Genomic DNA, 72,089 nt, shown 5'->3' with positions numbered 1-72,089 from the left:
AGGGTAAAATAATATAACTCACAAATTACCATGAACTTTTACAACTCCAAAATAATACCAAAAATCACAAGGAATAAATATTTAAGTTACACACATAATATTGTGGAACCGAACACAAAAACGTAACTTATGAAATATTTCAGGATATACCATTACACTATATTTTTGGTAAATATTATTTTGGAAATGAAAGAAGTGAAAATATGATTTCGTAAATATCACAAAGTATATCATATTTTTGATAACGATAAAATATATATTTTTGAGAGATAAAAATATATTTTCCTGGTATATTTAGAAGATATATAATTTTTGAGAAAAATATATATTTTCTGAGACAATACATGATTAAACAAAATAAGGTTTATTTATATATTTTTAAGTGAGACTTGAAATATATGGTTTTGGAAATCTATATATTGGGAATATATTAACATGTTTTTATTTGGAATAATACGCCAAAATACGACGCCATTACATGGCAAGGTATACACTTACGAATACGAAAATACATGTATGAAATACCCCCACCCTTGGGAAGGAAATACGAAGTTAAAATACTTGAGAAGTAGGAATACGAAATATTGTTTAACAACTATTCCAAACATTAACTATAATTTAAAGTTAAAATAATTATTTTAACTAATAGTTATAACCTGGAATAATTTTGGGAACACAAGAAACGTAACTCAAAACCTTCATACTAAGCAAAGGCACGGCCCGTTCGTCTGATAAACATTAGTCCACTGTAGGTAGTCGTGTTGGCTGAGGAGACTTGGGTTACACATACTGAAGACACAATGCTGTGAGTTCATGTCCCCCTTTTCTCTTAACTGTTTTCAGTTTTATACTTCGGGGGTCATGTTATAACTATTACAGACATTATATACATGGTATGGTTAGCTTAAGGAGGGTTTACTACTAGATCATGTGAGTGGGTAGGGCGATTAAGGCCATCAATCCTCGTTATAGGACCGAGGGACATGAGTGATAGATCTATTTGGGTGTAGCGAGCCCCACCCCTGAGTCCGCTGAGTGGACCATGTGGTGACTATGTCTTCCAGCCGGAAGCCCGGTGCGAAATCTGCTAGGTTTGAGTCTTCCTGCATCACTTCACACATATCAATGGCCTTGCAAACCATTGGTGATCTCTTTTTCCTTATTACTGCATACCAGGGACTTACATACATACTTACAATTTTCAAAGGTTTATACATAAACACAAACGAATGCATGAACTCGCTCAACTTTTGTTGATGTTTTTCAAACTACATGTATTTCAGGAAATTTTAATGGATCTGGCGGGCGTTGGAAGTTTTTATGTTGCATTAAGAATAAAGATGTCATCCATGGTCTTTGAGTTTGGACGGTGTGTCTTATTCCTGGACGAGACATGTCTTCCAAACCTTGGTATTATTCAATATCTTTTGACGTGTCCTTAATGAACTCAAAAACAATTTGTACGATTTGTAAAACTTGAATTTGGTGTCTACGTTTTAAAACAATGTTGTTATGTTTTGAACTTATTTAATGGATGACAAACCTATGGTTTTATCATATAGTTGATGTTATGATTGAATGCAATGATATTAAGAAAGTCACACCATAATCACGCTTCCGCAAAAGTCAGGGTGTGACAGCTTGGCATCAGAGCTTCGATCGTAGCGAACTAGGATTCTTTCTCGAGTCTAGACTACGATCATTAGGGCTCTCACGAAAATGTTTTCACGACTTGTTTTTCATTGCATACACAAAACGTCCAGATCCAGGGAACAAACATTTTTACAAACAAAAGGCACAAATACACATTTCAAAATTCATGTTTATAATTCAGTCTTAGAGACTAAGGGAGGTTCAATCTTAGAGGCTGAGGGAGGTTCAGTCTTAGAGACTGAGGGAGGATTAGCCTTAGAGGCTGGGGATAATTAGTCTTAGAGACTGGGAGGATTGGTCTTAGAGGCCAGGGACTTGGTCTTAGAGACCAGGGAATTAGTCTTAGAGACTAGGAGTTGGTCTTAGAGACTTGGGAATTAGTCTTAGAGACTGGGAAGGCTTGGTCTTAGAGGCCAGGGAGTTAGTCTTAGAGACTAGGGAGTTCAGTCTTAGAGACTGGGGAGGTTTAGTCTGAGAGACGGGATGTGTTAGTCTGAGAGACTGGGAGATTTGTCTGAGAAACTAGGAAAGATAATGTGAGTACATGACTACGTGATAAATTACTCTTATTTGCATACGCTGATTGCTAATGATTGTTATGGATATACGTGCTATGACTAATATGTACCGGCACACATGTCACTTTGATTAAAAAGCGAATTGTCAGACGTGATGACCCTATGGCCGCCACCCCAATTAATGAGAATTGCACCTGCGCCGAGGATGTTTATGCTAGATACTGAGAGTGACCCTGACATGCTGACCAAGGGTGAGGATGGCTTGCAACCATCCGCGCTATCAGATTTTGGCAACGACTTACCCTAGTTGATGGCTTCTCCAACAAGGATCCTCCTGTCACTCTTGTTTCAGTCCATGACCACCTCATCACTGGTCATCCCGATGGTGAACACACCATGGCCCCGATCCTCGATAGTGCGCCTCCTATGACCATTTCTCCCGAAAGTTGGCTACTCAATGAATAATTGATGATGACGTTGACATGTTATTAATGGTCCTCCTGATATCACCTATGATGATGGAAAGTTTGACGAGCACGTTGTTACTAATCTCACTTTTTGAGACCCCTATTAACAAGCTATCCTTTGATTCTAGCATACATTCGATTTCAGACTCCTTGAGCCTGTGACATTTGCAGCCTTACAGACAGCCAAATTACAGGTTTCTACTACTAACGCAGACGAAGACGCCGTTATGACTGCTGCAACTATCACCTGCCCGAGGCACCACACCTTTACACGACCCAGAACCTGCTTCTGAGCCAGCTCCGGTTCCTTTTGGGCCAGGCTGATGTTATACCGCTGATCCTGCACCCTTACTTGATCATGACCCTGTTTCTTTTGACTTACCAGACAATGCATCCCTTATACTCGACCCAGTACCTGCACCTAATGATCTTCCTATCAGTTGAGACGATTGTACCTGCACCTTCACCCGCTGATGTTGCTCTTGTGAAGACCAACGTCCATTGCGCCAACATGCCTATCGCTTTCTTTCAAGACATGCCCGCACCCCGGGAAGGTACTTCAGGTCAGCACCCGCGTAACGGTCCCATTTGCTATAGCAACATTTTCTACGATGTCACAGTCCGCACCGTTTGATACATTCACCTCTACATCGCTGGACGAACCATTTCGATGGTTCCTATGATACACTATGCTGATATTGGACCCTTACCATCCCTCACATTATGGAGTTCGCACACGGGATGAGTGATACTGTAACATCAGCTACAGTTTGGGGAGATAAGTCGCAGAGTTTTGGAGCTTGAGCTAACACCACGTCCTCCACCCTGTCTATTGCCAGTATACTTTCATCAAGATTCCTTTTGCGCTCTCACCTGCTGCTATTACACCTTTGCCAAGCTTTGATGCTCGTTTCTTTACTACCGAGCAGCAGATCAGTTACTTACTTCGACGTATATACAAGCTCGAGGAGGAATTCAAGCATGTTAACAGTTTACTTTTCTTTCCTTCTCCACCTCAGTCACCAGTATAATTGGTTTCTGGATTATGCGATTGCATTACATTTGGGCAGGACATTAATGATAAGCCGAGATTGTGGAGACTTTTGAAGACCACATCTGACTACGTAATTTTGATACACTAACATATTTAATGGACAAGGGTAGGGTGACCATGTTTCCCTGTTGATGTGATACATTTTGGAAGACAACACAATGATGGTCAGGGAATAATGAGAAGCCAATCATCATTAAGCATGCGACAATACTTTGTGACCAGTGACCAACGAAAGCTCAGTCGCTATGTCTTCGTTAAGCGCGTTATTGATCTATATGTGTGTGCTATAATTATAATGCTACGTGCTTACTTGCTATGCTCTCATTAAACATAATTACCAAGTTGCTTGGTTATACTATGATTATACTATTGCTTGATTGGTTAATAACCTATTATGAGTATGTGCATATGATCTCTAAACAACTATATGCACTCCCCGAACGAATAAGACCTGACCTAACCAATCTTCTTCTCAGAAGATGTCGATACAAGGGAACGTCGATACCAACAACCCTCTGCCGACAACAGCAGAGTCAGAACTGCAAGGGCGCATCTCGCAAGCCATCACACAACTCGAGGCCCTTCGCTCCAAACACGACGGAGGTACCTCAGGAAATAACCCACCCAGCGGCTACACTTACGAGCAGTTCTTGAACCACAAACCTCGAGAATTCGACGGCACTGGGGGTGCCTTAGCTTTTGTGCGTTGGGTGGAGAAGACGAATTTTGTCTTACGGTTGAGCAAATGTGCCCCAGAACATCAGGTCACGTACGTAGCTGGACTATTTGTAGATGGGGCTCTGTCTTGGTGGAACCTTCAGGTTCAAACAATGGGCGAGACTACTGCGTATGCTTTAACGTGGGACGAACTGAAGGAACTAATGCGCAAGAGATATTGCTCTAGGGCGGAAGTCCATAAGTTGGAAACTGAATTGTGGAACCTGAAAATGGAAGGTCCAAAGATAGCTGAATATGTGCAGAGATTTGGCGAATTATTAAAAGTTGCATCACGTTTGGTGGAACCAGAATCTAGGAAGATCGAGCGTTTCATCGGGGGACTGGCACCTCAGATTCTAAGCCTGGTAACAACATCTAAACCTTCAACTATCATCGAAGCAATCGACACGAGTGTGGCGCTCACTGAAGAAGCGATTAGACAAGGAAAATTTTCCACTCCGGAAGAGAAAAATGAGACTCCTATAGAGTCATCTGGGGATAACAAGAGAAAGCTCGCAAATTTCAAGAAGGTTACTCAGGTGAGTAATGAGAAGAAGGCCAAAAAGGGAAAAGACTACATGGGTATCCTACCTAAATGCGAAAATTGTCTACGTTATCATGTCGGGCGATGTAAATATGGAAAATGTGATAACTATGGTAAGAGGGGGCATCCTAAAGAAACTTGTAGGAAAAATACTGAATATAGCATGCATGGGTGGCCCAAATCCCTTGCATGACTGCCCTAGTGTGCGACCAATAATGGGAGTGTGTGACTTCACTGCATGAGTGATGTGCACATGAAATTTGTGTGACATAGGTATGCGGCTACATGTATATTAGTTATTCATTCCACAAATCACAGCTCAATAGATTCACAACCATCATATTACTTTTAGTTAGTATTAAATCTTTAATGCAATACCACAAGGCCAAGATGCTAGCGAGAATCTCAGAGGAAACAACGACAATGAAAATTATCAAGGCAGGGCGAGTGACAAACAAAAACGCGCTCAAGGTTGTCTTAACTGTGGGAGCAAGAAACATTTCAAAAAATACTGCCCTAAGAATGTGACAACCCTCACAAATCCAGGTATCCGTACAAATTAATTTATATTTAATTAGTGCTTAATTACTGTGCTTGATTACAATTATGGATAAACTGCTTTCTGTTTTCTGATACATACATACTCACGCATCACCTTTTATACTGTCACTTTATCACTTACGCACAAACAATAGTGACAAACTTGATGCACAAAGCACATTTAGCACAGTGAGCGGATAACCCAGTAAACATGCTGACATTGCCAGCACTAGACAGACATTGTTTTTGAGGCCAGAATGAGCCAGGCATGGAATACTACACTAGTAGTGAGTGTAGGGAGGCGAGGATCATAAAATTGCATCACTAGGAGATAGTTATAGTGACCGGAAGTGCCTAAAACATACTTAAAGTGCAGAATTCTGCACTAATTAGCCAAAATTCAGCATTTAACAATGCTAGTAAAGTGCAAAAACTTCGTAAAATAGTCCTAGATATTTTCCAAAGTGTTGGAAATTTAATGTGTCACTAAAAACAATATAAAAGACACTTTAAAGCTTTATTTAACACTTTAACGGATCAATATCCAACCGAACAACCGGACTTTACTCGGAACATAAAAATATTGCCAAACACATTGTCTTTACTTTTCGGAGCTAGTTAGGGTCCCCGAACACCCTAACACACTTTATAATATGTAACACATAATAACGCACAAACTATATCATTAGATTTCAACTAAATGGAAACTAGATCATCACCACCCAACCCCATACCCCCCCCCCTAATCGACGGTCACCTTAGGGTAACCCACCCTTGCATTTTCTTGATTATTTTAATGGTACAATGTTGGTGGATTTGTAGCATAATGCATGTTGGATAATAGTAAAACATGGTTTATAAATTAACCCACTAGCACTTGAACTTCATTTCATCAAACACCCAACTCCAAATTTCTCTCCTTTCCTCCTCCCCTTGCTTGCGGCCGAACACCATCACCACCATACACCCATCATCAAGTTTCATTCAAGCCATTTTTCATATACTCAAAGGTGTAAGAGATCATACAAGTAGGCTTGGTGCACTCGGAAGTTCAAGAACCACTCTAGTCTTCTTTTATCCACCACTTTTACGCCTTGTTTCTTCCATAGCCTTGTGCTAGTAGTAAGTGTTCTAAAACATCATCTTGTTCTTGTATTTAGTGGTTAATAGATGATAGAATGATAAAAAGTTAAGAAACTCTAAAGAACATGAACAAGTCTTAAACATAAAGTGATAAAGGGTGGATAAAGAGAAGATATATGGGTAAATCATGTAGATCTTATGTAGTTATGATTATTTGATGTTGTTTGTTAGTAGAAGAAGGATGGATCATCATTTAGACATGCTAGATCATGTTCAAGAACATGAACTAGTAAGATGTAAATGCTAGAAATATGAAGGATGATGAAACCATCCACCCATGAACTTTGAACTTGAATAAACATGAGTTTTCTTGCAAAATGAAGTTGTAAACTTGTAGATCTGAAGATCTACAAGTGGTTTTTCGGAAGAACCAAGTGAAAGATACTAGTTTTGTTAAAACCCGGATATTTTATGAACTAAAAGCATTCTTGGTAAATAAACAAGTGTATGAACACTTGCGTAACAAGGAAATTTAACAAAGAAATATTTTTGTAAATCATGACTAGAAGTTGTTAAACTTCAAATTCTTTAAAACTAAAGTTTTTAAGAAACTAATCTTATTTTTTTTAAAGATAACAAGACCTACTAAACACGATAGTAACTTACGACATATTTTTACACACTTTCAAGTTCATGAGTTTGTGATTTAGGCTTATTTTTGTCAAGATTAGTGGTTAAAAATTGTATGTTGTTGATTGATGATTGTTGATTGATTTTTCAAAAGAAAATGATATGGTAAAAGCATGGATACCTCCATTTGCAGAGGAAACTCTGGCGAAATTTTTCTGGAAATATAAGACTTAGAAATATTTTTCTAACAAGCGTTTACAAACATATAATTTTTTAACTTGGTTTTCAAAATAAACTTCGCCATGATTTTTATTACAAAAATACCAAGTACCGGAGGTGGATTTTCATAAATAAAACCTGTTAAATATATATTTAGAATATACATTTTATGATAAAACGCTAGTGTGATTACGTGCTTATTATGTGAACTAGATATATTATTTTTAGGGTAAAAATAATATAAATTGAAAATACCGTGAAATTACGACTCCAAAATAAAACCAACGCTCTCACAAAATAATTATTTAAGTTATAGAAGTATTATTGTTACAACGCGAACTTTAAAACGTAACTTATGTACATATCGGGAAAATACTCTTACTTGTATATTTTTGGGAAATATTATTTTGGAAAACTTATGGGATAAAATATAATATTTTTGGGAAAAATATATATATTTTGGAAATTAAAACATTTTAGGCAAGTGATTAAAATATATTTTTCAAGCGAGACATAGAAATATATTTTCGGAATTATAAAGCATACATGTATTATTACCCCCATCCTTGGGAAGGAATATACTTATAAAATAATTAAGAAGTGTGAATACGAAATAGTTGTCTAACTATTTCCCAAAAACGTTAAACCTTAAGCCAAGGCACGGCCATCCGTCTAATAGGCATTAGTACGTGTAGGTCGTCACGCAGCGGATTGAGTTGGAGTTTGACGTTTCTGGATACACACTTCTGTGAGTTCATGTCCCCCTTTTCTCTTTACTGTTTTCAGTTTTATACTTCGGGGGTGAAATACATGCGACAATTATTACAAACATTTATTACATGGTATGGTTAGCGTAGGGAGGGTTTATACTACTAGATCATGTGAGGGGTGGGTACAACACTTGAGGCCATTAATCCTCTTTGTTAGGAACAAGGGACACAAGAGTGATAGATCTATTTGGGTGTAGCGAGCCCACACCCGTGAGGCCAGGGGCGGCCCATAGAGGTGACTGTGTCTTACAGCCGAAGCCCGGTACAAATTTTCTAGGTTTGAGTTTCCCTGCACTTTCTCACACATACCAGTGGCTTTGCAACCCATTGGTGATCTCTTTTTCCTTATTGCTACATATCAGGGACTTTTTATACATACTTTACAAGGTTTATTCATACTCACTTTTACATGAACTCACTCAACTTTTTGTTGATTTTTCAAACTGCATGTGTTTCAGGAAATTAAGAGATCTGGCAAGGTATGCAATGTCATCAAGCTGCGTAGGAGGAATGATGTCATCCGAGTTTAGGGATTGTGATTTTTGCCTGGACGAGTCACAAGTCTTAAACTGTGTTTTATTCAGTTCTTTTAGTCGTGTTGTATGAACAAGATTTTTAAATTATGTCATGTTGTAATCCGTTGCATGTGTTGACTTTTTAAACTATGTGGTTGTGTTAACTTTTAAAAACTTGTCGAATGGATGAACATCATGGTTTTATTTTCATATAGCATTGTTGTGATAATTGCTATGGTATTAAGAAGTCACACCAAATAAACCCACGCTTCCGCAAAGCCAGGGTGTGACAGCTTGGTATGAGAGCATCGATCATAGCGAACAAGGATTCTTTCTCGAGTCTAGACTATGATCACTAGGGCTCTCACGAAAACATTTTTACATTGCATACACTAAGACGTCCAGATCCAGGACACAAACATTTTTACGAACAAAAAGTATGAGCACTTTTTCAAAATTTATGGTTCAGTCTTGGCGACTGAAGGAATTCAGACCTAGAGGCTGGGAAGGTTCAGTCTTGAAGACTTAGGGGCCAATCTTAGAGATTGGGGAGGTTTGGTCTTAAAGGCCGGGGAGTTAGTCTGAGAGACTAGGAGGTTCTGTCTGAGAGGCTGGGAGGATAGTCTAGGAGACTAGGAGAATTACTTGTTTGCTTTATGGTGACTTACATGTTTGTTTGATCTTATGTTGACTATTTGTGCATATGTATGGTTGTGTTACAGACATCATGTGATCATCCCCAGACACAGGAGTTTCGGACACCTTGGATCCTATGGCAGTTGTGTCCGATGACGAGATTCCGTCAGAGCGAGAGGTCTACACATCAGACACCACCAGCACCGATGACGATGATTTTCAGCCCTTCGCGCTGCCTGACGTTGGAGTTGAGCCTGCTGATGGCCTTCCCGCCGGGGATTTACCACTTGCAGTGATCCCTGCTCCTATACCGCTTGCTGCTTTTCCAGTCGTAGACATGCCACTCGATGTTGTTTCTGACGACGACATCGATCTGTTTGAGGAGGACCCACCTGAGGCTGACCATGAGGGTGGGGCCCCTATTGTTGCTGATGTTATTCTACCCATTGCTGAGGTCCCTGCAGAGGAGCTTCCTGCTGATTCACCTGTCCCAGATTCCTTTGAGTCTGTGGCATCTGCGTCCTTACACACTCAGGGAGTGCAACATCACTCTTCAGACGTCGATCCTGACATGGCGTTGTCAGCTGCACCCGGTCCCGCACACGACTTCGAGTTTGACCACGAGGTTGATGATGATTTTGACCCTGTCTTTCCCCCTGACTTCGATCCTGATCAGGAGATCGAGTTCATTCACTTGGATCAGCCCCTAGAGGCGCCTGTAGCTCCTATCGAGCCTTTGTTTGATGTTTCCGCTGATTTTGATATGGATTTTGTTGACCCAGAGCCTGTCGTGGCCCCAGAGCCTGTAGCTGCTCCTGATCCTGCACTAGAGCATGACCCTGTTCATGACGATGCAGCAGACATTGCACCACTTGTTGATGATATACCCATCGCTTATCATCCCGTTGCTACTCCACCGTTGGTGGATGATCCTGTTGTTGACGCACCGCTACCTGATCCCATACTGGTACTGTTTGACCGTGCACCTTTTGCTGCTCATATAGATCCACGATATGCCGACACCCACAACGGGTGGATTGATGACAATGACGATTACCCACCGCATGTACTGCCTGTTACTCCCCCGGTAGCACCCGTGTCTGCACCCACCGACATCCCACTGTTTCCCCCACACACCACAGATGCCCATCGCACTGATCTCCCTATTACATTCCTTCAGGACATACCGCCACCGCGTCCTGGAGAGGGGTCATCTAGGCAGCCGCCTGTTTCTGCTCCACCCATGTTGTCATCACCTTTTCCATGTTACCTCATGTTGCACCACCTACTGCACCCTCTTTTACTCCACCGAGCGAGCCATTTTTATGGACTACGCCCCCTATCATGCCATCGCCTGATCCTTATCACCCATACCATGTTGGGTATTCTACGGAGGACATACTCACATCTTTGATGGTACAACAGGAGGCTTTGACACGTCGTGTACAGGAGTTGGAGAGAGCTCCACGGCCACCTTCCCATTGTCAGACCCCATTTGCAGCACCACACACTCCTCGTCCACTTTCGCCTGATTTAGATGTCCGTTTCTTGACCTCTGAGCAGCAGATAGCATATTTGCTGCGCGTCTGTCGTGCTTTAGAGTAGGATTGGTTAAATATGTGTCGCCTGTATTACTCTCGTTTTCCTCCTCCTCCTCCGCCATCAGCATAGGCATTTTGATTCGACGCATGTAGACTTTTGGTGAGAAGACCGCGATTGTGCAGACTATACAGCTTTTTGAAGACCACATTTTGATGACATGACTTTTGATGTTTAGTCTTTGGTTGTTGTAGATGACTAGATAGTTCAGACAAGGGCGATGTGGCCCTTAGTCACTTTTGATGTACGATACACTTACAAAACTTGTAAACATTATTGTGGTCTTGATCTATGATAGCGCAATCGCAGTATTCTCATTATATGTGATGTTGGATTTATAGTTTTAAATTTTATAACATGAGATGTTATGTGCTTGATTAATTTGTAACATGAAATGTTATGTGCTTGATGAATGTTGTTGCATACGTATACCATTTACTTGCTATGACCTGACCAACGTGAAACATCCACCAAGACGTGACCCGGCACAGGAGGTGCTGTTGCGTTTGTTAGATGGGTTAAGAAGACTAAGTCTGTTCTTAGAATGAGCAAGTGTACTCCCGAGAAACAAGTGACCTACATCTCAGGGCTGTTTCTGGATGGAGCCTTATCTTGGTGGAACTTGCAAGTGCAAACTTTGGGTGAAGCTGCTGCTTATGCGATGTCATGGAATGAGCTGAAGGAGCTCATGAGAAGGAAGTACTGCTCCCGTGCTGAAATTCAGAAGCTAGAGACTGAGTTCTGGCACCTAAAAATGGAAGGTCCCAAGATTGCAGAGTATGTTCAGAGATTCCATGATTTGTCCCATGTAGTGCCGTACATGGTCACACCGGAGTTCAAACGTGTTGAGCGCTTTATCTGGGGATTGGCACCTCAGATCATGAGTATGGTTACTACTTCCAAGCCCGTAACCATCACAGAAGCCATTGATCTTAGTGTGGCACTTACTGAGGAAGCTATTCGATTGAACAAGTTTTCCGTTACTGAGCAGAAGAAGAAAGAGACTCATGTGGAGTCGTCTGGTGAAAATAAAAGGAAATTTTCAAACTTCAAGCAAGGTACAGGTAATGTGAACAAGAAGGGTGAATCAAGCACACCGGCTAGAGCTGCAACCGGTGTTGAGAACAAAGGAAAGGGTTATATGGGTACTCTTCCCAAGTGTAATACGTGCCAGTGCCATCATAATGGCCAATGCAGATTGAGGAAGTGTGAATCATGTGGAAGGAACGGCCACACGAAGGATATGTGTTGGGCCGGAACTGGTGCTGGGCGTACTGGGAATCGAGGTTATGGGAATGGTAATGGAAACCGCCAGCAGGGAGGAAATGGCGGAAACGAAAACTGTGGAAACAATGCAAATCAAGCTAGGAATGGAAACCGCGACCAAAACAACACTCAAGCTGGAAACAGAGGTGGTAATGGTCAAGGACCCGGATGTTTTAATTGTGGAGAAGTTGGGTACTTTAAGAAGGAATGCCCAAAGCTGAATCAAGCCTGTGGTAGAGTGTTTAACATTGGAGCGAAGGAAGCGCGCCAGGATCCCAACGTTGTCACTGGTACGTTCCCTATAAATCAACGCTTTGCATCTATTCTGTTTGATACTGGTGCCAACTATAGCTTTGTATCGTTAGAATTTAAGAGTATGCTTGGGTTAACCGCTAGTCAGTTAGATGTACCGTAATCAATTGAACTGGCTAATGGAAAGCTAGTTGAAGCCAATGAAGTTGTTCGAGGATGTGTAATTGAACTGGGAGAACGCGAGTTCACCTTGGATCTACTACCAGTCGAGTTGAGAAGCTTCGACGTGGTAGTAGGGATGGATTGGTTGTCAAGCAACAAAGCCGAGATTGTGTGTCACGAGAAGATCATTCACATCCCAGTAGAAGATGGAGAAACGATCGTGGTTCACAGAAAGAAGCGCGTTACGCCTCTGAGAATCATTAGCTGCCTGAAAGCTCGAAAGTGTTTACAGAAGGGATGTGTTGCCTTCTTGGCACACATCGTGGATAAAGAAGCTGCTGAGCCGAAGATCGAAGACATCCCAGTGGTAAGGGAATATCCTGAAGTCTTTCCAGAAGACTTGCCAGGATTTCCACCGCAAAGACAAGTCGAGTTCCACATTGACTTAGTTCCAGGCGCCGCGCCTGTGGCTAAGGCACCTTACCGACTTGCACCTTCGGAGATGCAGGAGTTGTCGACGCAGCTCCAGGAGCTGTTAGACAGGGGATTTATCAGACCAAGCTTCTCACCTTGGGGAGCTCCAATTTTGTTTGTCAAGAAAAAGGATGGTAGTTTTCGTATGTGTATCGACTACTGAGAGCTGAACAAGTTGACAATCAAGAATAGATATCCTCTGCCGAGAATTGATGATCTATTTGATCAGCTGCAAGGTTCAAGCTTCTACTCAAAGATCGATTTGCGATCAGGTTATCATCAGCTGAGAATACAAGAGGAAAGTATTCCCAAGACTGCTTTTAGAACTCGATATGGACATTACGAGTTTCTGGTGATGCCGTTGGGGTTGACAAACGCGCCAGCCGTTTTTATGGATTTGATGAATAGAGTTTGTAAGCCATACCTTGACAAGTTCATGATTGTGTTCATCGATGATATTTTGATCTACTCGAAAATGAAGGACGAGCACGAACGGCAATTAAGAGCCATTTTGGAGCTACTTAAAAAGGAGAAGTTGTATGCCAAGTTCTCAAAGTGCGAGTTTTGGTTACGCGAAGTCCAATTCCTTGGACATGTGGTTAATGGAGATGGAATCCACGTGGATCCCGCAAAGATCGAAGCGATAAAGAATTGGGAGACTCCAAAGACGCCAACCGAGATTCGACAATTCTTAGGTTTGGCTGGTTACTATCGAAGATTCATTGAGGATTTCTAAAAAATCGCTCAACCCTTGACTTCCCTCACGCAGAAAGATAAGAAGTTTGATTGGGGAATCAAATAGGAAGAAGCGTTTCAGTTGCTGAAGGACAAGCTTTGTAATGCTCCGAACTTATCACTACCAGAAGGAACATATGATTTCGTGGTATATTGCGACGCCTCGCGTCAACGGTTAGGATGTGTGCTGATGCAGAGGCAGAAAGTTATAGCGTACGCGTCACGCCAGCTGAAGGTTCATGAGAAGAATTATACCACGCACGACTTGGAGTTAGGCGCAGTGGTATTCGCGCTGAAGATTTGGATACATTATTTGTATGGTACGCGATGTACAATCTTCACTGATCATAAGAGCCTGCAACACATATTTGACCAAAAGGAGCTTAACATGAGACAAAGACACTGGGTTGAATTGCTGAACGACTATGACTGCGAAATCAAGTATCATCCAGAGAAGGCGAATGTGGTTGCCGATGCCCTAAGTCGAAAGGAAAGGATCAAGCCCATAAGGGTTAGGGCTTTGGAAATGATTGTCCAGACGGATCTCTCACTGCGCATTCGTGCCGCGCAGAGAGAAGCTCTGAAAGAAAGAAATATTGACGAAGAATATCTCCGTGGGATGGAGAAGCAGTTGGTACCAAACGAGGAAGGAACTTTATGTTTCATGAAACAAATTTGGGTTCCTCTGTTTGGTGGATTGAGAAAGGTTATTTTCGACTCACAAGTCACGGTACTCTATTCATCCCGGTGCGGATAAGATGTACCAAGATCTTAAGGATTTCTACTGGTGGCCTAGGATGAAAGGCGATGTTGCAATTTATGTTAGCAAGTGTTTAACGTGCGCCAAGGTAAAAGCCGAATATCAGAAGCCTTCAGGACTTCTGCTGCAACTTGAAGGAACAGATTTCAATGGATTTCATCACGAACCTGCCAAGAACGCCCAAAGGTCATGACACTATTTGGGTAATAGTGGACCGGTTAACAAAATCTGCGCATTTCTTGCCCATTAGAGAGAAAGACAACACGAGCAAATTAGCTGAGATATACATGAGAGAGATCATTGCACGTCATGGAGTGCCTCTCTCAATCATCTCAGATAGAGACGGAAGGTTTGTGTCAAGGATTTGGCAATCCTTTCAAGAAGCATTCGGATCTCAGTTGAACCTGAGTACCGCTTTTCACCCACAAACAGATGGACAGAGTGAACGAATAATTCAGACTTTAGAGGATATGCTGCGAGCTTGCGTTATGGATTTAGGTGGAAGTTGGGATACACACCTACCATTGGTCGAATTTTCATACAACAACAGTTATCACGCAAGTATTCAAGCCGCACCGTTCGAATCTCTTTATGGACGCAAATGTCGATCACCGATTTGTTGGTCTGACGCAGGTGATAGACAGTTAGTTGGTCCGGAAGTGGTCCAAGAAACCACAGACAAGATTGCACAGATCCAAGATCGCATCAAGGCGGCTCGCGATCGACAAAAGTGTTATGCGGACCGAAGAAGGAAACCTCTGGAATTTGAGGTAGGAGACATGGTGTTGCTGAAGGTTTCACCCTGGAAGGGTGTGGCACGCTTTGGGAAGCGTGGAAAGTTAAATCCCAGATACATCGGCCCATTTAGAATCCTGCAAAGGATTGGGCTGGTAGCATACAAGTTGGACTTACCTGCCGAACTTAACGGTGTTCACGATACATTCCATGTATCAAACCTGAAGAAGAGTCCGACTCAAGAAACTGTTATCATTCCTGCTGACGAAATTCATATCAACGACACGCTCCACTTTGTTGAAGAACCCGTTGAGGTTACAGATTGGAAAATAAACAAAACACATAGGATTAGTGTCAAGCTCGTCAAAGTTCGTTGGAATGCAAGACATGGTCCAGAATTCACATGGGAACGTGAGGATCGTATGAAAGAAAAGTACCCCCATTTATTTCCAAAGACCCCTGCGACTAGAAGCAGAGCCTAAAATTTCGGGACGAAATTTTCTTAACGGGGGGAGAATGTGACAACCCTCACAAATCCAGGTATCCGTACAAATTAATTTATACTTAATTAGTGCTTAATTACTGTGCTTGATTACAATTATGGATAAACTGCTCTCTGTTTTCTGATACACACATACTCATGCATCACCTTTTATATTGTCACTTTATCATTTACGCACAAACAATAGTGACAAACTTGATGCACAAAGCACAGTTAGCACAATGAGCGGATAACCCAGTAAACATGCTGACATTGCCAGCACTAGACAGACATTGTTTTTGAGGCTAGAATGAGCCAGGAATGGAATACTACACTAGTAGTGAGTGTAGGGAGGTGAGGATCATAAAACTGCGTCACTAGGAGATAGTTATAGAGACCGGAAGTGCCTAAAACATACTTAAATTGCAGAATTCTGCACTAATTACCCAAAATTCAGCATTTAACAATGCTAGTAAAGTGCAAAAACTTGGTAAAATAGTCCTAGATATTTTCCAAAGTGTTGGAAATTTAATGTGTCACTAAAAACAATATAAAAGACACTTTAAAGCTTTATTTAACACTAAAAAAATATAATGCATGTTGGATAATAGTAAAACATGGTTTATAAATTAACCCACTAGCACTTGAACTTCATTTCATCAAACACCCAACTCCAAATTTCTCTCTTTTCCTCCTCCCCTTGCTTGCGGCCGAACACCATCACCACCATACACCCACCATCAAGTTTCATTCAAGCCATTTTTCATATACTCAAAGGTGTAAGAGATCATACAAGTAGGCTTGGTGCACTCAGAAGTTCAAGAACCACTCTAGTCTTCTTTTATCCACCACTTTTACGCCTTGTTTCTTCCCTAGCCTTGTGCTAGTAGTAAGTGTTCTAAAACATCATCTTGTTCTTGTATTTAGTGGTTAATAGATGATAGAATGATAAAAAGTTAAGAAACTCTAAAGAACATGAACAAGTCTTAAACATAAAGTGATAAAGGGTGGATAAAGAGAAGATATATGGGTAAATCATGTAGATCTTGTGTAGTTATGATTATTTGATGTTGTTTGTTAGTAGAAGAAGGATGGATCATCATCTAGACATGCTAGATCATGTTCAAGAACATGAACTAGTAAGATGTAAATGCTAGAAATATGAAGGATGATGAAACCATCCACCTATGAACTTTGAACTTGAATAAACATGAGTTTTCTTGCAAAATGAAGTTGTAAACATGTAGATCTGAAGATCTACAAGTGGTTTTTCGGAAGAACCAAGTGAAAGATACTAGTTTTGTTAAAACCCGGATATTTTATGAACTAAAAGCATTCTTGGTAAATAAACAAGTGTATGAACACTTGCGTAACAAGGAAATTTAACAAAGAAATATTTTTGTAAATCATGACTTGAAGTTGTTAAACTTCAAATTCTTTAAAAATAAAGTTTTTAAGAAACTAATCTTATTTTTTTTAAAGATAACAAGACCTACTAAACATGATAGTAACTTACTACATATTTTTACACACTTTCAAGTTCATGAGTTTGTGTTTTAGGCTTATTTTTGTCAAGATTAGTGGTTAAAAATTGTATGTTGTTGATTGATGATTGTTGATTGATTTTTCAAAAGAAAATGATATGCTAAAACCATGGACACCTCCATTTACAGAGGAAACTCTGGCGAAATTTTTCTAGAAATATAACACTTAGAAATATTTTTCTAACAAGCGTTTACAAACATATATTTTTTTTAACTTGGTTTTCAAAATAAACTTCGCCATGATTTTTATTACAAAAATACCAAGTACCGGAGGTGGATTTTCGTAAATAAAACTTGTTAAATATATATTTAGAATATATATTTTATGATAAAACGCTAGTGTAATTACTTGCTTATTATGTGAACTAGATATATTATTTTTAGGGTAAAAATAATATAACTTGAAAATACCGTGAAATTACGACTCCAAAATAATACCAACGCTCTCACAAAATAATTATTTAAGTTATACAAGTATTATTGTTACAACGCGAACTTTAAAACTTAACTTATGTACATATCGGGAAAATACTCTTACTCGTATATTTTTGGGAAATATTATTTTGGAAAACTTATGGGATAAAATATAATATTTTTGGGAAAAATATATATATTTTGGAAATTAAAACATTTTAGGCAAGTGATTAAAATATATTTTTCAAGCGAGACTTAGAAATATATTTTCGGAATTATAAAGCATACATGTATTATTACCCACATCCTTGGGAAGGAATATACTTATAAAATAATTAAGAAGTATGAATACGAAATAGTTGTCTAACTATTTCCCAAAAACGTTAAACCGTAAGCCAAGGCACGGCCGTCCGTCTAATAGGCATTAGTACGTGTAGGTCGTCACGCAGCGGATTGAGTTGGAGTTTGGCGTTTCTGGATACGCACTTCTGTGAGTTCATGTCCCCCTTTTCTCTTTACACTTTTCAGTTTTATACTTCGGGGGTGAAATACATGCGACAATTATTACAAACATTTATTACATGGTATGGTTAGCGTAGGGAGGGTTTATACTACTAGATCATGTGAGGGGTGGGTACAACACTCGAGGCCATTAATCCTCTTTGTTAGGACCGAGGGACACAAGAGTGATAGATCTATTTGGGTGTAGCGAGCCCACACCCGTGAGGCCAGGGGCAGCCCATAGAGGTGACTGTGTCTTATAGCCGAATCCCGGTACAAATTTGCTAGGTTTGAGTTTCCCTGCACTTTCTCACACTTACCAGTGGCTTTGCAACCCATTGGTGATCTCTTTTTCCTTATTGCTACACACTGTTGATGCATATTTTGTCTATCGCCTTCGTCAATCCGAGTCGTAGTGAAAAGCCGGAAGGAATCAAGTGCAGAATGTCATATTTAGTTAGAAATGGCAAGGTGGCATACTTGTAATTAGTGTGAACTTTCATTAAATAGCCTTGACCATATAAATAGGGGATTATGTCACTAGTTTAGTTAGATTTTGATAGAAGATTTGGAGAAGACTTGGAGGAGAAGACTTCTAGAGAGAGAAAGTAGAGAGAGAAAGTATTGTATTTTGTGATTCTTGTACCGTACACGTCAAGTTTAGCAATGGAATCACATTAGTAGTACGTTATCGTGTGTTCGGTCACGTTCGTTCACGGATTCCGCACGTGAAACGTTCGTTACGCAGTCGAACGGTCGCAAAACCGGTCCTACAATTGGTATCAGAGCTAGGAGCTCGATTGCAAGATCAAACACATCGTTTTCGTACCAGATTTGAGCCGATTCAGATCCGATTTCACCTATTTCTTCATCTTCTACCTACTTTTCACGTTTTTCATCGTTTTTCGTCAAATTGAAGGAGTAAATACGGTCCGTTTCGTCTGATTTTTGGATATGTTGTGCGTATAGACCCGATCTACAACCCTACCAAGTTTCAGCTCGAAATTCCAAGCCGTTTAGGAGTAATCGTGGTTTTTCGGGTCCGATTCGCGTCAAAGTTTCAGGACCGCTCGTAATGCAGTGTTATGAATCGCTCATGTGTCACTCTTTGAACCGCTCATAGGTCAACTGTTGAACCGCTTATTTGGTCAGAAGGTTGGTTCGCTAATAGGGGGCAACTTATATGAACCGCTTTTAAGTCAATGTTATGAACCGCTTTTGTGAACAACTCATGGATCGCTCTTTGTGTTTGATGTGGTCCGCTCCAAGTGTCAGTATGGATCGCTCATTAGTCATCTTCTTCACGTGATTCTCTGATCATTAAAGGTAGTCGGCTGTTATAGAGTTGATCTGCTGTTGTTGTGTAATTGGAAGTGCCGCCCATTTGTAAGCTTAGTGGCATATGAGGTCCAATCAAGAGGCTTTGTGTAACAAACAACTTTGCATGTGATTATTCTGTTCGAAGTGTCTTGCCGCCCATTATTACACCGACCCACTTTGAAAAAGGTTCAATCATCATTCAACAGTGCCGGTTTTAAGGTCAAATCATCATTCAACAATAAAAGATCCGATTATACACAGTTGTTGTTATTAATATCATGTGAAGAGTTACACCGGCCCGTTAAACTTGGCCCTATCAGCATACTTATCACCGCCCCCCACTAATAAATAACCGTCCCATGTGAAGCCCAAAACCCACCGCCCCACTATCTTTAGACGGCCCAATCTTCCATTGATAGGTGTCAAAATTGCTTTAAACAACCTGCCCAATCCCAGTTCCTTACATCGCCCCACCGCATGTTTGTTGTTATTAAGGCACCGACCCACGTGCATTAAAGGCCCAATCCAAGCTTTCCAGTTGCCGTCCACTGCCATTTGATACTTAGGCCCTATTATAGTTGACGACAACCTATACAAATAGCTCAATCACAGCCCACTACTTATTGTTCGGCCACATTTAAAGTAAAGTAAAATTGTTTTGCTTTGCTGTACATCAGCCCAACATCACCGGCCCATATTCACCGCTGAATTGATATTGCTTGAACCGCTCGAACGAATATTGCTTGAACCGCTCGAACGAACATTTCTTGGACCGCTCTTGTGTACATTTGAATTTCTGGTTCGCTTATTTGGTCCGCTTATTCGTCCAGTCCGCTCATTTAACCCATCCGGTCCGCCTTTGTGTCAAATTGCTGATTGGTCCGCTTTTCCGTCATCCTTGGTTCGCTTATTTGTCAACAAACACGTGTCGGGTTTTTGCGAAAAATGGCAATGGTGTTTGATGAACAGGAGAACTATTATTTCGAAAGATTTAATGATTGGCATCACGGATTTCTAGATGAGGGTTATAGAAAAGTGAGCAAAGATGGATGGGCAAAAAGGTTTAAATATTTTGTGTGTCTGAAAGACGAAACGTTGGATGATCTTAAAGATCGATATAGTGTTTTACTGAATTATCTGAAAGATCATGAGATATATCCATCAAATGTTGAGAAATTGGAGAAATTTGCAGATGCATTACCGATTGAATGGGGTGAATGTTTGAAAAATTTAAGGGAGGACTCAAATTTTTCAAAACTACCTCTAAATCAATTCATCAGCAAACTTAAAGCTCATGAACTTGAAGTTAGAAAGAAAAAGAAAGAAATGATCAAGGTTTTGGAGAATAATGTGCTAGATCTGAGTTCAGATGTGATTGAAGAGATGCACAAAAGGGTTGCTAAATGTGTCAGGGCAAAATACGTGCTGAAATACGATTTCAAACGAGGTTGTTATATTGATAATGATGGAAGTCCTCTTGATTTCATTAAAATCTTTTGTGCAGGTACATTCATAGCAAAGGAAGAAGAAAGTCCAAAAGCTGAAGAATCGGTGAAGAATGAAACAGTGTGCTCTAAGTGTGACAACTTTAAGACTGACAATGACAAACTCGTGAAAGACATGGCAAGTTTGGCATCTGAAGTCAAAAAGTTGAAAGACGAGAAGCACGTTGCTGAAAATCAGATTCCTATTCTGAAAGAAAATTGTGAGAAGTTGAAAGCTGAAAATGACAAACTGTTGGTTGGTTTTAACAGTTTGACTTTGAAAAATCAAGAATTTGAGGGGCAAGTGAAAATTCTTGAATATGGGAGAAATGTGTTCAGTAAAAACAACATTGAAAAACAGAAGATGATAAATTCCCATCTTTAGAAAATTATCGAACTTGAAAAAGAAGGTGAACGCGCTCAAAAGAAAATCAAAGAGTTGGTAAAAGAGCTTGAAAGCAAACAGAAATCTTCAGAAGATTTAGATTTCTGGATTAAACTTGAAAAGAAGAATCTGAAAGCGAATGAATCAAAATTTCAGGAACAGATAAAAGTTTTGATGAATGAAAAATCTGTTCTTGAAAATTTGAAGAATGATAATGAAAAAACTATCAAGTCTCATTTTGGGAGAATATCTCAACTTGAAAGTGAAGCTGAGAATTCGAGGAACAAAATTGATGAACTTGAGAAGAAATTGATAGGTTTTGTGACTAAATCTAACAGTTTGAATTTTCCCTGTCCAAAACCAATCAATTCAGTTCCGATAAGTGAAAATGTTACAAACTTTGACAAAGTCAAAGTTGAAGATTGTGATGAGAAAACTGATGATGAAAATGAGAAATTTTATTCAGTAGATGAGTCTGAGACAAAGTCTGATGCTGAAATTAAGAAAAAGAAAACAATTTCAAAATTAAGAGGAAAATTTCAGAAAACTGTTTTGCAATCGACTAAAAAGGGAGAATGCTCCAAGCAAAAACCTGTGAAGAAGATTGTAGAACAGAAACAAAAATTTAAAAATGAAGGAAAAAACTCATCAGTACGATCATCCAATCAAAAGAAAAATTACAAAAAGTAGAAAATGAAAATTCAAAAATTGTTGGGTGCAGGACAAACCACAGTACTTCAAAGCCAAATCCAGCAGATTTGAGGAAGGAATATCACCAAGCCAGACAATGCTATGATCTGAGCGTTTGGTGTAAAGGTGGTATACGGTACGATAACATAGTGTGTTACAGCTGCGGATATCACGGACACATTGCTGTTAACTGCCAATACTGGAGTTATGAGACCAGGAGGTGCTATAATTGCAATATCAAAGGTCACATTGCCCGAGATTGCCCAAGGAGATCGCATGAAAGATTGAGGGCCAATTCTCAGAAAATGGCAAAGGAGAAACCAGTCGTTGTCAAGCCCAAAGAATTGGAAGTTTCGGGCCAAAACGTTAGAGAACAGAAGGTCAAAGAACCTAAAGTTCAAGAAACAAAAGTGAAGCTTTCTCAGGGGCAGAAAGATCGATTGAGGAAAAAGAGAAAGAAGGCAAGAGAGTATTTAGAGAGAAATTTGTCCTCGGGTTCACCGGACAGATCGATTAAGAGTTCTGATGAATCAACTTCCTCGGCTGCAAAGTCAAGCAAGATGAATTCTTCAGATACAAATCTGAGGACTAAAGAGGATAAGAAGAAGAAGAAAGTGAGGTTTTCACTTCCTGGCGATGAATCTGACGTGCTGAAGTCAGATAAGCCACCTTCTGGCGATGAATCTGTTTCTTCAGAAACAAAGGAGCCACATGTCGGCAATGAATCTGACAGGTCAAAGTCAGACAAGCCACATTCAGGCAATGATTCTGGTTCGTCAAAGCCAGAAGAGCCATTGGTTAAGGAAAAATTGTCGAAAACACCCAAGACTGGTCGGGCTTGGGTGGATCTTTTTAAATGAAAAACCTGACTTGCCGGAGCTCCCAGGTTTGTAAGCGTGGAGCATGAATCGGCATCTTTTTAAATCTGTGTTTGAAGATTTTGCAGGAATTGCCGGAGATCCCAAGATGGTATCGTGGATCATGAATCGGCATCTTTCTTGAATTTTATTCGGTAACGTCAATCATGCAAACGGTAAAGAGGTTTGGTTGTGTTTGTGAATGTTTTACAAGTGGTACAGAGGATTCTGGACTGCATATGGTAAATCAAGGACATTAACTTGTACTTGGATTCTCCTACTTTTGTGTAGAAAACAAGATGATGAAGTAACCCCGTACCTAAACTGTTTGGTAAACAAACTAAGTTTTCCGGAAAAGCCATTTTGATTAAAACAAACTTAAGTGTTTTGAAATCACAATGGGAAAATAGTTTGTTGTGAGGGGGAGTTCTGATTGTTTATGCCAGGTGGATAGAGAACTGAAGTGATTCTCATCAGGTTGTCAAGTTTGTACAGTTTGTTTCAAATTTTCCCAGAAAATCAAAATTGAAACATATTTTGATTTTAGGGGGAGAAAAATTTTAAAAAAATTAGAAAATTTGAAAATGTCAAAAACATTAAAAATTTAAAAATGAGTTTTGTTGTGAAAAAGAGGAAATGATAGTAAATCAGTGGACTATCACAGCACGCTAAAGAAATGTAATGTCAAATGTAATAAACGGTCTCACTGATGATGTGACGATAGGTTTTTGTACATTTAGTAGATTTATTCGGGATATAAACCTAAAATTTCAAACTTGTGAAATTCGTGGGGAACACTACTTGGATATATAGGTAACCCCTGAAATCTCGTTTGAAAGGTCTCGTATTCTGATATACTAGGTGTTTATACTCTATGATGTCTGGGGTATTATTCCGGGACTTCTGCTGAACGGTAGTTCTGACCTAGTCCTTGGCTAATACTTTCCGCAGAATGCTTGAAATATAGCATAAAGCCCTCAGCTGATTAGACAATAAAATTGATAATCATCTGTTGTAGCTGAAAAGATCCTCTAAAGGGGACACACTGCTAAGTCGAAGCTGATATCTCTCTGCTGAACGGAAGTTCTGACCTGAGATCCCTCAGTTCTCGCATCTTTCCCCTAATTTATGTACAGACATCATTGTAGTGTTCATACCTGTAAGACTGAATATTGGGATTCTGGATACGGGAGTATACTCAAGAGGTGGGACACATGAATTGAACTAAGTTCATAAAATACCTAAATAGTATCCTGAATAGATTGAAAATTGTATGAAAATTTAAGAGGACAATTATATCGTCAATCTACGTGAATCGTTTAGAACTTAAAACGATTAAAAGCTTAACGGTGCTTGTGTTATGTCTCAAAAACTGATATGATTCTCTTGCACAAACTCACAAAAATATGTTTGTTTTGCATTTAAATTTCTATCTTTGCATTTATGTTTCATATTTTCAAAAATCCAAAAAGATTTTCGACAACTGATGGTGAAGAGCTGATTTTCAAAATCTCAAAGGCTAAACTTGATGAACATACAGGTTGGTTAAGACATTTGAAATGTTTAAAATGATTCATTAATTTTTTTTAATTTGAATTAGAAATTGAAATGTTTCAAATTTGTGATTAGTGTTTAATTTGTAAAAATTCTCAAATGATTTGTTGATTCATTAAGTTGAATCACAACTTTATTTGTTTGTGATAGAGTGTTTGAGATATATGCAGATGATGCAGATGATGAGCTGAACAGAGAGAATTCAGGAGATAATTTCTATGGTGGTAACAAATCCCAGATGTCTATCCTAGCAGGGTGATAGGGGAAGTCTGATGAAAGTTATAGCCAAAGAAAGAAAGATCCAGGCAGAATTTCTGAAGAAGACCAAGCTATATCCGAGAATGTCATGTTGAAGACTCTCACTGAAGATTCCGTCAACATTCAATCTGTTGATACGCAAAGCCAGGTGTCGATCTCAAAAGCACGGAAGCTTGACGCAAGGGGGAGCCTGAAGAATCTGAAGAAAGAGAACAACGGAAGCTGAAGACAGATCCACCGGGATTCTTTTTGAGCTAGAGTAGTTGAAGACTCTCACTAAAGATTCCGTCAACATCCAAGGGGGAGTTTGTTAGTGCAGTTGTCTGTCGACTACATCTTTGTTCGAGTTTTAGAGAGAGAGAGAAAGTCAAGTCGCTACGAGTTTCACTACGAGATTGACTACGGCAATATCCAAGGGGGAGATTGTTGATGCATATTTTGTCTATCGCCTTCGTCAATCCGAGTCGTAGTGAAAAGCCGGAAGGAATCAAGTGCATAATGTCATATTTAGTTAGAAATGGCAAGGTGGCAAACTTGTAATTAGTGTGAACTTTCATTAAATAGCCTTGACCATATAAATAGGGGATTATGTCACTAGTTTAGTTAGATTTTGATAGAAGATTTGGAGAAGACTTGGAGGAGAAGACTTCTAGAGAGAGAAAGTAGAGAGAGAAAGTATTGTATTTTGTGATTCTTGTACCGTACACGTCAAGTTTAGCAATGGAATCACATTAGTAGTACGTTATCGTGTGTTCGGTCACGTTCGTTCACGGATTCCGCACGTGAAACGTTCGTTACGCAATCGAACGGTCGCAAAACCGGTCCTACACATACCAGGGACTTTTTATACATACTTTACAAGGTTTATTCATACTCACTTTTACATGAACTCGCTCAACTTTTTGTTGATTTTTCAAACTGCATGTGTTTCAGGAAATTAAGGGATCTGGCAAAGTATGCAATGTCGTCAAGCTGCGTAGGAGGAATGATGTCATCCGAGTTTAGGGATTGTGATTTTTTTCTGGACGAGTCACAAGTCTTAAACTGTGTTTTATTCAGTTCTTTTAGTCGTGTCATATGAAAAAGATTTTTAAATTATGTCATGTTGTAATCCGTTGCATGTGTCGACTTTTTAAACTATGTGGTTGTGTTAACTTTTAAAAACTTGTCGAATGGATAAACATCATGGTTTTATTTTCATATAGCATTGTTGTGATAATTGCTATGGTATTAAGAAGTCACACCAAATAAACCCACGCTTCCGCAAAGACAGGGTGTGACAAAGAAGAATCAGGCACAAGGATAGAAGCTCAGTAGCAGAGCTAGGAAGGCACACCAGGAATCCAAGCGTGGATATCGGTACGTCCCATATTACTCAACGATATGCATCCGTGTTGTTAGATACTGTCGCGAATTTTAGTTTCGCATTTCTAGAGGTTGAAAGTATGCTTGGTTTAGTAGTAAGTAAGTTAGATAACCCGCACTCGATAAAACTAGCTAATGAGAAGCTAGTAGAAGCCAACGAAGTAAATGGGACATGGCAAGATAGGACCCGGAGAGCGTGAGTTCACGCTTGATCTACTGCCAGTGAATTGGGAGGCTTCAATAAGGTAGTTGGATGGATTGGTTGACAAATGATCAAGAGGAGATTGATATCCGCATCGCGATGGCGAACGAAGAAACAATCTTGACTCATGAAGCGGGATACGCCTCTGCAAATTACTAATTGCTTGAAGGCATGAAGGATGTTGCGTAAAGAATGTGTTGTTTTCTTGACTCATGTCGTGGACGAGGGAGCCGAAGAACCAAAACTCGAAAATACCCCTGAGATAAGGGAATACCCCGAAGTCTTCCCTGAAGACTTGCAAGAATCATCTCCTCAACGACAAGTCGAATTTCGCATCGATTTGAGTTCCAGGCGCCGCATTTGTAGTTAATGCACTCTAGCGACTTACACCTTCAGAAATGCAAGGATCGACAATGTAGTTTCAGTAGTGGAGAGAGAAGGAAGATGACAGACCAAAATTTCCGTTTTGGGTAACCCCAGTTCTGCGCGTCAAGAGAAAGGATGATGACTTTCAAATGAACATCAAACTACCAGGAGTCGGACGAGCTAGCCAACAAGAGTCAGCGACTCTTGCTAAGGATTGACGAACTACTTATTGGACTAACTTCGAGGATCCAACCCGTATGTCCCGACTGATCGATGATCAAGTAGCTGTAAATTCAGGAAGAAAGTATACCGGGGGAAATTGTGGGACAATAACTTGTTTTAAACGTGCACAAAAATGGTGTTTCCTACACAATGCACAGAACAACTTTACACAGAATGCGAAACTTTGAGAATCCAGGAAACATGTACTAGGACCTTTGGAAACCTTGGCCCAAACTCGTGAAGGTTGTTACTTAGGAACCACATCTGTTAACCCAAGCAGACACCATTAACCTGACATATATGCCAGATCCGTTGGCCAAATAGAAAGTACTTGAATTTCTTTTACTTCTAGCGAGTAGATGTTTGCATCTCTACTCCCCTTAATGGTAGTTGCATCACGTTAACTTTCTTCGCTGAGAGCGAACACACAATTGCCTCGATATCTGGTCATTTATTCATTTTAGCAGATACTCATTATTCCTTTTCTTGGAAACTTATCTGTCACGCATGCACCTTTTGCTACGCATGCGGTTTCGTTTCGAATAAACGCTTCATTAATGTTCAAATATTATTTTGCTAAAGCTGACTATTGGTTTATGATTCGAATAACCTACATTATTGTTATTGTTGGCTCTTTTGTTACCAAGTCAACACACTTTCTTGAAACTGCTTTCTTTCAAGTTACATTCATAGTTCATCATCGTAACCATGCTGGGATTTCCTAGTTGATGCATACGTTTATTATCGGATTACGCTAGAGCCAAGTTCAATTGCTTGAACTTATTCATTTCGCATATTCAATTTAAGATGTCATATGATGTATTGAGAGCATCATATTCAAATCTGTTAATGCATTATCTGTCTATCGCCCCGTCAATCTAGTCCGTAGCAGAAATCGAAGAAAACGGGAGTTATATTGTTATTTTAGTGATAGTTAGTGAAAAAGGCAAGGTGGCATAATTGTAATTAATGAGATTCCTCATTAAACTCCTTGGCCTATAAATAGAACCTTTAGGGTTTTCATTTAGAACTTTTGCCATTTTACATCTTGGAGAGCTAGAGGTTAGAGAGAGAAGCTAGAGAGAGAAAGTTCATTGTTTGTGATTCAGGTGCTGTACGTTTTCAGATTAATCAATAGAATCACGTTTATATTACATCTCATGTGTTCGGTCGCGTTCGTGTATGGATTCCCCACGTCACACGTTCGATTACGCAATCGTTTCGGAGTCAAACCGGTCCAACAAGTGGTATCAGAGCTCAGGACGAGGAGTTCATACCAAATACAGCTTGAAATCGCCGGATTATCTCACTTCTACCTTTCTTTTCTGATTTGAACTAGTTGTCACGGTTAAAATGGCTTGAAACGTTCACATATCAAACGAAATTCACTTTTAACTAATCCTTGACAATTTGAAATCAAAATTCGATCTAAAACTATTTGAAATCATCTTATCCGTTTGAAATTGTTCGAGAAAAGGTGACGTCATCCGTTTGAAAAAGCATAGTCCGTTTGAACGTGTCATTTGAAATTGATCAGTCCGTTTGAAAACAAGTCCTATCGTTTGAAAACATACTGATCGTTTGAACAATCTTTTGAAAATGAGATCCGTTTGAAAGTGGTCGTTTGAAAAACTGTCGTTTGAAACTATACCATTTGAATACTTTCCGTTTGAAACTATTGATATTTCAAACGGACAAGACCATTCTGTTTGAATATCTTTCATTTGAAATTATCATTCCGTTTGAAAAGTATAAACTGATCATTTGTTTGTGTGTTTGCAGGAGATTCGAAGTGTTTTTAGTAGGTGCAAATATCAAGACGTTAAAATTTGTGAATTTTGAACGAAATTTTTTGAATCAAGTCACTTAACAAAGAAAGTGAGATCAAAATGTTTGATGAGAAGGAAAATGCTAATCTTGAAAGTTTAAATAACTGGACTATAGAATCGTGGAATGAGATGAGATATGATAAGGATGTTTATGTAAAAAGATACGAAAATTTCTTGTGTATGGAGAATGAATCAATGGAGATGTTGAAAGAAAGGTTTTGGGAATTAATCATCAAGTTAGAAAAACATAAGATACATCATTCAAAGGATGAAAGAATTTTGAAATTTGTTGATGCTTTACCTTTGGAATGGGATAACTTCGTGAATGGATTGAAACGGGATTCTAGGTTATTACGTTTTGATTTAAGAAGTTTCATCAATACAATAACAAGTCATCAGTTTCATGAAAATGCAGATAAAAGGAAGTTATTGGATGAAATAAAAGAAAAATCAGGAAAGATAGATTTGAATGTAATCATTGAAATAAGAAAACGTATCGATGTGTGTCTTGCAACAAAAAATAATATGAGATACGATATTAAGAGGGGTTGTTATATTGATAAAAGTTCGAATCCTCTTGATTTTGTTAAAATTTTTTGTGCAGGTACATACATGATGGAAACAAAGAAAGAAGCTGAAGGTGGTAAGATGAATGAAAATTGCTTGAATTGTGAAAAATTAGAAGCAGACAGTGTGAAACTCTTGAAGGATGTGGAGAGTTTGACATTGGAAAACAATGCTCTGATACCACTTGTTGGACCGTTCCGATGACCTTAAACGTCAGTAGAAGTAGTTCATCTCAGTTTACAAAGGCGGAAACAGAGTAAACCAAGTCAAAAACAGCTTTTCCTTTCAATTCTTCTTTCTATTACTGATTGTGAGCTTTTACAATGATTCTGATGAAAATCCGACAGCACCTTCGCTCACACACACACACATCTATCCTGACCGTTTGAACTGAACAACTATATATAGACCCAGGCTGTCCGTTTGAACTTGTTCAAACGGACATGCTTCAAACGAGCAAGCAAGCTCAAACGGCCAGGCTTGCTTTCAAACGGTCAGAGCTATTTCAAACGGCCAAGCATTCTAAACCTATACAAACCCTAATTTAATCATGTTTGAACACTTGTTTAACCTATCTAGACACAAGACTTAATAAGACGTAGTCAGCAGACACTTAATGCACCAACAACGCCTACACTCCGCGCTTAGGTCGTGGCCATTTCGTAAAATGATGCCAGGGATATCCGGGACATGGCCATTAACCCCCCCAAAGGCTTTTAAGTAACAAGACTATTTAAATGAGCGGATCAAATTTATTCAATTACCCACTCAACGGTGGAGAATTTGATGCCCGATCAAGCGGTATGCTATATACCGTAACCCAAGCCCGTATAACGGAAAATAAGTTAAAAGTATTTACCTTTGTAAGTATAAATCCTTAATCGAAATAAATTGCAGATAGCTTTTACTGGTCTCCTATTCTGGAACGGAGGTTTAAAATAACCTATTAGAATCCTAACGGGTCTTTAATTTAGCCGTAGCTTAGACCGGTCAGTTTCAAAGGATAGTTACGGTTTAATCGCGTGAAAGGCGAAAACCCTGAATGGAATGTGATTTGGACCCAACAAGTTTGAAGACTTGTTTTATATGGGTATAATAACCACACTCTGGATTTTGGGGTCAAAACAATATGGTTTGACCCGTTTCGGCTAGTTTATGTAAACTAGTTACATAAGCCGAACCGTGCGCGCAAAAGGCGCAACGGGTAACCGTAAGAGTCCTACACTGGTCTCCTAAGTCAATATGCTTTAAAGAGGTTGTGGTATCAGTAGGATACCTTCCATAATGCCCGTAACGAGTTTAAATCCATTTTATGCCCCGTAGGGGTATTTCGGTCTTTTTAAAGATTATAAAAGAGGTTTCTGAGTTCTACAGGAAATCTGAGCTTCCCGATCAGTTTATAAAGTCTAAAATACTTTATTTATTATTTAAAATCAGTAGCAACTGGAATCGGGTCAAAAGACCTTGTAGAACTCAAGTTATGGCCGAAAAGGGTATATTCGGTAATTATCGAACCGATGCCATAACCGCAGGTTATGAGCAGGTTAAAAATAATTAAAAATCTTTAAAAATATCAAAATATTATTTTACATCAGTGTGTAAAAGGTTTGGTGTCGAAATCTGGGTTTAGATAGGCGTTATGTTAATTGCGCCATTTAATTACTAAAGTTTCCGTAATTTGCGCTATTTAGCATAACTCCTATTCTGGACCTCGGATTGACGTGAAATTTTAGGGACATGCTTAGAAATCAGTAACTAATGTTATGGTCCTTTCACATGTCCGAAATTCTCGTTTTAAATCTAAAAGGGCGTTACGGTCAACTTTTAAGCATTTAACGGAAAGGTGTAAAAGACTCGGACAAACAACGAACCGGTCACAGAGGGTTATACCATCATATAACCTGGTCCTAAGAGAGTCCTAAGGCATGTCTAATTCATACTTTAACGGGTCAGAACTGAAGTCAATGCAAAAGTAAAAGCTTTGCGACTTTCGGCTCCGAACCGGGTCAAAACCGTAAATGGTCGGATCGAACAAGCTTAGACTAGTTAATATACTTATTATCATGTTTTATGAGTGTTTAAACAGGTTACACATCATCTACATTACTGATTATGCTTTAAATCGAAAAATGGCATTTCTGTTGACTTTTTCTAAGCACGTTTGACTCGACATTCGGACTAGTTAGAGTGGGAATCAGAGGGTGCCCTTTTAGGGGGTTTAAAGCCCTCATGATTACCAACTTATAACTATCTTTGATTCGACAAACCACTGGACCATTTGTGATTTATCGCAAAGTCAATCGTTAATTACGACGGATTGACTTTTAAGCTAAACTATGCATAAACTAAGCCACAAAAGGGTAGGCATACTTACAGAAGCTTGGTGCACGACTAAGGATGTTAGGAGAATGCTTGAGAGCTCCAGAAATGATCAGAAGGCAGGTTTGGGGTGTGTTGAACAATGGAACACTACCATGCCTTTTATAGTGAAAAATTTGGCATAAGATCATTACAACTCACTCTACAATGGTTCATGGATGATCAGCAGGTGTCCTATAGTTCTAGGGGACATGTAGAGGGCGCCCATACTTCAATTAATGCATCAATGATCGTTTACAAGCTCAAACATTGAATCTGTCAAAGAATTCTGCATCTGGGACCTGCACGCGGCCCGCATTAGGATTCAGGTAACTTGGACGCGGGCCGCCTGAATCCTCATGTCAGTAAACGGATCTTCAGGTGGCGCGCGGCCCGCATTAGCTTGCATGTTTCATCAACGCGGCCCGCCTGAGGCCTGTAAATCCAGATTTTCAAATCTTTTGTCATGATTAACCTTACCTTTCGGTTTCGAAGGGGTAACTTTGCGATTTGGCCCTCGATTATTTACAATTAAGGGCCTTGTGACTTTTACCCGCATTGTTAAGTCCTCGGTTAGTTTAATTACTATCCGGAAAGCCTTAACTTTTATTGTTGACGCTTTTAACCCCTCGCATACGAATTTGATCATAACTTTCTCGTTTTAAAACGGAACTTCGTGAAATTTATATCGTATATTCTAGTGAGCGTATTTTACTGTTACAAAGCCTCAGGTTCGTCAAAGGGTCACTCAGAGGTATAAATTAAACATGTTGACACAATTAACCCCTGTAGCTTGTAATCTCTCACTTTCTCCCGCGTTTCGCTCCGTACGATCCATGATTCATTCGTTTGAAGGTACGAGCATCATTTAGGGTTACTATACAGTATATTTACCCCTCGTTGACATTTTTAACCCTCGAATTTATATACTTTCAAGGTTTGTCAACTTTAGTCCTTTATTTAATATTTAATGCCACGTGTAAACTCATGACACGTGTCAACACATTATTGGACACAAAATTTCGAGGTGTTACATAGATCATGATTAAAAACATGATCTAGCAAGATGAAAAAGTAAAAACATGAAATCATCCACACATAAACCATGAACTTGAATGAATGAATGTTTTCTTGAAAAATAAAGATCAAAGTGGGTGATAATCATGTAGATCTAAAGATCCATGAGTGGTTTTTCGAAAGAACCAAGTGAAAAATATAAGTTTCATTAAAACTTGGATCTTACATAAACTAATCACATTTTTGGTGGATAAACAAGTGTAGAAACACTTGTATGACAAGAAAATTTCATGAAGAAATATTTTTAGAAAATAAGGTTGGAAGTTGTAAACACACAAACTCTTTAAAAATAAAGTTTTTAAAGAACTAATCACATTATAAAAGGTAACAAGACTTACTAAGGACACTAGTAAGTTACTACATATTTTTATAAATTTTCAAGTTCATGAGTTTATAGTTTATGCTTGTTTTTGACAAGTTTGGTAAGTAGAGGCTGTATATTGTTGATTGAGAATTGTTTGAATGAATTTTTGAAAAAGAAAATGATATGCTAGTAAGCATGGACACCTCCATTTACAAAGGAAACTCTAGCGAAATTTTTCAAAAATTCAACACTTAGAAATTATTTTTTTCTAACAAGTGTTACAAATATATTTTAACGTTGTTTTCAAAATAATCTTCGCCATAGTTGTTGTTACAAAAATACAAGGTATCGGAGATTGATTTTCGTAAACAAAATTTGATAAATATATATTTTGAATATATATTTTATACTAAAACTCTTGTGTGATTATTTGTTTATTTTGTGAACTAGTTATATTATTTTTAGGGTAAAATAATATAACTCACAAATTACCATGAACTTTTACAACTCCAAAATAATACCAAAAATCACAAGGAATAAATATTTAAGTTACACACATAATATTGCAGAACCGAACATAAAAACGTAACTTATGAAATATTTCGGGATATACCATTACACTATATTTTTGGTAAATATTATTTTGGAAATGAAAGAAGTGAAAATATGATTTCGTAAATATCACCAAGTATATCGTATTTTTGATAACGAGAAAATATATTATTTTTGAGAGATAAAAATATATTTTCCTGGTATATTTAGAAGATATATTATTTTTGAGAAAAATATATATTTTCTGGGACAATACATGACTAAACAAAATAAGGTTTATTTATATTTTTAAGTGAGACTTGAAATATATGGTTTTGGAAATATATATATTGGGAATATATTAACATGTTTTTATTTGGAATAATACGCCGAAATACGACGCCATTACATGGAAAGGTATACACTTACGACTACGAAAATACATGTATGAAATACCCCCACCCTTGGGAAGGAAATACGAAGTTAAAATACTTGAGAAGTAGGAATACGAAATATTGTTTAACAACTATTCCAAACGTTAATTATAATTTAAAGTTAAAATAATTATTTTAACTAATAGTTATAACCTGGAATAATTTTGGGAACACAAGAAACGTAACTCAAAACCTTCATACTAAGCAAAGTCACGGCCCGTTCATCTGATAGACATTAGTCCACTGTAGGTAGTCGTGTTGGCTGAGGAGACTTGGGTTACACATACTAAAGAAGCAATACTGTGAGTTCATGTCCCCCTTTTCTCTTAACTGTTTTCAGTTTTATACTTCGGGGTGAAATACATGTTATAACTGTTACAGACATTATATACATGGTATGGTTAGCTTAAGGAGGGTTTACTATTAGATCATGTGAGTGGCTAGGGCGATTAAGGCCATCAATCCTCATTATAGGACCGAGGGACATGAGTGATAGATCTATTTGGGTGTAGTGAGCCCCACCCCTGAGTCCACTGAGTGGACCATGTGGTGACTATGTCTTCCAGCCAGAAGCCCGGTGCGAAATCTGCTAGGTTTGAGTCTTCCTGCATCACTTCACACATATCAATGGCCTTGCAAACCATTGGTGATCTCTTTTCCCTTATTGCTGCATACCAGGGACTTACATACATACTTACAATTTTCAAAGGTTTATACATAGACACAAACGAACACTTGAACTCGCTCAACTTTTGTTGATGTTTTTCAAACTACATGTATTTCAGGAAATTTTAATGGATCTGGCAGGCGTTGGAAGTTTTTATGCTGCGTTAAGAATAAAGATGTCATCCATGGTCTTTGAGTTTGGACGGTGTGTCTTATTTCTGGACGAGACATGTCTTCCAAACCTTGGTATTATTCAATATCTTTTGACGTGTCCTTAATGAACTCAAAAACAATTTGTACGATTTGTAAAACTTGAATTTGGTGTCTACGTTTTAAAACAATGTTGTTATGTTTTGAACTTATTTAATGGATGACAAACCTATGGTTTTATCATATAGTTGATGTTATGATTGAATGCAATGATATTAAGAAAGTCACACCATAATCACGCTTCTGCAAAAGTCAGGGTGTGACATAAGGAGAGTTAACCACGAACCCTTAACAGTTCATGGCACATGGAGGGTTCGTGGGGAATAGGAGTTCATGGACTGTGGGTTTCTTAACAGTTCGTGGCCCAGTAACACCCTTCGTAGTGTTATCAGGGCCTATATAATGACACACTTGTTCACCATTTCAACCAAGAGAGTCCTGTGAGTTTTGTAACACTGTACTGTGTGTATGTGTACTGATTCTCTTCATTCAATCAAAGCTTTGTGAATCTTTGAGTACTTGGTGTTTGTTCCATTTTGTTTGGTTTGCATAATTACATGGATTCCGTACTCATTAGTGTGTTAGTAGACAAGGAAGTAGGTTTAATCTTGATCCTCCAAGTGGACCTACAAGTGGTATCAGAGCTTTGGCTCTCTTCCTTGTTTAAAACCAAGCAAAACTTTGTGTTTGAACACTTTGTGAAATTTCTGGAAGTGGTTTTTGAGTTTGAAAACAAGAATTTCAAGTTTTTCTAAAAGGTGTCTAGAACTTAGTAGAAACTTGTTGGTTTGAAGATAATTTTTATAAAAACCCAGTTAAAACACATGGAGACAGGCTAGGACTAGGTTTTTCTTAAAATTTCTTTCAAAATTTGTGATTCGTCAAATTTTTCCGGCAAGTCTGTTGACCGAAAAAGTGACCGGTTTGTGTTTGGTAGAGAAAAGTTTGAAAAAGATTTTCTGAAAAGGTAAAATCTTTGAATGTTTGTTTCTAACTATATTGGGATACCCAGCTCTTATCTTTTCTAAAATCAGATAAAGTGAATTGCTATAAAAATTGGAATCTCACCAACTTTCCTGTTGACGGTTGACAAGGCTTGTGGACGAACTGTTAAGAGTTCGTGGTTAGTCCTCCTCAAGGGTTCGTCACCAATTGACTGTTAAACGAAGACTTACTCTTCGTCAGAACTGTTCGTTGGTTTAAATCTTGTAGAATTAATATTGGGCTTCACAACATTATTATTGGCTTCCTCTGTTCGTTGGTTTTAGACCATTGTTCTTTTGGTTTAAGTCTTCACCAAATTAATATTAGGCTTTCACAAAATTAACAATGGGCTTAATAATATTTGTATTGGGCTTTAAATTTTTTAATTGGGTTTTAAGGGTTCGTAGGTTTTAAGAGTTCGTTGGTTTTTAAGGGTTCATAGGTTTTTAAGGGTTCGTGGGTTGACAAAAACTTGTGTTTATCACAGAAGACTTGTAACTTTGTCATAAGTTACAAGTTTGTGTTTTTTTAATTTAAATTGTGTTTTTATAAAACTTAAAAATGAGTTCAAACCCTTGGAGTTGGAGCGAAACCTCAAGTATGCCACAAGATCCATCACAATGGGTGAAAGGACTGATCCCGAAAAAGGAAATTACGGAACATCAATGGGCATGAGTCGCGAATCAAAACACTAGCATTCAAAATCTTCTCTTAAGCGAGAGTGAAACAGGAAGCAACAATCATCCCCCGAAATTGAATCACATAAACGATTATCCATCATGAAAATCGTTTTCATACGTATGTTTTAGGGAAAAACACCGAATTGTGGACATGTTTTATCACGCCATACAATGTAGCTCTCGAAGAAGCAGGTTCCAATGCACAAGCTTTGGCGGGATTGAGTGAAAATGATAAAAAGGCTTACGATCTTGAGAAGAAAGCCTTTGCTATCCTTACGCAAGCACTTCATAAGGATATCTATCATCAATTTGTGTATTGTACAAGTACAAAGAACTTGTGGGATGTCTTAGAAGCTAGAGGAGAAGGAAATGTTGCAACAAGAAAGATTCGCCATGATTTGTTGAAGAAGTAGTTCGAAGCATTTCGGTTCATGGAGAATGAAACATTGTACGACATGGCTACTCGATTCTATCACTTGCTTAGTGAGATGCACTCATACTAGGTTTTTGCTACACAACAAGAAATGGTCATGCGCTTTGCTGATGCTTTGCCACCCAAGTGGAGTCAGTTCATTGACTTGCTAAAGCATACTTGTGTTTTGGATACGATGAGCATTTATGAATTTGTCCAGAAGCTCGATAACAAGGACGAAGAGGAAATTCGAAAGGCTAAACGACTTCTAGTTCCACAAAACCCCGAGATATACTTTGGAAGTCTTAATATGGGAGTTAGTACTAGTCAGCAACAACCGAAGCTTCAAACCGCATTTGTATCAAGTACAAATCCTTATGGTCAACCAGTTTAATCACCTAGTGCACTTACAGATCCTTATGGGAGACCGTTTGATCTAAGTGCCTATCCACCACCACCTTAACCCACACAACCACCTGGTCCTCTCACAGATCCTTATGGAAGACCATTCGATCCGAACGCCTATCTTCCTTTTTCACAAGCTGCTCCTCAACAAACCCAACAACAACCCCCTCCATTTTCATAAACTACCCTTCAACAACCTTGTTAACCACCTCCTCAACAAGCCTTTTATGGAAACAACAATACTCAACCTTCAAACCCCAACACTATCAGATTTGATACTTCGAGCTTCACCAAAGTAAGTGTGGAAGGTGCTCGGGAACATATAGAGCTTCTAAATACAATGGTGAGTGCCTATTGTGGATTAGTCGCCGGTCAAATTGGGAACATTAATTTGACGGATGAAGACTATCAACAAATAGACAGGGAGGAAATGGAATTGATGGATATTAAGTGGGCGTTTACAAGTGCAGTGAGAAGAGCTAAGGACTACATGAGGAGAACGGGTAGAACAAGTTTGAAAAGCAAGAGGGATACTAAGTACGGTTTTGATAAGGATGCAGCTACGTGCTTTAATTGTGGTGAGACGGGCCATTTCAAACGGGAATGCACTCGACCGAGCAGGCAAGGAAATCAAAATCCTTTCAGAAACCAGTCAAGCTCATCTAATGCCAATCAAGTGAACAATGAAAGGGGCATTGTAGCAGTTAACAATCCAGGTAATTCAAAGCAGTCGGGGCCTTCCAATTCAAACAGGGCCCTTGTAGTTCATGCAGATGAAGGATGTGACTGGTCAGTTCAACTAGGAAATTAGGGAACGGAAGGAAATGAAGGAACTGTTTGTTATGCTAAGATCATCAAGTATATCAAACATGTTCACAGTGAGGAGTTCTCTAAGGATGATGACAGTTCTGGTTACAGTGGTAGCTCGGATGAGGAAAGTTCCAATGCAGGTGGTTATGGTTCTGATTCAGAAGTAAAGGAAACTCTTGATGCTGAGGTTGACAATTTACTTAAGGAAGCTGAGGAACTGAAAGAAGCTGAAGTCACATCCAACGAAATGGAAAAGTTCTTCACTGAGGATTGTTAGTGCATGCGTCTGTCGACTTCGTCTTGTATCGAGTCTTGTACTTAGAATGTTAGATCAGAGCACGTATTTCGAGGAAACATGTAATTTCACATGAAGAGGAGTAATTTCGCTTGAATTGTGCAGATAGGTATTTCCGCACGGAATTAGATTCCGTATGGAATCTAATCTCGTTTGGAGCATGTTCAAGGCAAATCAGAACTCTATAAATAGGTCTTTCCATGCGAAATTAGTAAGGGAATTCCGGTCAGTGTAACGAAGTGCTCCCGAAGCGCCGTCTCGCTGTAATTTGTCATCTAATCAATCAGAAAGGCAGTTTATGTGTGTATATTGCTGAATTGAGCTCATTACGTCTGTTTTCGCCTTTCGTTCTGAGTATAAACTCTTCTGATCGACTCGTTTGGGTCCGAAATCGATCCTACAAGTGATATCAGAGCTCAGGAGGAAGAGTTCATACCATTTCAGCTGCAAATTCTGATTTCTACACCTTCTTTTCTTAATTGAACAAGTTTTAACGGTCCAAATGATCTGAATTTCACATATCATACGCGAAACAGTGTTTTAACAAAACCATGAGAAAATTGGGCCATAATTCAATCTAAAACTGATAAATCTTATAATTCCGTTTGAAATTCAGAATCGAAATGATGACGCCAGCCTAATTTCGCGTGGAATTGCATCTTAACTCTACACGAAATTACAGTTTGTCCATAATTCCTCTTGAAAGGTTTATCTAATTCCGCACGGAATTAGTGATTTCTCTCCAAAAGTACTATTTCGTTTGAACTGGTGTTTAATTCCGCACGGAATTAAATTCCATTTGGTGATTCTGCTTGGAACATTTAATTTCGTTTGAAGTTGTGTGCAGGTTAATCTCGCTTGAAGGTAATCTCGTTTGAACTATGTAATTTCGCTCCAAAATAATTCCGTTTGAACAGTCTGTTTTGTGAAGTTTGAAAACCGAAACATGGAAGAGGAATTCTACAACGCCTTTGTTACCCCGATCACAGTTACTCAGCAAACAATGTTGGAAAACGAAACGGGAACTATGCAAAAACCTCCTAAGCTAATGAACATCGAGAAATATAAGGGTTGGGAAGAACGTTTTGAGAACTGGGTACAAGCAAACTATCTAGATGCTTGGGAATGTATTGAAACAAAATACGTTAGACCAACGAATGATGACGAATGATGACGAAGAGATGATTGCTATCAAAGACCTTAGTGCCAATGAGAAAAGGAAATACAAAAACGAAAAGACGATGATCAGTTTACTGCAACAGGCTGTGAAAGAGGATATCTTGGTCTTACTGCAACATACTAGGAGTGCATATTCAATTTGGAAAGCATTACGATCCAAGTTTGTTGGAAGCCAAGATATGATTAAAAACAAAAAGTCACTTCTGAAAAAAGAGTTTGATCTATTTCGTGGTTTGAAAAATGAGAGCACAAAGCAGATAATCGAAAGATACTGCAATTTGTTGGTAAACATGAGGAGAGTTAGCATCAACAAAGATAATGAAGAGTTGATTGAGAAACTGGCTGATGCATTGCCACATGAGACTTGGGGCACTTACTTGATGATGCTAAGAAACAAGAAAGGATTCAACAATCTAACACGGAGCAAATTTATTGAGAAGCTTGAAGCACAGGAAATGGAACAAATAAAGATTTCAAGAATGAAAGTGTTTGATGGTGAACAAGATATTGGGCCGTATTACAAAGTTGGGTTGAATGAAAAGACAAACATGTCACCGAAGGTTGGGACATCATTTAATGTAAAAAGATCATCGGGAGGTTCGTCTAAAGGATCAAGCAGCAAAATGAGTTTTTCATCATATCCATCATTTGATCCAAATTTGGCAACAACAAAGGATGGCAGGAAGTTACAGTACAACATTGTTTTGAATCTTGAGGATGATCAAGATTACACATAAGAAGTTGCAAAAAGCCACATGTCTTTGTTGGGAACTGTTTTAGAATCGTATGGAAGTTTTGTTGCATGTCGGATCGGGAATCCAATGCTGACTAAGGAGGATTACGATCAAATCGATGCTGAAGAGATGGAATTAATGGACATCAAATGGTGTTTGGCTAGTGTGTTGAGGAGAGCTGAGAAATTCAAACAGATCACAGGAAGAGATGATCTATGTGAGGCTAATGTTTCCACTTTAGGTTTTGATAAATCTAAAGTCACTTGTTTTCGTTGCAGGGAAAAAGGACATTTCAAGAGGGAGTGCACCAATCGCGAAGCAAGTGGAGCTCAAAATTCATTCAACAACAATGATTACTACCGGAAGGCAATCTACCATCAAGTTGCTCAACAACCAAATCAACAAGAATCACAAACGGCTCATGGAAGAAAGGTGATTGAAGAATCTTCAAAGAGAGCTTGTATGGTGAGTCAAGATGAGGAGAAGTCATCAACAGCATTCAACTTGGACAAATATATCTCAGCTGACGGTAAAGCTTGTGTGATAGACCAAGATGATGAAAAGTTACCTAAAGGGTTTAACTGGGAAAATTTCAGTTGGGATGATTATGATCCTAACAAAACTCCAATTCACACAGCTTTTGTTGCTCGAATTGAAGAAGACAGTGATGATGATACTGAATATTATGCAAAAAGAATGAGAGATCATTTGAAAATGATGGCAGAAAGCGACAGTGAAGATGATAACGCTAAAAAGAAAAAGAAAACGATCAAAACACCAGTTAGCAGTGATGATGAAGATGTTCCAGTGGTTAGAAGAAAAGTGAAAGAAGTTCCAAAGTTCAAAATTGATGAAGAAGCTGATGCACGAAAGATTCCAGCAAATTGTGAAACCTGTGAGATTTTGAAGAAGAAAAATAGTGAACTGATTAACAACATGAACAGGTTAAAGGAATTGTATGATGTGCTGAATAAAGCCATGAATATGTACAATGATACAAGTGAAGAACAGGCAACAGCAATGAAGACACTTCAAGGAGCTTTCATGATAAAGCAAAAAGTTGTGAACAATTACATTGAGAAGTGTGTGGCTTTGGAACAGAAATTGGAAACACAAAGAATTGAAACTGAAAGAGTTAATCGTCGGTTGAAAAGTTACTCATGTACTTCTTATGTCATTGACAGGATTTATCCAACTGTTGAAGGCATGAAGGCATTTGAAGAAGATGAAGAAACTGAAGAACAGACGGCATCTGATGAAAAGACTCCTGAAAAAAAGATTGAAAAGAAGAATGACACAAAGAAAAAGACTGACAAAAAGAATTCTGGTAAGAAACAAGGTGTTAGTTATAACAAGTGTCCACCCCTGCTGGAAAATGGATATTTGCCCAGAAATCCAGATTCTGAAAGAGTCCAAAAGGCAACAAACTTACAGTGGGAATCTGAGTCTACAGTTAATTTGCCAAACATTCACATTACTTTTACATCATCTGACACTGATCATGAGTCTGAGTTAATAAAGAAAGTGGTCGATCTGGTGTTGGAAAAGGATGAGTCAGAGGAGTCAATGTTGGAGTCAAGGCCAAAGTCAATGTCTGAGTCAGACACGTCAAGTCAAACCTCCAAACAGGGCAAAAGAGTTTACAATAATGAATTCCTGTTATCAAAATCTAATTTGGATGATGAAACGTTTAAAGTTGCTTATACTTTGAATGATTCTGACAAATTATATTCTAATGAGAAATTTCCAATAAGAGGTGTCAAAATTGAACTGATTAAAAAGGTTTTCAAACTAACAGAAATCAATATTTCTGAAATAAAAGATGTAAATCTTACTGATAAACCTAAAAAATACACCTCAAGAGTTCAACAACGAGAAAACAAGAAAAAGGGTTACAGTTCTGGTTCTGGTTATCGAAAGAAACCAAACCATAACGGTAATTTCAAAAAGAAAGGTTTAGGTTTTATTCCTCCAGAAAATCATAAATATGAAAAATATGTTCAAGATCTTAAATCAAAAATGATATTTGTTTCAGGTACATCTTCCGAGGAAGAGAAAGAAAAGGTGTTCAGAAAGCAGTCAAACAAAGATTTTCTTGCGAAGAAGCAAGAAGAGAAGCAGACTGTTGATAAGAAGAAGGAAACTCGAACCTGTTTCAAGTGTGGAAAAAGTGGTCATATTGCCATAAAATGTTCACAGGCAATACAGTCAAAACAGGGAGTTTCTAAACTGAAAAAGAAAGTGATTGAGTTTGAACCACAAATTGATAGAACCAAACTTTTCAAAAACTCAAAATTTGAAATTGGTGAATGTTCGAACAAGTTTTACAAGAAAAGAGCTAAATCTGACAACCAGAAATGGGTTGTTAAGAAATCCGGTGATAGTTCTAGCAATGATTCTGATTCATCAAAATCAGAGGAGCTATCTTCTGGCGATGAATCTGATTCCACAAAATCAGAGGAGCCACGTGTTGAAGCAAAATGTGAAAAATCAGTACTTCAAATGGATGATGAAAATTTTCCACCATTGAGTGCTGAAAATTTTAAGAAGAAAATTGGTAAAGTTGAAATTTCAAACCAATTTTACTCTGATAAAAAGGAATTTGATGTTGAAATGGTCTTTAACCCTAAAGTAAAACATATCTTTGGAAAAATGGTTGATAGAAAAGTCAAAGGGGTTAAAGAGTTCTATGAGAAGAAGTTGGAAAGTAAGAAACCGAGTGTTGGTAACTCGGTATCACCCAAGGCTGGTCAGGCTTGGCTGGATATTTACTTTGACTAAAAACCCGACTTGCCGGAGCTCCCAAGTTGGTAATCGCGGAGCATGAATCGGCATCTTTATTAAAATGTTTTTAAAATGGTTAAGTGTGACTTGCCGGAGCTTCCAGGTTGGTAAGAGTGGAGCAGGAATCGGCATCATTCTTTACAACAGGTTTGATTGTGCATACCTACAAGTGGTAAATCAGGGACATTAAGTTGTAGCTGTGTTTCTTACAAGTGGTATATTTTTTGAGAAATTCACGAAAGGTGGTTTTTTCTTACATGTGGTACAAAGGTTTGATCTTACATTGTGATTAGTCAAGGTCATTAGTTTGAACTTGATGAAATCTCATTTCAAGTGGTTGAAAAACAATATGATGAATTGATCCCCGATTCTTCAAGTGATAAAATCAACTAAACTTTTTTTCCGGAAAAACAATTTTGATTAAAACAAACTTAAGTGTTTTGAAATCTCAATGGGAAAATAGTTTGTTATAAGGGGGAGTTCTAATTGTTTATGCCAAGTGGATGGCGAAATGAAGCGATTCACAACAATTGTCACTTTACTTGTACAGTTTGTTTTCAAATTTCTTTAAATGTGTTTGCATTTTAGGGGGAGTAAAAATTTCAGAAAATCCAAAAACATTAGAAAATTTGAAAAAGTCAAAAACATGATAAAAAGAAAAAATGAGTTTTGGTGTATAAAAGAGGAAATGATAGTACATCAGTGGAATATCACAACATGCTAAAGAAAAGGAAAGTAAAAAATGTGATAAACAATCTCACTGTGGATGTGCCAGTAGGTTTTTATACATTTCGTAGATTGTTTTCGAGATATAAACTTAAATTTCAAACTTGCTTATCTCGTGGGGGACATTTCTTGAATATATGGGTAACCCCCGAAATCTTGTTTGAAAGATCCCTCTTTCTGAGATACTAGGTCTTTATACTCAGTGATATCTGGGGTATTATCCCGGGACTTCTGATATTGAGGAATCAATGGCCTAGTCCCTGTATAATACTTTGCATTTGCTTGAAATATAGCGCAGCCCTCAGTACAAAAAATGATGAAACATTGAAAAATGCTAATCATGTGCTGTTGAAGAAAAGATTCTCTAAAGGGAACACACCAAAAGTCGAGCCGTCATCTCTCTGCTGAACGGAAGTTCTGACCTGAGCTCTCACGGTTTTGCATTTAACCCTTTAACAGATATCATCTAGGTATACTCACATGTAAGACTGAATATTGGGATCTGAATACGGGAGTATATTCAAGTGGTGGGACACACGTATAAGTTTAAGTTCTTAAAACATTAATCTCGTATCTCGAAACAGTTGAACTTTGTGTGAAAATTTAAGAGGACCAGTATACAGACAATCTAAGTGAATTGTTTAGAACTTAAAATGAAATAAAGCTTAACGGTGTTGGTGATTTGTCTCAAAAACTGATATGATCCTCTTACACAAACTCACAAAAATATTGTTTGTAAATATTTCCTTACTGCATTTCATTTTTTTTGGAGATTTTTTAAGTGTGTTTTAGCATAAATTTTGAAAAAAGTCAAAAAGATTTTCGACAACTGGTGTTGGAAAGCTGATTTTCAAAGTTCCAAGTGCTAATCAAGATGAACATCATTTGAGGGAGTTTGAGTAAAAAGGTTTTAAAACCATCCTGCATGTGGTCATCAGAAACGTTTAAATGTTAAATCATTTCATTTTTGCAAATGGTTTATCAGAAATCTGCAAGTGGTGTCTGTGATTGACAAATCTTTATATTATAAAACTTATGTTTGTAATAGAGTTTGTGCAGGTTTGAGTAAGAGCTGGGTTAATCGATCCTGAGGAAATTGAGGATAGAGATAGCCAGGTTCCGATACCTAAAGATCAGATTGAATGCCAGGAACTAATCTTGTGTGCCAGGTTACAATCCAGACTGCGATGCCAGCGGATCGAAAGGGGGAGTCTATAAATGCAAAGAACCAGTTTAAAATTCTGGAAAAGTACATAGAGCCAGGATTGTATTCTTGGACATGTGGATTGTTGATGAATTTAAGGAATCAAGAGATCTGATCAAAAGAATTAGAAGACTTGAAAGTTAGCTTGAGATCCTGATTGTCTGAAGATAAGATCAACTTTCAAGGAGAGTCTGTTGGTGCTGATAAAAGAGAAGAAAGAGATTGAGGATGCTTTACAGTGTCAGATACTTCAAAAGCGTTCGAGAGGACTGATAAAGACTGAAGATGCGAAGACTCGACACTGAAGGCTCGTCAACATTCGAGGGGGAGTCTGTTAGTGCATGCGTCTGTCGACTTCGTCTTGTATCGAGTCTTGTACTTAGAATGTTAGATCAGAGCACGTGTTTCGAGGAAACATGTAATTTCGCATGAAGAGGAGTAATTTCGCTTGAATTGTGCAGATAGGTATTTTCGCACAGAATTAGATTCCGTATGGAATCTAATCCCGTTTGGAGCATGTTCAAGCGAAATCAGAACTCTATAAATAGGTCTTTCTATGCGAAATTAGTAAGGGAATTCCGGTCAGTGTAACGAAGTGCCATCTCGCTGTAATTTGTCATCTAATCAATCAGAAAGGCAGTTTATGTGTGTATATTGCTGAATTGAGCTCATTACGTCTGTTTCCGCCTTTCGTTCTGAGTATAAACTCTTCTGATCGACTCGTTTGGGTCCGAAATCGATCCTACAAGGATGGATCTTTTTCTTATCAGACTGCCTTTATGGTAACTGTTGCAGCTTCGACTAGTAAGATAAACACCAAAACTTCTAGTGTATGCAATGATTGTGTAGAATTGAAACGTAAGCTAGAAGTAGTAACCAGTCTTGTTAGGATCTGAGTTTAGATTGATTGTGATTTGTGTTTGAATTTAGATGAACAGATGAAAGAGTAGTGCAGCGGAATTTAATGGAACCAAACTTTTCACAATCAAACAGAAGAAATGCTATCAATCATACATTTTCTAACACTGAATCAAATGAGTAATTTTATTTTTAAACTCTGATTACAATGTGTGTATGATATGCAAACTCCCCCTCAGCCTGAGCTCAGTGTTTGTTCGTGCAGAAAGAAGATGGTGAATGAGCTAAACAGAACAGTACAGAGTACTGTTCTATTTATAGGCACTTGCAAACCACTGAGCATCAAAGCTGACGTCACATGAAAGTGACCTCTAACCTCCTAACAAACTCTAACCTCTGATCTATACAAACACTGCTATGCTAACTACTGATATTACATTTCAATGCATAAACTAAACATAAACTGCTGCTGCATCCTTCCACTGCTGTGAACCCAGCAGTACTTGTCATGATCAGCAGAGCTTGAACCAAGGCAGTAGATTGAGCAGCAGAGCTTTAATTCTTCTATCAGACTTTGTCTTGGTCAGCAGTTATAGGTCAGCAGATTGCATGATCAGCAGATAGGAGGTCAGCAGTTGTTGAAACCACTTTCAAGGGGAGAGACTTGCAACCAGACATCTGCTTATTTTGAATCTACTGCTGTGATCCAGTTTTGGCTTTTATTATCTGTTCCTTTGGTAGGGTTCAATCCCAAAAATCTCCCCCTGGAACAGATAATGCCAAAACTCTCCATTATTGTAGATTTTTATTGCCTCAACAACAGTTCCCTTATTTACCCTTTGAATTGTAGTTCGAAGGTTAAGGCATCTGTATCATCTTCATCCCTGCTAAGTGGAAGATCAAGGATATCCTGCAAATATTCAAGTCTCAGGCCAAGAGCTTGTTCCCTTGTAAATTTCTTCACTTCGCCATCTGCCCTGACCATAGTCAATACGTGGTTCTGTTTGTCAGTTTTCCACTCTTGTATTTTTAGGCGAGATGGGTTTCTTGGGAGATTGTTATTTATTGAGGAGTTTGGTGAAGTTTGCCTATTCATAACTGGCTGAGCAGTATGTGCAGATTTTTCCAGTTCAAATTCTTCTTTCAACATTAGCAACGTGCCCGTTTTCACAACGGCATTTCCAGTAAGAATCTCTTGAACTGTTTCAGAACCTAACTGGCTTTGTCTCCTTCTTTTGTAGATTGCAGTACCAGCAGGAGCAGTGGTTCTTTTGAGATGTGGCTTTGATGATCCTTTCGAAACCTCTGCTTTGGAGTAGTCAGGCTTTTGTGGAGCTTTTAGATCTTTCTTCCTTAGCTCTTCCAAACTCTTGTAGGTGGCCCTGACCCTCGCTTCTCCCCACTTAGACACAGAGTTCTTTGACCCATATTCAGCAATTATCAGCTCCTCTTTCATTCTCTTCAGCTCTAAGGCCTTATCAGCTTCAACCCTTTTAAATTTTTCTAGGGGAGTCTGTTTGACTTTATTCTTGATCATTTCATGAATCCTGGCTACTTCCTTTTCAAGCTCAGGAATAGTCCAGTTTCTGAACATGTGCTTCTCCCCCTTGTATGTCTTGTAGGTCATGATGTTTTCAATGTAGTGTTTTCTCAAGGACTCATCTGCCTTTTCTGAGATTTGCCGACATACATCCTTTGCAAACTGTTCCAAAGCTTTGACCTGTGTAAGTAGAAACTGATAGTTTTGTTGATACTCTCTATCAGATTTCCCTTGTTTATTTTTGATTGAGATATCCTCTGCTTGCTTGGCCTTGATTTTCAAGTATTCTTCAATATTAGTTGGCCTGGGATATCCTTCAATCGATGGCAAACTCCTTTTGGCAGGGTAATCCTCATAGTAGAAGGACTTAATTTCTTCTCTGACTGTTACAAGTTCAAGAGGAAATTGAACACCTGCAGGAGGTAAGGGTTTGTATAGTTGAGCTGAAGAGAGAGGAATGGGTTTTGAAACCGTGACAAGTGCTTGGGATTTTGAAGCTTTTGGTGGTGGTGATGGAGAATCATCATCTGATATGACAACCCTTCTCCTTTTTATATTAGGGAGGGCAGATGATGTTTTGGGTGAATCAGTGATTTGTGGTTGACTAACAGCTGTTGAAACAACTGGTGTTTCAACCACTGTTGTCATTACAGTAGATATTTTGTCATCTGCTGTCTTCTGCTTTAGAGCAGGAACAGATGGTGGTGGTAAGGCAGTGGTGGTGGTGTGTGTTGAAGTGGTGTGTGTTTGAGTGGGAGCAGTTTTTGTAACAACTGTTTGGGTGGAGGTTTGATGTTGGTGGCTTTTGGACAGTGATTTTGGAGTGTGCTTTTGAAGGCTGGATGGTGTGAATTTGGGTTTCCTTACTTTTCTAGTAAGATTTCTTTTCGGAATCGGATTTTGATCATCCTTTTCACCAGAACAACCCTGCGCATTCAGCTTCATGAAAGCTCTTTTCTCCTCATTCCACCTTGCTAGATCCTTTGCCACTCTATCCTTCTTTGCACTTATGACAGCGTCATCAAGTGCATTTTTGGTAACATCAACCTTTTTACTACCATCTGGCAAAGGAATATCTCTGAGCATTGCATCCTTTTCTTTGTCAAGGTATAGCCCATTATCAATCCCCTTCTTTACCCACTCCTTCATTTTCTCCCCCTTTTTGGCATTATCTGCAGGGAGGTCATCAATATAAAGTACAGGCGGAGGAGCAGTGCCAGTGGTTTGCAGCAAATGGGCCTTAAGAGCCTTGATGTCATCATTTGTATCCCTGAACCTAGACCCCATTGTCTTTTTGAGCTCTTGAACATGTTTGGCATGTTGGTGCTCGGCCAACTTAAATTGTTGATGGAGAAAAGGTTGAAAGAGGTTCCAAAGCTCATTTGTAACATCTGCTGGTGGTGGAGCAGGTGTTTGAGATGGAACAGCAGTGGATGGTACCTTTTGAATTGTTAACAACTGTTGCAGCATTTCTTTAATTTCTACAACAGATGTGTCCAATTTTTCAACACGTTTCGTCAATTCTTGGTACTTTAAACCATCACCCAATTTAATGGGATCATCTGATTTCCCACTAGTAGTGGTTTTATCAGAAGTTGAAGTAGGGTGTGTACTCCAAACATCAACAACTGATGCCCCTTTTTCTTGGTACTGGGGTCTTCTTCCTTCAACACTTGATAATCTTTTGATGTTACCAGTGGTTAGTACAAACTCACTGGCAGATAACAGAGGTGTTATAGAAGGAATTGCCTCTAAGGAAGTCTTACTGATGTAACCACTGTCCAAGTGCAAACCTGTAGGTTCAACACTTGTAGTGGCTGCTTCACTTAGAATACCACCAAGAATTACGTGTAACTCAAGGGGTGTAACCTCCTCAGGTTGTGTTGGTGGGTTAGCAAAGATTGATACATCAAGCCCAGTCTCTTGTTGAGGTATTTTCTCATGAACAGGTGATTGAGAAGGACTGGTTTGTGCTATGTTCAAATCAATTGCATCCAACAGCAGTTTGGTGTTTGGTGGAATTAGGGATGTGAAGGTAGGTTTAGAAAGCGGAATTGCCCCGGGTATTGGGCTGTGGAGGATGGAAACGAGTGCTTCCAGAGCCTCATGATATGGTGACCCTGTGTGTACAACCTGTTCTTTTTGTGAAGAGACAGGAGGAGTTTCAGGTATAGGTTGAGATATTTCTACCAACTGCTGTGAGGAAGTAGCAGCAGTGGTTTGTTGTGATTTTTGTGCAATCACAGGCAGGTGCTCTGGTATCTCATCCTCCAGAGTTGCCTTTTTGATGGGTTTGGGGGGTTTTTGATTTTTTTTTCTGTGGTTTATTGGTGATTTTAGGTGTGGGTTTCAAGACAATTGTTTGGCTGCCTTGATCACCTTGAGCAGTGGGCTCACCAGCAGATACCTGAGGAGCAGTGTTTGCTGCTAAAGTCTGCTCAGGCACCTCTGCTTGTGTTTTACAAGGTGCTAACATTCTTGAAAATGTTTCAGCAGTTAAGCTGTTTATTTGAAAAGATTCACCTTGGTTTATTACCGCAATATCATCCTTACTGAACTGTTTCTCAAAATAATAACTTAAAAATCTTGGGAACAGTAAGAATGATTTTGTTTCAACATTTTTAACCAAATCATTGAAAATTGCCTTGGAGTAGTTAAGATTTTCTCCTTGTAAAATAGCATACCCCAAGTTTTGAATTTTCATTGGTATTTCATTAAAGGAAGTAGTTTGTTTGAAACACACATGAGAAGGGTATGAAATAAAAAACTGGTTGCAGAAGGGAAGAAACCTTTTTGTAAGGTGTCCCTCTTCATTGTGTCTGCATACCCTCTCTCAATGAAGTCCATTTTTAACTCGTTTTTAGGGAAAGAATCTTTACCTTGCAGATCATCGAGTTGAAAGACTTCTGATATAGATTGCGGTGTTATTCGGACTGCTTTCTTCTGCAGAGTAGAGTTAATGGCTATGACATCTTTTCCTTGTTTTTCAAGGATTCAAGTTTTCCAAAACTCTCTCTGAGTTTGCAGGTAAATCGGTGCATCAGCGGTTAACAAAGTTTTGTACTTTGAGGCGTTGAGCAGATCTAGGATGGAATCAAATGTGTCGATGGTACCAGGTTTTGTGAGAAGACCCAGTAGATTATAAGATGGTTTGTGTGGTATTTCGGTGGAGGTAGCCTTTTGAGAGGCCCCTTTAGAAGCTTTTGCGGATGATTTCGATTTGGTCATTTTGAAGATGAGAATCGAAGATGAGATTGTGGAGTGATTTGAAGAAATGTGATGAAAACTGCTTTGAGAAGAGAATTTTGAGAATTCAATTCGACAGTGAAACCCTATTTGGGTGTTGAAAGGGGGTTTTATAGAGGAAGAGTGAATGCTGATGTGGCAGCAGTTACAAAAGGTCTGACCACTAAGTATTGTCTGCATGCCATCCCCTGGTGAAGTGAAGGACGGTACTTTTGAACAATACTTTTTGTGAAAACAACTGGTGAAAGCAGTAGTTACAACGGAAATGGAGGACAGTGGATGCTTTTCACTATCAGTAGATAGCTCAGCAGTGGATGCAACACTAATTATGATCATTAGTGGTTATCAAGAAAAATGAGAACAGGGGATGACTTTCAGCAGTGGACAGACTTTTGTAGCAGCACAGACTTTTGAACCCAATAAGTGGTTATGGCAGACTTTTAGGATTTTAATGAAAAATTCATTTTTAGCTATTTTTAAGGATGGATTTTTGATTCTGAAAACATTTTGATGCTTTTATTCATTGAAAAACAGGATTTTGCCTGTTATTCCATGTTGAGCATGCCAATCCTAGAGATCAAGCTTTCAAAAGTAGATGTGTCTAATGCTTTGGTTAGCACATCTGCCAGCTGATCCTTAGTTGGAACATGATGCAGAGAAATCAAACCTTTTTCATAGCAATCCCTCACAAAGTGATGTCTGATGTCGATATGTTTGGTGGTTGAATGGGAAACTGGATTTTTGATGATATTTTCTGCTGCCTGGCTGTCCAACATGAGTGGTGTCTTCAAGGCAGTGATACCAAAATCCAGTAACTGATTCTGAAGCCAGAGCAGTTGGGCTGTACAGCTTGCAGCAGCTATGTATTCTGCCTCAGCAGTGGATGTGGAAACAGCTGCTTGCTTTTTGCTTTGCCAAGACACTAAGCAATTGCCTAGGAATTGGCACCCTCCTGAAGTGGAATTCCTTGTTTTATCACATCCAGCAAAGTCACTATCTGAGAAACCTGAAAGCTCAATTTTACCATCAGCTGGATACCAGATACCTAGTGTGGGAGTACCTTTGAGGTATCTGAATATCCTTTTTACAGCAATAAGGTTTGACTTTCTAGGGGATGATTGGGATCTTGCACAAACACATGTTGCAAACATGATATCTGGTCTAGATGCAGTTAGGTACAATAAAGACCCAATCATGCTTCTATATAAGGTCTGATCAACCAAATCATCCTTTTCTTCAGACATGACCAATTTGTTAGTTGCAATGGGTGTACTACATGGCTTACAATCATCCATATCAAATTTCTTTAAAAGTTCTTTTGCATATTTGCCTTGATGGATGAAAGTGCCATTTTGCAGCTGCTTTACTTGGAGACCAAGAAAGCACTGTAGTTCACCCATTGCACTCATTTCAAACTCAGCTGTCATGAGTTGTCTGAACTCTTCACACATTTTATTACATGTGCTTCCAAAAATGATGTCATCCACATAAATCTGGACAATCATCAAATCCTTCCCTCTCCATTTTAAAAACAGTGTTTTATCAATCCTGCCTCTGGTGAAACCAATGGAAAGTAAAAAGGTGGAAAGAGTTTCATACCAGGCTCTGGGTGCTTGTTTCAAGCCATACAAAGCTTTGTTTAGCTTGTAGACATGATCTGGATAAAATGGATCCTCAAAACCTGGAGGTTGACAGACATATACCTCTTCTTGAATCTTACCATAGAGGAATGCACATTTTATATCCATTTGGTACACCTTGATATTGTGGTTGACAACAAAGGCCAGAAAGAGTCTGATTGCTTCAAGTCTTGCAACAGGAGCAAAAGTTTCATCATAATCAATTCCCTCTTCTTGTCTGTAGCCTTGAACCACAAGCCTGGCTTTATTCTTGACAACAATGCCCCTTTCATCAGTTTTGTTTTTGAAGACCCACTTTGTGCCAATAGGACTTACATTCTCTGGCAGTGGTACAAGCTCCCATACTTGTTGTCTTCTGAACTGTTGGAGCTCTTCTTGCATGGCCTCTACCCAGCTGCTGTCTTTTAGTGCCTCTTGGTACTTGACTGGCTGATGTAGTGATAGAAAGCCAGCAAAAAGACAAATGTTTTGGGATTGCTTTTTGGTAAGCACCCCTTCATTGATGTTGCCAATGATTTGATCTGGTGGATGAGATTTCAAGAAGATTAGCTCTTCTTGGTAGGGAATGATGGCATTTTGTGGTGAAGGCTGCAGATGTGTATCATCTGAGCTAACCACTGCTGGTGACTTTGATGATCCAGCAGTGGCTTCAAAAGGTGGAGGCATTGGAGGTAAAGGTGTGAACACCTGCTGACTTTGATCCACTGTTTGTGGACTTTTGTCAGTAGTGTTTGATGAGGTGGAAGCAGTAGTTAAGGGGCTACTTTGGTCAACAACTGTTGAGGTAGCAGTGGTTGAGCTTTGACAACTGTTTTGAACAACTGATGCTCCCACTCTTGTGGCAGACTTTTGAGGAATGACGATTTCATATCCATAGTCTGGTGATGAATCCTCTGATGGACCTGCAGTGTTAGTCTTGACAGCAGTATTTTCAAAGGTGAATTTTTCAAGATCAAACAATTCTGCAGGATTTGCACGGATTTTCAGTGATGAAAGTTCATTGAACTTTACATTCAAGGTCTCTTCCACTGCTTTGGTCCGTGTATTAAACACTTTGTAGGCCTTAGCTGTCACACCCCCAAAATCCACCTGCGGAGCACTACCGCTTGGAGGCGTGACTGACCAGGATCCAGCCACCAATCATATTGAACAAGCATATAAGTAGTTATAAAGTCTAACCAATACAATTGGTGTTCAATCAAAACATAGTTTAAGTTGCAAGCGGAAGCATAAGTCTCAAAATTAAAACATAAGTTCAATTGTTTTCAAGTTTAACATGGCACGCAGCTATCCATGTCCCACAATGACTCTCCTCCATGCAAGCTCCAGCTAAGTACCTAGTGTCCTGCAAAGCATGTAGTAACGAGTCAACAACTAGTTGAGTGAGTTCACGGTTGGGTGTTCGTTTTAAAGTTGTTTCGAAAACAGTTTCCTTTATCTGGCATCCTGCCGTGGGGGTTACCCCATAGTTAAAAAAACGTGACTTGTTTGTTCCCAGTTACTCTGGCATTCCAGCCGTGGGGGCTACCCCGTGTTAGTTATCTGGCATTTCAGCCGTGGGGGCTACCCCATGTATACACTAGACTCGTTACCATATCGACTGCTGACTGTAGTCGTGTTTATGTGCCCTGAACTGTCAATGTCTATCATCATTGACGTGCCCCAGATCCATTAGTTCACGCCCGTCCTCTGCGGCACGGTGTGAGGTTTGTCAGACCTAAATAACGCTATCTAACTAATGACCCGCTCGCCATTGGCCCGGCGATTAAGTCGATATAAAAGGAGGGACTTCGTGATAGAGTTTTGGTCTAGTACGAGTTATCTGTCCGTAAGGACGAGGAATCACATTCCTGAACCATTGCTGTCCTACCCAAGGAGGACGAGGAATCCACGTTCCTTAACCCCATTCCCAACCCAGGGAATCCCATGCTTTGTAGAGGGTGTGAACTCACCTTGGTTTGCTCGGCAGATACACAGGAAAGTCAATCAAGTTGTAGGTGGTCAACTATGTCCTAACATAGATACCATTCAAGTCAGGTTCAACCCAAGTAGTGCACGTATGTTCTTCACGTATTGCACACAAGTAACAATTATGGCATACATATCTAGCATGGCAGTTCATCAACAGTTCGCAACAAGTTCCACAGTAACATTCACGCATTTAACAGTAGCACAAGAAGTCCATAAGTCCGGCCCACTAACTTAGGCTCGTAATTATGCAAGTCCAACAAGCGTGGTCTCGAGTCGAGACTGTGCGGTCTCTAGTCGAGACTGTGCGGTCTCGAGTGTAGCTTACAAGATCTCGAGTCGCAACCGAGGTGGTTTCGGGTCATGCATGTATTGGTCTCGAGTCGCAACCGGACTCGCAAGCATGGTCTCGGGTCATGATGTTTGTGTGATGGTCATGTGTGGTCTCGAGTCGAGACTAGGGGTCTCGACCCCCCAGCAACTGCTGATTCTGCACAGTTGTACTATCCAATGGGAATTTGATTTCATGCAACAATTGTGTACTACCCATTTAAACATGTTTTCTTGTCTAACAATTTATTAAAATGGATCAAACAACTAGTTTTCAAATATTCAAGACACCTTCATATCATGTTCATGTTGTTCTTCATATATTCAAGTAGTTCATGTCTTTTAGGGTTTTCATTTTAACAACATGCTTCATCAATAACATCTATCCTAGCATGAACTTGAGCTAATAGCATCATCGGTTTTTACATCTAGCACATTCAATCAATGCAATAACATTCTTAAATAAGATTTATCATCAACATATGCTAGTCCGATTTCATGAACACAAACCTCCTAAACATAACCAAGCCATTCGGATTTAAACCCATAAAAAGCCGATTTCTAACATTTCATCATCACATAATATTATCATTTGACAACAAGTAGCTATTTTTTTATCAAGCAAACATCTTTATCATAGATAAACAATCATTTCTCATGTGTAAACTTAGCAAGCAAACATACTATCATAATCATCAACCCAACACAAAACACAACAAGAATCACTAACCGGTTAGGGGAGTAGTGGTGAAAGATGAAGCTTTGTTTGGTGCGAGCAAGCTAATCCGAGAATCCTTTGAGGTCGGCCGGTTTGATCCGAGAGTGAGGAGAGGTTTGATCTTTAGGGTTTAAGGTTTTTCTAGAGAGGGAGTGTAGGGGAGTGTGTGTGGGAGTGAGTGTGGGTTGCCCAAAGAATGGCAAAGTTGGTTATCCACCAAGGTTATATACTAGTGAGCTAAGGAGGTGCACCCTAATGGGTTTCGGGTGTGGTTAAATGGCCCAACCGGCCCAACAGTTACTGTTCACTCGAGACCGCATGGTCTCGAGTCGGGTTCTTGGTTCTCGGCCCACTTATACATATATATACATACAAGCACACACATAATCACATAAGGTTCACTTATATCACTAGAATAACAAGTTAATTAGTCACAAAGTGTTTCAAGCAAGTTACATCAAGATACAACGAAAGGTTCTAAGTTTCGAGTTGTCACATCATTTCCAAGTTGCAAGAAATTTCGTCCCGAAATTTGGTAGCACTCACGGAGGAAGCTAGTTAAGTTGTATGGTTTTCCCGGTTTTCCTGGGGTGTCACATCCACCCCCCGTTGATCTGGAATTTCGTCCCGAAATTCCGTAGCTTCAGCCTCAGTAGTGGTTGTACTGTTTGCGAACAGTTGGGGATACTTTTGTTTCATCTGATCTTCGCGCTCCCAGGTGAACTCTGGGCCGCGACGTGAGTTCCAACGAACTCGAACGAGAGGTACTTTAGTGCTCTTGAGAACCTTAACATCCTGGTCCATGATTTCAACTGGTTCCTTGACGAATCGTAACTGCTCGTCGATAGTGAGTTCCTTCAGAGGAACTATGTGGGTCTCATCTGACAGACACTTCTTCAGATTCGACACATGAAAAACGTTGTGAACTGCACCGAGTTCTGCTGGTAAGTTTAGTCTGTAGGCCACCTTGCCTATTTTCTCGATGATTTCGAAAGGTCCAACGTATCGTGGGTTAAGTTTGCCTCGTTTACCAAAACGAACCACACCCTTCCAGGGTGAAACTTTGAGTAATACCCGCTCCCCAACCTGGAGCTCAAGTGGTTTCCTGCCCTTATCGGCGTAGGCTTTCTGACGGTCTCGAGCGGCCGCCATGCGTTGTCGTATTTGAGCAATCCGCTCAGTAGTGTCCACTACATGTTCCGGACCAGTGATTTGACTATCCCCCACCTCTGCCCAACAAAGAGGTGACCGGCATTTACGTCTGTACAATGCCTCAAACGGAGCAGCTTTAATGCTGGTGTGGTAGCTGTTATTGTACGAGAATTCCACAAGTGGCAGATGCTTTTCCCAGCTGTTGCCAAAGTCGATTACACATGCACGAAGCATGTCTTCTAAGGTCTGGATAGTGCGCTCGGACTGCCCGTCCGTCTGAGGGTGATACGCTGTGCTCATATCTAAACGTGAGCCAAAGGACTTGTGCATTGCTTGCCACAGCTCTGAAGTAAAATGTGCATCTCGATCGGAGATGATAGAGGTGGGCACCCCGTGCCTCGAAACGACTTCCTTGAGGTATATCTCCGCTAGAGTGGAGAATTTATCCGTTTCCTTAATCGCCAAGAAGTGTGCGGATTTCGTGAGTCGATCCACGATCACCCAAATAGTATCGTTTCCACGCTGAGATCTAGGCAAGCCAGTAACAAAATCCATGGAAATTTGCTCCTATTTCCATTGTGGTATCTCTGGTTGCTGGAGTAGGCCTGAGGGTTTCTGATATTCTGTCTTGACTCGCGCATAAGTCAAACATTTGCTGACGTAAGTTGCTATGTGGGCCTTCATGCTAGGCCACCAATACGTAGTTTTAATATCGTGGTACATCTTATCCGAACCAGGGTGTACCGAGTAGCGAGATTTGTGTGCTTAATCCATCACAAGCTCTCGTAGGTTGCCATAGAGTGGGACCCAAATGCGTCCTGTTACGTAGTAAGCACCATCTTCCTTCTGTTCTAAGCGTTGTCTTGACCCGCGTAGGGCTTCAGCCCTGACGTTTTCTGGTTTCAGTGCTTCCATCTGAGCAGCTCGTATTTGAGAAGGGAGACTAGAATGTATAGTGAGTTGTAAAGCTCTCACGCGCTTAGGCGCAGTGTCCTTTCGACTGAGGGCATCAGCCACAACATTGGCCTTGCCCGGGTGATACCGGATGGAGCACTCGTAGTCATTCAGTAGTTCGACCCATCGTCGTTGCCGCATATTCAGTTCTTTCTGTTTAAATATGTGCTCTAGGCTCCTGTGGTCGGTGTAGATGGCGCACTTGGTACCGTACAGGTAATGTCGCCATAACTTTAATGCGAAAACAACAGCTCCCAGCTCTAAATCGTGTGTAGTGTAGTTCTTCTCGTGAACTTTGAGTTGGCGTGAGGCGTAGGCTATGACTTTATCTCGTTGCATCAATACACAACCAAGACCTTGAATTGATGCATCACAGTAAACCACAAAATCGTCTGTGCCCTCTGGCAGTGAAAGGATAGATGCACTACAAAGTCTATCCTTTAGGTGCTGAAAAGCTAACTCTTGTGCATTTCCCCAACGATAAACAACGCCTTTCTGCGTTAGCGAGGTGAGAGGCTGTGCGATCTTAGAAAAATCCTTAATGAACCTCCTGTAGTAACCTGCCAATCCCAAGAATTGGCGAATTTCCTTTGGTGTACGAGGTGCAGGCCAGTTCTTAATAGAGTCTACCTTGGATGGGTCAACGTGAATCCCATCCTTGTTTACCACGTGGCCTGGGAAATGGACTTCTCGAAGCCAGAAGTCGCATTTCGAGAACTTTGCGTAAAGCTGTTCGGTTCGAAGGAGTTCCAGAATAAGTCGTAGATGCTGCTCGTGTTCCTCCTGACTCTTAGAATAGACCAGGATGTCATCGATGAAGACTATAATGAACTTGTCCAGATAAGGCTTGCACACTCGGTTCATCAAGTCCATGAAAACTGCGGGTGCGTTTGTCAGCCCGAACGGCATGACCAAAAACTCATAGTGCCCATAACGAGTTCTAAAGGCTGTCTTAGAGACATCCTCTTCTCGAACTCTCAGCTGGTGATATCCCGATCTCAGATCGATCTTTGAATAGTAGCTCGACCCTTGCAACTGGTCGAACAAGTCGTCAATACGTGGTAGAGGATAACGGTTCTTCACAGTCACCTTGTTGAGTTCACGATAGTCGATACACATTCTGAAGGTACCGTCCTTCTTCTTCACAAATAGTACTGGAGCTCCCCAGGGCGATGAGCTAGGACGAATAAAACCCTTATCCAAGAGTTCTTGTAGTTGCGTAGAGAGTTCTTCCAACTCTGATGGAGCTAAACGATAAGGTGCACGAGCTATAGGCGCAGCTCCAGGAGCTAGTTCAATCTGAAACTCGACTTGGCGATGGGGTGGAAGACCAGGTAATTCCTCAGGAAATACCTCAGGATAGTCACGTACAACTGGAAAATCTTCTAGCTTCTTCTCTTTCTCCGAGGTGTCAGTAACTAGAGCCAAAACGGCAGTGTGGCCCTTTCGCAAGCACTTCTGGGCCTTAAGGAGAGAGATGACGTTTTCAACAGCACTCCTCTTGTCGCCATGAATCATGAGTGGTTCATTACCGGAACCAGGAATACGAACGATCTTCTCGTTGCAAAGAATTTCTGCTCGGTGTTGGGATAACCAGTCCATCCCAATGACAACGTCGAAACTACCCAAGACGATAGGAATAAGGTCAATAGAGAAGGTCTGGTTAGCGAGGACAAGTTTGCAACCTTTGACTACGTGTGAGGCCTCCAAACTCTTACCATTAGCTAGCTCTACAGTGTGCTTGTTGCTCAGGGGTGTTGGAACACGCTTAAGCATTTGACTAACTTCTAGTGACACATAGCTAGTATCGGCACCCGAATCAAATAAAAATGTAACATAAAAGTCGTCGAGAAGGAACTTACCCGTCACCACGTTGGGGTCATTCCTTGCTTCACCTTGGCCAATCACGAACACTCGCCCCCTGGCACCATTGTTGTTGTTGTGGTTCCCATTGTTGCTGTTCCCCTGATTGTTGTTGTTGTTCTGGTTCGGGTTCAGTTGGGGACAATCTTTCTTGAAGTGGCCTTCAGCTCCACACTGAAAGCACCCTTTGTTGTTACCCTGTTGCTGCCGCTGATTCTGTTGAGTTTGCTGACGATTCTGATTGGCGGGGTATAAGCTCCTGCAATCCTTTGCAGCATGACCAGGCTTGTTGCACCGATGACAGTTGCCCCTGGTGCATGGCCCACTGTGGTGTAGGTTGCAGCGATTGCATTTGGGGTGACTCCCCTTGTACCCACCATGGCTTTGACCACCAGACGATTGCTGACTGGGGCTCTTGTGGTCATCAGTCTTTCTCTGCTGAGACTGAGATTGCACAGAAGTTGAACCCTTGCTTGAAGTTCCATCCCATTTCCGTTTGTTGTCACTAGAGGTACCGGAAGTAGTTGCAGCACCTATGCGCTTTGGTAACTTGTTCTGCTCCACCGCCTGATCAGTAAGACGGTGAGCCAACTGAACAACCTGTTGGATAGTGGCCAGGTTTGCTGAAGTCACATGACTTTGGATTTCTGGCACCAAGCCCTTGAGATAGAGTTCAATTCGCTTATACGGAGGGTCCACCATAGTAGGACACAATAAGGCGAGCTCATGCGATCTCTTAGTATACGCCTCAATCTCTGACCTCGTCATCTTGAGGTTGTAGAACTCGTCTTCCAACTTATGAATGTCATCGCGACTGCAGTATTCCTCCCTGATCATTTCCTTGAAAGTTTCCCATGGGGTGGCGTTGGCAGCAACCAACCCCAGCATTTGAACTTAAGCGTTCCACCACGTGAGGGCTAAACCCTCGAGAGTACCGGTAGCATACTTCACCTTGCGCGCTTTAGGGCATTCACACATTTCGAACACAGATTCTAGTTTCTCAAACCAGTGGAGGAGACCTACTGCTCCTTCAGTTCCGCTAAAAGTAGTCGGTCGGCAGTCCATAAAGGTCTTAAAGGTGCACACCGGTGGCTGAGCATGCTGACCTAAGGTAGGTGAAATAAAGACAGAGCTTAACACAAGGGTTGGTTCACGAGAGTAGGATTCTAAAGATCCTAGGATGAGTTCGGACTGCAGGATATACCTCCTGCGTATGCAGCTGCAAGTGCTGCGGCGACTCGTTCGTTGATCAGAGCCGTCAACTGGGCTTGTGTCATGTTAACGCGTCCACTCATGATCTTCGTACAAGAGGGAAACATGAGTGAGAGAGGTTCGCGAAAGTGCGATGGCAGAAGGGAGTAAGCACACATGTGTTCAAGCAACAGTAGTTATACTAATCAAGCATACCATGGGCAATGTACTATGTAACTAACAAGTAGGTAATATACACAGATCATATCACCTAGGATGTCGAGCCTTGCATGTGGAGTGAAGCGTCGTTGTGGACCGTTGAGCACTATACCGGTTATAGTCTGGTTTTAACAAAAACATTTCTCCTTTATTAAAACCTAGTTCACTATAACCAATGGCTCTGATACCAATCTGTCACACCCCCAAAATCCACCTGCGGAGCACTACCGCTTGGAGGCGTGACTGACCAGGATCCAGCCACCAATCATATTGAACAAGCATATAAGTAGTTATAAAGTCTAACCAATACAATTGGTGTTCAATCAAAACATAGTTTAAGTTGCAAGCGGAAGCATAAGTCTCAAAATTAAAACATAAGTTCAATTGTTTTCAAGTTTAACATGGCACGCAGCTATCCATGTCCCACAACGACTCTCCTCCATGCAAGCTCCAGCTAAGTACCTATGGTCCTGCAAAGCATGTAGTAACGAGTCAACAACTAGTTGAGTGAGTTCACGGTTGGGTGTTCGTTTTAAAGTTGTTTCGAAAACAGTTTCCTTTATCTGGCATCCTGCCGTGGGGGTTACCCCATAGTTAAAAAAACGTGACTTGTTTGTTCCCAGTTACTCTGGCATTCCAGCCGTGGGGGCTACCCCGTGTTAGTTATCTGGCATTTCGGCCGTGGGGGCTACCCATGTATACACTAGACTCGTTACCATATCGACTGCTGACTGTAGTCATGTTTATGTGCCCTGAACTGTCAATGTCTATCATCATTGACGTGCCCCAGATCCATTAGTTCACGCCCGTCCTCTGCGGCACGGTGTGAGGTTTGTCAGACCTAAATAGCGCTATCTAACTAATGACCCGCTCGCCATTGGCCCGGCGATTAAGTCGATATAAAAGGAGGGACTTCGTGATAGAGTTTTGGTCTAGTACGAGTTATCTGTCCGTAAGGACGAGGAATCACATTCCTGAACCATTGCTGTCCTACCCAAGGAGGACGAGGAATCCACGTTCCTTAACCCCATTCCCAACCCAGGGAATCCCATGCTTTGTAGAGGGTGTGAACTCACCTTGGTTTGCTCGGTAGATACACATGAAAGTCAATCAAGTTGTAGGTGGTCAACTATGTCCTAACATAGATACCATTCAAGTCAGGTTCAACCCAAGTAGTGCACGTATGTTCTTCACGTATTGCACACAAGTAACAATTATGGCATACATATCTAGCATGGCAGTTCATCAACAGTTCGCAACAAGTTCCACAGTAACATTCACGCATTTAACAGTAGCACAAGAAGTCCATAAGTCCGGCCCACTAACTTAGGCCCGTAATTATGCAAGTCCAACAAGCGTGGTCTCGAGTCGAGACTGTGCGGTCTCTAGTCGAGACTGTGCGGTCTCGAGTGTAGCTTACAAGATCTCGGGTCGCAACCGAGGTGGTTTCGGGTCATGCATGTATTGGTCTCGAGTCGCAACCGGACTCGCAAGCATGGTCTCGGGTCATGATGTTTGTGTGATGGTCATGTGTGGTCTCGAGTCGAGACTAGGGGTCTCGACCCCCCAGCAACTGCTGATTCTGCACAATTGTACTATCCAATGGGAATTTGATTTCATGCAACAATTGTGTACTACCCATTTAAACATGTTTTCTTGTCTAACAATTTACTAAAATGGATCAAACAACTAGTTTTCAAATATTCAAGACACCTTCATATCATGTTCATGTTGTTCTTCATATATTCAAGTAGTTCATGTCTTTTAGGGTTTTCATTTTAACAACATGCTTCATCAATAACATCTATCCTAGCATGAACTTGAGCTAATAGCATCATCGGTTTTTACATCTAGCACATTCAATCAATGCAATAACATTCTTAAATAAGATTTATCATCCACATATGCTAGTCCGATTTCATGAACACAAACCTCCTAAACATAACCAAGCCATTCGGATTTAAACCCATAAAAAGCCGATTTCTAACAATTCATCATCACATAATATTATCATTTGACAACAAGTAGCTATTTTTTTATCAAGCAAACATCTTTATCATAGATAAACAATCATTTCTCATGTGTAAACTTAGCAAGCAAACATACTATCATAATCATCAACCCAACACAAAACACAACAAGAATCACTAACCGGTTAGGGGAGTAGTGGTGAAAGATGAAGCTTTGTTTGGTGTGAGCAAGCTAATCCGAGAATCCTTTGAGGTCGGCCGGTTTGATCCGAGAGTGAGGAGAGGTTTGATCTTTAGGGTTTAAGGTTTTTCTAGAGAGGGAGTGTAGGGGAGTGTGTGTGGGAGTGAGTGTGGGTTGCCCAAAGAATGGCAAAGTTGGCTATCCACCAAGGTTATATACTAGTGAGCTAAGGAGGTGCACCCTAATGGGTTTCGGGTGTGGTTAAATGGCCCAACCGGCCCAACAGTTACTGTTCACTCGAGACCGCATGGTCTCGGTTCGGGTTCTTGGTTCTCGGCCCACTTATACATATATATACATACAAGCACACACATAATCACATAAGGTTCACTTATATCACTAGAATAACAAGTTAATTAGTCACAAAGTGTTTCAAGCAAGTTACATCAAGATACAACGAAAGGTTCTAAGTTTCGAGTTGTCACATCATTTCCAAGTTGAAAGAAATTTCGTCCCGAAATTTGGTAGCACTCACTGAGGAAGCTAGTTAAGTTGTATGGTTTTCCCGGTTTTCCTGGGGTGTCACATTAGCAGTGGATGAGTATCCCAAGTGATATCCCGTATCGATTTTGGCTGCAAATTTTGAGATAGAATCTTTTAAGTTCAAAATGAAGCATGGGCAACCAAAAACTTTGAAATATGAGATTAATGGCTTTATTTTATACAGAATTTCATAAGCAGTCTTTTTGTGCCTGGAGTTGATTAAGACTCTGTCTCTTTGTTAGAGGCAGCTGAGAACAGACAGGCATCAGCTCTGGGACACTCTCTTGACATGTCAACAACATAAACATTGCCACTTCTTTGAGCAACAAGTTTTGTTGAGCCTTTCTTGATTATTGCTTCAATCTTACTAACCATTTCTGGTCCGACAATCCTACAACAATCCTTTGTGAAGAATGATCCAAACCCTTTATCACTCATTTGAGACACACTCAGGAGGTTGAATTTCAGATTATCAATAAGATTGACATTTTCAAATTTTACATTTCCAGACTTTACAGTACCAGACCCCAGAACCTTTCCCTTACTATTATTACCAAAGGATATATCACCCCCTCCATGGATTTTGAAATCTTGAAGAAGGGCTTTACATCCTGTCATGTGCCTGGAGCCTCCACTATCTACATACCAAAGACTATCTAAGCATGCAGAAGCTCCCTGCACATGAAGTAAAGGATTAGTTCAAAAAGGTTTCCAAAGCCAACAGGGCTTTGGATGGGGTCTCAACAGTGTCTGGGATGGAGACAGATGCATGGACAGTGGTTAGCTCAGGGGTTTGTACATTTTTGGGAATGTATTTCTCTAACCACTGTTGGGGGTCTTGACCTATCATCTGTTGATAACCAAAAGGATGCCTGTTCACTTTTGGTTTAGAGGGCTTTTTGTAAGTCTCATAAACGTGTGGAATCCTTTGGTATGATGCTTTTTCCTTGCCTGTACTGAATTGATTGGCTGGAGGTGCATCTGTCATCTGTACATCCCTTTGAACAGATGTTTGGTTCAGCTATTTTGTGACAACAGTTTGGACAGGGATGAACAGTGGTTGTTTCTTGGTGAACTTAACAGATGATGCTGATGAACTTAAGGATGTTTTTGCAGTGTACTCTTTCTTCTTTTCATCAAAGTTTTTGAGATACACACATTCCTTAGTTTTGTGGTTATTTTTACCACAGATGGTGCAGCTGGCAGCAGGTGAAATGTTGCTTGTTTTGTTTATATCATATGCTTTTAGATGAAAACAATCTTTTGTTAGATGATTCTTCTTTTCACAGAATTCACAAAACAAGTTTTTGATCTTTTCTCTTTTCTTTCTTTTCTCAGATTCCTTTGCAACAGAGTTTTGGACCTCTGTTGGGATATCTTTGATAGGAATGACTCTTGCTTTTGGAGCTTTGACACCATCAGTGGTTGTGAAATCCATTGGTTTGAAATTTTCAAGGATATCACACTCATCAGACCATGTGGGTTTAAATTGGTATTTCTCAATTTCCTCAAAAGTTGAGGATCCCACAGATCTTTCTAGAGTAATTTGTTACCAAGTTTGTCAGTTATTTTAACCTCTTGGCCATTTTTGTTGGTTGGTATGATTTCAGAAGAAACAGCTTGCATTGCAGCAGTGCTTGCAATGTCATCATATTTTCTATGACCTATACCAAACTTGACATTGCTTTTAAGCTGTTTCTCAAGCATAACCTCATACCCTTTGCAAGACTCCACCCACCTTTCACAGGTGATCTGGGTAGACTCTAACTCCGTTTTGCAAACTTGGTATTTTTCTACCATAGTTTGGAGTTGAGTTTTGGTTATGCTTTGTTCTTCTTTCAAACTGCTGATCTCTTTATCTTTTTCAGTCAATTTGGTTTTCAGTTCTTTCAATGACTTTTCAAATTTGACCTCATCAGACAAGATTTTATCTCTAAGGTTTTCATTCACCTCTTTAATGTTAGCAAATGCAATAATACAGTTGTCTGAACACAGTTTTTCAAGAACTTGAGGTGATACCTTAGCAGCAGCCATCATGGCACAATCACATTGATGATTATCTTCTTCATCAGCTCTCTCTTCTTTATCACCAGCTTTCTTCGGTTCTTCTTCCTCTTTGTCTTCTTTGGACCAGGGGTCGGTTAGTGGTTCAATCAGGATTTCTGAATTTTCTTCCAGCAGTAGTTCACCAGCAACTGCAGTAACCACTGCTTCAGCAACTTCATCCACTGTTTCAGCACTTAGCTGTTCACCTTCAGCTTCATCCCCTTCTGGTATTGACTCTAATGCCATCAAACAAAATTCATCATTACAAGCATCATTAGAAGCATATAGAGCAAAATTTTCATCACTAAGCTCCTCAGGCATGTTGCTCCAATCAACAAAGCCTTGTGTGAAAAAGCTTTGCTGATCTGGTTGTGTCACAGTTGGAGCAGTTGTTTGAGGTGCAGCAGGTTGCACTTGTGCCTGAGGGACAGGGGCTTGAACATACTGAATTTGTGGAACAGTGGTTTGAACATAATGCACCGGCACAGGGGTTGCAGCATAATGAGCAGTGTTAACATGTGCTGCAGGGGCATATTGGGTATAGTGCACAGTGTTTTGTTGTTGTGGTCTAGGATTTGTGCTAGGGTGAGTTATTATGGGACCAGTAGTTTGACTCCTACATTCTCTAGCAAAGTGACCTAGCCTACTACACTTGTAACACTTGATTTTCGATTTATCCAACCCCACCCTTAAATTTCCATGAAGCCCTGGAAATTTTCTCCCTGTTCTTTTATAGAACTTGTTTGTTCTTAAACTAAGCAAGGCCAACTGATGCAATATGTCCATTTCCTCTAAGTCAGTGGGATCAAAATGTTGCAAATCATTCAGCTCAAAACACAAATTATCTGACATCTGGTTTTCAGTGTTTGCTGTGAAAGCATAATTTGTAGAGTGAGAATAAGAGTTGACAAAGTTACCCCCAGCTGTTATGTCAACAAAATGATCATAACTCTGATCCTTACTACTACTGCCAGATTCTTCCTGACCAAACAGAGCTGTGCTGCCGAATGAATAATCATCAGCAACTTTACCAGACTCTTGCAACCTCCTTTTTTGGTTCAACTCCCTTTCGTAGGTCAGGAGTCTACCATGGAGTTGGGTCAGGGTCAGATCTTTGAATTCAGCTGAATTCCTGGTGACAAAAACAATTGTGTCCCATTTTTCTGGCAGTGATCTAAGGAACCTGCTATTTTGGGTTGCATTTAGAAATGTAACCTTAACAAGCCTTAGCTCACTGATGAGATAACTGAAACGTTCAAATTGTTGGGTTAGTGATTCCCCTTTGATGTGACAAAACGTTTCATACTACTGATTCAGAATTTCCCTATTGTTTTCGATAACCTCCTCTGTTCCTCCGAACTGTTCCTTCAATGCATCCCACAATTCTTTTGCACTGTCACAATGTAACAGTCCAGCATAGATTTCGTTGGGGAGTGCAGAGGCTATGATGCTAAACGCTTTGGCATCCAGTTCAAACTTCTGAAAATCCAATTCAGTGTAATTTTCAGTTGGTTTAGGAACGAATTTTTTGGCGTCCTCTACGCTTGGCACCATAGGAACATGAGGACCGAAAATGACAGACCTCCAACATCCAGTGTTTTGTTGAGCGAGGATGTGACGTATCCTTCGCTCCCAGATGTTGTACTCATTTCTTTTCAGCATAGGTGGTTTAAACAAAGAGCCAATGTTATTTTTATCATCTTGAGATTGCGACATCTTTCCGGTTGTTTTACAGGTACTGATTAATCAACTTTATCGGTGATTAAACCTTACTCTGTTTTTCAACACAATGAACAAACGATCAGTATCAACAATTTCGAGCTGAACTATTTACGTCAAAATGATTGTTAGATCAAGTTTGACTGTCCAAGCCCTGATACCAATTGTTAGGATCTGAGTTTGGATTGATTGTGATTTGTGTTTGAATTTAGATGAACAGATGAAAGAGTTGTGCAGCGGAATTTAATGGAACCAAACTTTTCACAATCAAACAGAAGAAATGCTATCAATCATACATTTTCTAACACTGAATCAAATGATTAAATTTATTTTTAAACTCTGATTACAATGTGTGTATGATATGCAAACTCCCCCTCAGCCTGAGCTCAGTGTTTGTTCGTGCAGAAAGAAGATGGTGAATGAGCTAAACAGAACAGTACAGAGTACTGTTCTATTTATAGGCACTTGCAAACCACTGAGCATCAAAGCTGACGACACCATGAAAGTGACCTCTAACCTCCTAACAAACTCTAACCTCTGATCTATACAAACACTGCTATGCTAACTACTGATATTACATTTCAATGCATAAACTAAACATAAACTGCTGCTGCATCCTTCCACTGCTGTGAACCCAGCAGTACTTGTCATGATCAGCAGAGCTTGAACCAAGGCAGTTGATTGAGCAGCAGAGCTTTAGTTCTTCTATCAGACTTTGTCTTGGTCAGCAGTTATAGGTCAGCAGATGTTGAAACCACTTTCAAGGGGAGAGACTTGCAACCAGTCATCTGCTTATTTTGAATCTACTGTTGTGATCCAGTTTTGGCTTTTATTATCTGTTCCTTTGGTAGGGTTCAATCCCAACAAGTCTCAATCAGGGTTTGGTAGTTGGCCTTTCAAAATTCAAGGAGGCAAACATGGCTTTAACTCACAATGAAAAGGGTTTCAAATCTGTTATTAAAACACTTAAGCAAAGTGTATCTGAATTAACAAAAACAGTTTTGAATAAGCAAACGGGAATCAATAACTATATTAACATCATTGAGGATTTAAAGAAGGAGTTAGCCATTGCCAAATGCGAGCATGGTGCGATCAAGCTCAAGTTGGAGAGTTATTCTAACTCCCAATATGTGCTTGATCATATCATCGAGGTCCAAAAGCTGAAAGGGGATGTGAAATGCATTCGGTATAAGTCGTGTCCACCTCCGTTAATACACAATTATACCAAACTACCTGATGAGGAAGAAATGCCATGGTTTGAACCATCTGTACCTCTTAATCCCGAAGAGGTTGCAGCAGGTTTAGGGTTCAAACTAGATGATTCATCAAAGGAATCAGAAAAGACAGAAAATGTGTCTTGTGTTGTGGACCAAAGTCCTCCAATAATTGAGGATTATGTTTCATCAGATGATGAATCTGATGACGTATTGGATGACTCAGATGAGAGTTATCAGGATCAATCTCTTGACAAGAAGAAAGGAGTAGAAATTCCTGTTGAGAATCATATTTTGTGTGATCCTCCTACTCCCGTTGCCCCCATTGTGCAATCAATTGCAAAACAAGAGATTGATTCAATCAAGTCTGTGGAGAAATCTGTGTCTACGTTTGAGGGTGATAATGTGTTGTATACTTTGGTTGGTGATGATAAAATTTACTCAAACAAGGATTTCCCAATTAAAAACGTTAATCCATCAATGATTGAATGAGTTTTAGAAGATTCTACCAGTAAGTTTTTGGGTAAGGCGATCCCAAGAGTTAAAGTAACTCAGTGTGATCCTATTCCAAAACAATACGGAAATAAAAAATTACCAACTGAAAAACAACCAATCGCCTCTAAAGATAAACAACAAGAAAAACGAGCTCAACAACCTAAGGTCGAACCAAAGCGAGCTCGAAACAAGAAAAAGGGAACGGATGTTAAATTTGTGGCCTCAAGTGGTACTGACAAAGTTGAAACTTTTGAAAACAAATCTAATACTGCTTTTGTTCAATAAGTTAAAATTTTGAAACATAACAGTGATAACAATTATACTCAACATACAAATGGGTGTGATAATGAAGCTAGTACCTAAAGGCCTGCAAGTTCAACATCGGGACATCGATCAGAATCTCCCAAATTTGTTGAAAGGAGAACATGTTTTAAGTGTGGGGAATTTGGGCATATAATTAAAAATTGTATAAACCCACCAAAACCAAAGTTTGTTAAAAAACTCCCTCCTGAAAAGGATTACCAACGTTGTCCTGTGTCACCTAAACAAGACAAATGGATTATTAAGGAATAAGAAGCAAAACAACGACGTAGAAATGTTAAGGTAATCGAAAGGCATTAAAACCTGATGTGGTTGAAAAGGGACCAAGTTCATCAAATTCGTCAAAACCAGAAGTGTCTAAAATAGTAAATAATAATCAATCTGGTAAACGACAATAATCTTGGAAACCTAAAACCGGTACAGTTTCAGGGGGAGGCACAACATTTCCAAATCATCAAGAAATAGAAATAAAATTTCTTGATGATAAGGGTCGACCCAAGACCACTAAGGCTTGAGTCCCTATGTTATGCAGGGTGTTCCAGGAGGAACTGTGAATAGTCTTTGGATTGTTGATAGTGGAGCATCCCGCCACATGACAGGCGACTTAAGGCTCCTGTACGATGTGAAAAGCATTAGGGGAGGCTATGTTGCCTTTGCTGGCGATAAAAGTGGATACATCACTGGAGAGGGAATGATTTCCAATGGTGTTGTTAGTTTCGACAACATCAATTATGTGCGTCAAATTGATCACAATCTTCTTAGTGTTTCGCAAATCTGTGACAAGAAGTTCATGGTACATTTTGATGATACTGGCTGTTATGTGCTGAAACCCGGTTTCAAGATTCCCAAAGAATGGATTCTGTTGACGGCTCTAAGAATTAAAGACTTGTATTTTCTTGATATGAGCCAAGCTATTACCACGTCTGCACAAGTTACATGTTTTGTCTCAAAGGCCACTGAAAAGGAGTCTATATCTTGGCACAGACATATGGATCACATTCACTTAAGGAAGATGAACCATCTGGTGAGAAATAATCTTGTGAATGGTGTTCCAGTGAAGAGTTTTCATTTGCAAGACGTCTGTGTATCATGCCAAAAAGGAAAGCAAACGAAGAAGTCCCATCCAATCAAGAAAGTTAACACCGTTAACATGCCTCTTGAACGTCTTCATATGGACCTTTTTGGACCTATGAAGCACAAGACTACGTTTGGGAATGCTTATTGTTTGGTTGTAACTGATGACTATTCAAGATTCTCATGGGTATCAATGATGGCACACAAGAGTGAGACTCCGGGAATCCTCAAAAATCTGCTCACTTTACTTGAAAATTTGTATACTTTGCGGGTAAAGCGAATCAGAAGTGACAATGGCACAGAATTTAAGAACCAGGTTAGGGACTAGTTTTGTGCTTCTAAGGGAATTCTGCATGAGTACAGTTCTCATTACACGCCTCAACAAAATGGTGTCACTGAGAGGAAGAATAGAACGCTTATCGAGACGGCAAGAACTATGTTAGTGGAGTCGGAGCTTCATGTTCAGTTTTGGGGGGAGGCTGTGGCTACTGCTTGTTATACTTTAAACAGGGTTCTTACTGTTAAAAGGCGAATTCTTGCACAGAAGGAAACCGGATGTGTCTTAGTTAGAACCGTTTGGGGCTCCATGCACTATGATTGATCCACATGACAAGTTTGGTCCAAAGGCTATCGAAGGCTTCTTTCTTGGGTATGCTACTCCAAATTTCAGGGTGTGGAATCTAGAAACGAAAAAGATTGAGGAATGGGGTGAAGTTAGGGTTCAAAGGTATACTGAATGTGTGAGAGCTCCGGGTGCTCCTTGGATGTTTAATTATGATGGACTGTTTGATTCCTTTAATCTGGCAACTTTTGATGAGGCATCTGCAGCAGCACAAATGTTACTTGAAGGTGATGCAGCAGTTGATTCATCATTAGTACGACCAATTATTGTTAACCAACAAGAATCTGGTTCGGTTAATAATGTTGTTCAAAATGAGGAATTTGAAGATGCAGTAGATTAAAATGTTTCGTCGGAAGATGATTAATTTCATGATGCAAATGAAGCAACTCCAGCTCCTATTCATGCTCCTGTTCAAGGTGTTTCTGAAGCAACTTCTCAGGTGTAGAATCAAGACAATGTTGAAGGGAATGCGTCCGCATCTACCCCTGTCTCCAGGCATCGATTTGGTGGTTGATTTGAACATCAATAATTTGGGTATTAATGCTCGAGTTCCCGATGTTCCAGAAACTCGAATTCATGATACTCATCCTCGGCAGAATATAATAGGAGATGTCCAAAGTGGTATGTAGACACGTAATCAGCTTCAAAACAACCAGAATGTTGGGTTGTATTCGGCAATTAGAGAATCCGGGGAACAGAATGATTGGTCTTTCGCCTGCTATGTCTGTCAAGTTGAGCCGAAGTCGTGGAAAGAGACGATGAAAGACGATTCATGGGTTGAAGCAATGCAAGTAGAACTTCAGCAGTTTCAGCAATTGGGCGTGTGGAAATTGGTAGACAGGCCTCCAAACTATAATAAGATTGGTACTAGATGGGTTTACAAGTGCAAAAAGGATGACCGAGGTGTCGTTGTGAGAAATAAAGCGAGATTGGTTGTCCAGGGCTTTAAACATGTAGAAGGCATTGATTATAATGAAGTTTATGCACCAGTGGCACGTCTTAAGGCGATAAGGATTTTCTTGGCTTATGCGTCCTACAAGAAGTTCACTGTGTATCAGGTGGAT

This window comes from Helianthus annuus, chromosome 14 (assembly GCF_002127325.2).
Source record: "Helianthus annuus cultivar XRQ/B chromosome 14, HanXRQr2.0-SUNRISE, whole genome shotgun sequence".
In the NCBI taxonomy this organism is placed as follows: domain Eukaryota; kingdom Viridiplantae; phylum Streptophyta; class Magnoliopsida; order Asterales; family Asteraceae; genus Helianthus; species Helianthus annuus.
This window is presented reverse-complemented; position numbering follows the sequence as displayed.